The 72,089-nt window shown below is 37.5% G+C and overlaps 1 protein-coding gene and 1 pseudogene across 4 annotated transcripts; one reads left to right on the top strand and one right to left on the bottom strand.

Annotated features, from left to right (window-relative positions):
- Positions 1-12,170: 12,170 nt before the first annotated feature.
- On the bottom strand, positions 12,171-64,632 carry Lsm14a (LSM14A mRNA processing body assembly factor). Of its 4 annotated transcripts, XM_047528101.1 has the most exons (11): positions 64,336-64,630; positions 40,937-41,100; positions 37,856-37,985; positions 31,210-31,332; positions 27,264-27,440; positions 26,910-26,975; positions 23,586-23,768; positions 23,291-23,462; positions 21,101-21,332; positions 15,902-15,958; positions 12,171-14,096 (listed from the first exon to the last, which is right to left on the bottom strand). In XM_047528101.1, exons 1-10 carry the CDS (start codon positions 64,454-64,456, stop codon positions 15,935-15,937), a joined length of 1,392 nt encoding a protein of 463 aa, XP_047384057.1. In that variant the 5' UTR covers positions 64,457-64,630; the 3' UTR covers positions 12,171-14,096; positions 15,902-15,934. The 4 variants fall into 4 exon arrangements, with proteins under 4 accessions (XP_047384057.1, XP_047384059.1, XP_047384056.1 ...); XM_047528103.1 differs by lacking the exon at positions 27,264-27,440 and having other exon boundaries at positions 64,336-64,632; XM_047528100.1 differs by lacking the exon at positions 15,902-15,958.
- On the top strand, positions 41,744-46,253 carry LOC124966974 (inhibitor of growth protein 2-like; annotated as a pseudogene).
- Positions 64,633-72,089: the final 7,457 nt, after the last annotated feature.

Raw genomic sequence — 72,089 nt, 5'->3', positions numbered from 1 at the left:
AGGGAATTCTAATGAAAGGATGGGGAGGGTAGTATAAAACAAATTAAACAGAAAGTGAAAATAATAATAAAAATACAAAGAATAAGAGCTAAAGAGGAAAGACACAAATGTTTAAAGGTCTTTAAACAAAAGGAAGTTCAGGGAGTATAACTAGTGGTAGAGTTGTGTCTTAGCATGAGCAAGGCCCTGGGTTCAATCTCTAGCACCAAAACCCCAAAACTAACAAAATAACTAAATAAATAAATCAAAAGGCTATCCAGCACAATATTGGGTCAAACAGAAAGGCCATATTCAGAGAAGTCCTTATAAAATGTCTAAACACAAAGAATAATGCTGTATCCACAAAGGAAAAAAATGAATTATCTATCATAAAACAATCAAACTTGCATCAGTCTGGCACCATGCATGCTCGATGAAGGGTCAGCAAATGAAGTAAGGACTGTTTTAATATTCTGTTGTTGAAATCTAAAAAGTTGTAGTAAGGGCTGGGGGTGTAGCTCAGAGATACAGTGTTTGCCTAGCATGTGTGAGGTCCTGGGCTCAGTACCCAGTACTGCCCGGGGTGAGCGTGGGAGGGGAGGTACTAGAAGATATCTGGTCCTTTATGTAGACTGTTTTAGAAAGATCCCTAGGGAAAATTCCAGAAAACAGAGGAAGGGAAAAGATGGTGTCCAAGAAACAGTGAGTAACCCAGGAGAACAATGAAGAGATATCTCAGCATCATAAATTTGTTGAAGCCCTTGAGAGCAACATGTTTGGATTCCAGAAAGATGGTGGAAAGTTAGTAAACCACAACCTTGGCTGGGTACAGTGGCACATACCTGTAATTCCAGTGGCTCTGAGGCAGGAGGATCGTGAGTTCAAAGCTAGCCTCAGCAACTTAGTGAGGACCTAAGCAACTTAGCAAAATTCTGTCTGTAAATAAAACACACTTAAAAAGGGACTCGGGATGTGGCTCAGTGGTTAAGCACCCTGGGTTCAATGTCTGGTACAAATAAAATAAACAAAATAAAATAATCTCTAAGAAAGAAGACTTCATAGACTAAATGAATTCACAGTATGGAAGAACCTTAGAATAAGGGCAACAAATACAAGCAAAAGAGAAAAGAACTGAGAAACTCCAAGAAAAACAAAAGGCTATCCAGTAAATAATGACCCAAAGAAGAAATGGTTTAGGTTAAATTAGAAAGTTAGCTCAATGAGTATAAGAAGAATGGAATAGATTCCAATTAATAAAGAATATGGAAGGAGAAAGAGAAGGAGGTTAGAGTAGGGAGGAGGGAAGGGAAGGAGGGAATTGATCAAGAGTTAATCAGAAACTCTAGGAAGAAAAAAAAAAAATCAAAGCCAGGGGCTGGGGATATAGTTCAGTTGGTAGAATGCTTGCCTTGCATGCACAAGACCCTGGGTTCAATCCTCAGCACCAGAAAAAAAAAAAAAAAAAAAAAAAATCAAAACCAAAATAATACAAAATTCAGAACAGTGGTTCCCTTTGGGTAAAACAGAAATGGAATATTACTTGGCTCATTAATAAACAATATTCACTTAGTCATAAGTATTATGTACTAGTTGTAATCAGTATCATGATAAGCATGTCAAGAGGATTTAGAACAAGGATGTGTGTTATTTTTGCTGCATATCAGGTCAGTAGTGGATAAACAGATAAAAATAACCAGTAAAGACCTGGCCTGGTGGCGTTCTCCTGTAATCCCACCAGCTCTTGAGGTTGAGACAGGAGGATCTTGAGTTCAAAACCAGTTTCAGCACCTTAGCCAGGCCCCAAACAACTTAGTAAGACCCTGTCTCAAAGACTAAAAAGGGATGATGTGGCTCAGTGGTTGAGACCCTGGGTTAAATCCCCAGTACAAGGAAATACTAAGAACTTATACATATGGAAAAATGCTCAGCTTCACTCAGAAATGCACGAAATACTGAGATGTCCCCCAGCTTATTTTGGCATTGCTGGGGGACGGAACCCAGAGCATTGTGCTTCTGGGCACGTGCTCTGCCATGGAGCTGCACCCTCAGCCTCTGATACCACTTTTCATTTATCATATTGGCAAAATTTTCAAGTTTGTTGACAATGTACCCTAAGAAACTATTGGTTGAAATGTGTATTGCTACAACTTCTACCAAGGATGACATAGCCCATATTTATTAGAACTACAAAGCTATTTATCTCCCATTTTTCAAAAATTCCAGTTCTTAGGCGCCTGTAATCCCAGAGGCTCGGGAATCTGAGGCAGGAGGATCACGATTTCAAAGCCAGCCTCAGCAAAAACAGGTGGTAAGCAACTATAAGTGAAACCCTGTTTTTCTTTCTTTCTTTCTTTCTTTTTTTTTTTTGTGGTGCTGGGGATCGAACCCAAGGCCTTGTGGCTTGCGAGGCAGGCACTCTACCAACTGAGCTATATCCCCAGCCCCCTGTTTTTTTCTAAATAAGATTCAAAATAGGACTGGGGATGCGGTCAAGTGCCCCTGAGTTCAATCCCTGGTACCCCTCCCCACCCAGCCAAAAAATAAATTCCAGTTCTTGGGACTCATCTTACATATAAACTTTTTTTTTGGGGCGGGTACTGGGGATTGAACTCAAAGTCATTTTATCTGAGCCACATACACAGCCCCATTTTTTAAAATTTTGAGACAGGATCTCACTAAGTTGCTGAGGCTGGCCTTGAACTTGGAATCTTCCTACCTCAGTCTCCCAATTACTGGAATAATAATGTGCACCATTGTGCCTGGATTAAACTCATCCCCTCTTCAGTAGGAGATTGAACCCAGGGCCTCTTGCATGCTAGGCAAGTGCTCTGTCACTAGCTATACCCCAGCCTCTTATTTTGAGACAGGATCTTGAAAAATTGCCAGGGCTGTTTGTGATCCTCCTACCTTAACCTCCTGAGTTGCTGGGATTACAGGTATGTGCTATGGTGCTCAGTTAAACTCATCTATTTGTGAACTGATTCACAAAGATTCTTCATTGCAGCATTGAGTACTAGTAAAAATTGGAAAACAACCTAGTTTCAATTAACTGAGAGTCTGAGGGACTGTGAAGAGTTTCGACTTTAAATCCTATTAATTATTCGAAACTGTGTGAATGCATACATTAAAGCCAGAACAATCTGCTGAGGACACAAACCCCAGCCCCACACCATAGGATTTGGCCACAAGGGACTTTGCAGCACAGATGATTTCTGGCAGTCTATACCACACATTCCAGCTGCCAGGAGCAAAGGGAACTACCACCCTGGATTACTGCACACATCTCCTTGCTTCTTGCCTTAGTATTCTTTTGTGTGTGTGCATGCCGGGGATTGAACACAGGGCACTCGACCACTGAGCCATATCCCTGTTTTATATTTCATGTAGAGACAGGGTCTCAATGAGTTGCTTAGTGCCTCACCATTGACCATGCTGGCCTTGAACTCCTGAGTTCAAGTGATCCTTCCCACCCAGTCTCCCCTGTGCTGAGATTATAGGCATGAGTCACTCTACCTAGTTTTTTTTTTTTTTTTTCCTTTTTTTGGTACTGGTTATTGAATTGAGGGAGTGTTTTAGCACTGAGCTACATCCCAGCCCTTCTTATTTTTGATTTTGAATTAAGGTTCTGCTAAGTTGTCCAGGCTGGCCTAGAATTAATTTGCCTAGGCTAATCTTGAATTTGCAATCCTCCTGTCTTTTTGTCTCAGCCTTCCAAATTGCTAGGATAATAGGCATGGACCACCATCCCTGACTCTAGCTTCATATATTTTTTTAAAAAATTTTTTTTATTGTAAACAAATGGGATACATGTTGTTTCTCTGTTTGTACATGGCATAAAGGCATACCATTTGTGTAATCATAAATTTACATACGGTAATGTTGTTTGATTCATTCTGTTATTTTTTCCCTTCCCCCCCACCCCTCTTTTCCCTCTATACAGTCCTTCTTTCCTCCATTCTTGCCCCCCTCCCTAACCCTAACTCTAACCCTAACACTAACCCCTCCCACCCCCCATTATGTGTCATCATCCACTTATTAGCGATATCATTCGTCCTTTGGTTTTTTGAGATTGGCTTATCTCACTTAGCATGATATTTTCCAATTTCATCCATTTGCCTGCAAATGCCATAATTTTATCATTCTTTATGACTGAGTAATATTCCATTGTGTGTGTGTGTGTGTATATATATATATATATATACACACCACAGTTTCTTTATCCATTCATCAATTGAAGGACATCTAGGTTGGTTCCACAATCTGGCTATTGTGAATTGAGCAGCTATGAACATTGATGTGGCTATATCTCTGTAGTATGCTGATTTTAAGTCCTTTGGGTATAGGCCAAGAAGTGGGATAGCTGGCTCAAATGGTGGGTCCATTCCAAGTTTTCTAAGGAATCTCCACACTGCTTTCCAGAGTGGCTGCACTAATTTGCAGCCCCACCAGCAATGTATGAGTGTACCTTTCTCCCCACATCCTCGCCAACACCTGTTGTTGCTTGTATTCTTGATAATCGCCATTCTAATTGGGGTGAGATGGAATCTTAGGGTGGTTTAGATTTGCATTTCTCTTATTACTAGAGATGTTGAACATTTTTCCATATGTTTGTTGATTGCTTGTAGATCTTCTTCTGTGAAGTGTCTATTCATTTCCTTAGCCCATTTGTCGATTGGATTATTTGCATTCTTGGTGTAGAGTTTTTTGAGTTCTTTATAGATTCTGGAGATTAGTGCTCTATCTGAAGTATGATTGGCAAAGATTTTCTCCCACTCTGTAGGCTCTTTCTTCGCATTGCTGATAGTTTCCTTTGCTGAAAGCTTTTTAGTTTGAATCTATCCCAGTTATTGATTCTTGCTTTTATTTCTTGTGCTATGGGAGTCCTGTTGAGGAAGTCTGGTCCTAAGCCGACATGTTGAAGCTCTGGATCTACTTTTCCTTCCATAAGATGCAAGGTCTCTAGTCTGATTCCGAGGTCCTTAATCCATTTTGAGTTTAGTTTCGTGCATGGTGAGAGATATGGGTTTAGTTTCATTCTGTTGCATATGGATTTCCAATTCTCCCAGCACCATTTGTTGAAGAGGCTATCTTTTCTCCATTGCATATTTTTGGCCCCTTTGTCTAGTATGAGAAAATTGTATTTATTTGGGTTTGTGTCCGTGTCCTCTATTCTGTACCATTGATACACCTTTCTATTTTGGTACCAATACCATGCCGTTTTTGTTACTATTGCTTTGTAGTAGAGTTGAAGATCTGGTATTGCGATACCCCCTGCTTCACTCTTTCTGCCAAGGATTGCTTTAGCTATTCTGGGTTTTTTATTCTTCCAGATGAATTTCATAATTGCTTGCTCTCTTTCTGTAAGGTACATCATTGGGATTTTAATTGGAATTGCATTAAATCTGTATAGCACTTTAGGTAGTATGGCCATTTTGACAATATTAATTCTTCCTATCCAAGAACATGGGAGATCTTTCCATCTTCTAAGGTTTTGTTTAATTTCTTTCTTTAGTGTTCTGTTAGCTTCATATTCTTTTAAAAAATGCATCACACTGGCTGGGCTAGGTGGCGCACACCTGTAATCCCAGTAGCTCCGGAGGCTGAGATAGGAGGATCTTGAGTTCAAAGTCAGCCTCAGCAAAATCAGGCACTAAACAACTGAGACCCTGTCTCTAAATAAAATGCATAACAGGGTTGGGGATGTGGCTCAGTGGTTGAATGCCCCTGAGTTCAATCACCGGTGCACTCCACCCCCAATGCATGATTGTCAGTTTTGCTCAAAACCCTTCAACTGCTTCCTCTCAGAATAAATGCCAATCATTACAGTGGACCCACTGCTTCCTCCCTGCCCAGACCCCATTTACTCTGCCTGGACTCTACTACCCTCTCCTTCCTCACTCCACCAATCCATACCAGGGTCACTCCTGCCTTAAGGGGCTTTGCAGCTGCAGTTTCTTCTGCTTAAATGTCCACTCACCTTCTCAAGGTCACTTCTTAAATTTCAGCTTCCCTAACCTACTTAAAATTGGAAGTGGCTTCACCTTGCCCCACACGCCCCAACATCCTCTCTTGCCCTCTTCCTGTTTTTTCTCTGTAGCACTTGAATATCTTAGTGTCGCCTCCTAGTGGACTGAAAGACCAACAAGTTCTGTTTCTTTTTTTGTTTGTTGATGTTCACTTGTCAGCTTCCTTTCCAATTACAGCTATACCTCTGCTCCACAGCAGGAGTTCAATAACTATTTGTTGAATAAGCAGTCCCTCCACTTTCCATAACCAGTAAACAGAAGAAAGCAGTAAAACTAAAAGCAGAAGGCTAGGGGTAGAGATGACATTAGCATGATTGCTACTTTTGTCACAAGCTTTTTGGTGGGATTTAAAATGCATGCGTGTGCACACACGCGCGCGCGCGCGCCTCCCATCAAGTAACTTTTTTTTTTTGGCACCAGGGACTGAACCCAGGGGCACTTAGCCACTGCAAGCAGTCTGAGGAGCAATAGAGGTTAGGAGGAAAACCAGGTGCATGTGGTAGCCAGAAAGGCAGGAGTATTTCAAGGAAGTGATCAACTGTACAGAATGCTTCTGTAAAATAAGAAAATTGCAAAAGGCTAAACTCACTGGGACATCATTGGTGACTTAACCAAGAACTGTTTTAGAGGAACAGGTCAAGTGGGATGAGAAGTGAAAGGGAAATTAGGAATCCTAATAGTAAGAGTAAAACAGGAGGATGCAGGCCTGCTATAATAGGATTCAGGGATAGTATTCTTCAAGAAAAAAAAAAAAAAAAAAAAAAAACCAACCAAAAGAAAAAAACAAACCAAAAATCCTGAGTTCCATCCCCAGCCAGCTAGCACTGGGGGAAAAAAGTTTGTAGTAAATATGCCAAATAACTACATATAATTGTTATAAACATAATTATATATGCACAAAACATACAATAGCATAATAATTGAATGCTGATGGAAAAGACTCCTTAGATACAGGCAAAGAGGTAAATCAATAATATAAGTCTGGATGAGGTACAAATATACAAACCTGTAATCCCGTTACTAGGGAGGCTGAGATAGGAGGATCACAAGTTCAAGCGCAACACAGGAAACTTAGTGAAACCCTGTTTCTTTTTTGTGATACTGTGGTACTGGTGATTTAAACCACTGAGCCCTTTTTTATTTTCAGGGTCTCACAAGGTGTCCAGGCTGGTCTTAAACTTGCAACCCTCCTGCCTCAGCCTCCCTAGTTGCTGGGATTACAGGCAGTGCCATTGCACCCAGTGAAACCATTTCAAAATAAGACAAAAAGGGAATGATGTAACTCAGTGGTAGAGCACTTCCCTAGCATATCCAAGGCCCTGGATTCAATCCCCAGTAGTGCAAAATAAATAAAGCAAGCCAGCTCGCGAGTCGTGAGTTAGGGTTCCTTTTGCCTTTTTAAGAAGGGCACCAGGGAAGGTTGCCTGCAGATAAGGTTGGCTGAATACTTGGGGCAGTTCCCATCCCACGACTTGTAGTTCTCTTTGAAATAGATGGCCAGACCACTTGTGGACTGCAAGGTGATTACAGAAATATATTTGTTTTGTTGAAAATGTTGAGGGCTCAGCACAGGGTAGTAACCAGATGGATAGTGGTATTAATTTGCTGTCCTGTGATCCTCTTCCTCAGAACTCAACCTTCTGGGTGAAGACACTGACCACAGATAGAGATGAATGGATGCTTTCAGGGCTGAAGTTTCTCTAGGTGGCAACAAAGAAAGTTAAGAAGTTTAGGATATTTGCAAGATAAACCATGAGTCACGGGAGTCCAGGCTGGTTAGAGATGGTGCTGGGAAAGCAGAATGGATGAGCTCATGATTTCAGAAAAAGTAGAAATTCCAGACCTTTAGTTTTGTACCAGGTTAAAAGTTACTGAAATAAGGCAGTACTCCCCTGCCCCACCCATTATTTCTTGAGCAAGCCAGCTGCCAGACCAAAGCATGGTATATCTAAATCTGCAGTTCAGAGGTACTGTACTTTTTTTGAGGTTGATGGACAACGTTCAGGTGTGTTCACAGCTTTGGGTAGGAGGGGTTGAGAAAAATGTCACACACGACAAGAACGGGAGCCAGACTGTGGATTGGTGTGCAGGTAACAGCAGGTCTGACTGCTCCCAGTTATAAAGTCTGTTACAAGTTTGGCTCTTGACTGAAATCTGGAACATGGTTTTCAGGACAGTTGCCACCATTCCAGGAACTTGTCTGAGTTCACTGTATTAAACTGTACAATGTGCTTTACCTCCTTAGTGTGGAGTTCTGCCATATGCCAGGCAAAGGTTGTCTACCAACCAACCCCCAGCAAAAACCCTGGATGCGGATTCTTAAGCTTCCTTGGTTGGCAACATTCCACACATGGTGGGTCATAACTCATCGCTGGGGGGAATCAGGCACATCCTGAGGCTTCCCTTGATCCTAAGTACCCTTTGAGAGCTGGAGCTTGGTTTCCCTTAGGCTTTGCCCAGTTGTCTTTCCCATTTGCTTTTCACTGGGTATGGTTATCTTGGGGACAAATGGGCATGTCACAAAGTTGAAGACATTATGAAGGACAAAAGGGGAAAGGGTTTAGATTTTCAAGATGGGGGTCGTAATCAGGTTATTAAGATGATCGTAACAAGACACACACACACACACACACACACAAAGCAAGGATACCACACTCACATCCTGAACTGCCACTGTGAAGCATAAGAGGTGGCACAGTGTTCTTCAGGGACATAAGAGACAAGAGAATTAATCCAAGATCTGCACACCTATATATGCCTCTATATTACATCAGGGTTTTCTGGTACTTTAGGGTTGCTTTAGGTATTTGCAGTAGTACACTAGTGTGGAGCACTGTAGCTGGGAGGTACTAAACTGTTCAACCTCAAGAAGTCTAAGTCGGCATTTCTCTTACTCTAGTTCGGGTGTCTCCTGTGGAAGAAACAGTGCTAGCGCTATTTTAATAACCAAAAAACTAGAAGTTCCCCAAGGTATCATCAACTGTGGTCTATTAATACATGGAATATTATACTGCAATGACAATGAACCAACAGTCAGCTACAATAATATAGATGAATCCCACAAACATAACGCTGAGCAAATAAGCCAAGCCTAATTTTATACATATATGTATACATATACATATGTATACATATATGTATACATGAAATATATATCATAATTTCATTTATTTTTTGGGTACTGGGGATTGAATCAGGGGCGCTCAACCACAGCCACACCCCGAGCCCTATTTTGTATTTTATTTAGAGACAGGGTCTCACTGAGTTGCTTAGTGCCTCTCTGATGCTGAGGCTGGCTTTGAATTCAAGATCCTCCTGCCTCAGCCTCTGAAGCCACTGGGACCACAGGTGTGCACCACTGCACAGGCTTTAACTTTATTTATATAAAGAAAAAAAAAAAAGCAAAAGTGATCCATGCTGTTAGAATTCAGGAGTCTTTCCCATTTTTTCAGTGGTCAGTCTTGAGGCTGTGGAAATTACTGGTAATAATGGAAAAGAAAAGTGTGGGAGGATGTTTGGGTACTGTTAGTATTCTGATTCCTGGGTTACAAAGATAATTATGATGCACATTTTCCTGTATGCACATACTTTAACATTGTGAGCTTTTAGGTCATAGGTATGCAGATGCATCTTTTTTCTTCTCTTCCTTTTCTTTTCTGAGGCTGAAAGTGAGAGGATTGCAAATTTGAGGCCAGTTTCAGAGACTTAGGGAGGCCCTAAGCAACTTGGTGAGTCACTCTCGAAATAAAAAAAAGTGTTGGGGATGTAGCTCAGTGGTAAAAGCACCCGAGTTCAATCCTCAGCATTAAAACAAAACAAAACCCCCTATATTGCACCCCCCTTTTTTACATGAACTGCTTTTATAATAGGAAAGAAAACCTGTATATAACCGCAGCTTGCAGTTTATAAACCACATCCTTGGGGGGAAAGAAATGCTACCAATACTGGGGAATAGAGCAAGGGAGAGGCTTCACCCAATTAACCCAGAAAGAGAAAACTTACAAAATGCTTTCAGCAAAAGCAAAATCCTGAATTGCAATGTTGAGATGTGCACTCTCATCAACAATCCTGTGTGAGGCTGACACCCGAGGATTATCTGATTTGGTGAGTACTAGGATTACAGAGGGACACTCCAGACAATTAGCAAAAACACTCCTGTCCTCTGTACTGGAATGACTAAAACCATTCACGGGAATTCATTACAATCTCAGCTGGGCCTAGGCTCCTGAGAGTCCCCTCAATATTGGCATTTTTCATTCCCAGACTGCTGAAGTCTGTAGAAGGCAAGACTTTCTGGGCCATGAGCTCCCTTGCTGGCTGCTCTCAGTGGTTTTTGTGCCACTAAACTGAGTGACTATGAGTCACTCTAAGAAAGACTTATTATTGAACTGAAATATGTTTTGGCCTCAAAGAGCTGCTTTGTTTCCCTATAAACCACAACATGGTTTATATATTTTAAAGCATTTCCTTAAAAATCAACAGTATGACCTGGAATTAGATTCTGGTTTATTTTGATATGTTTATGACTTAGACCTGAAAATATTTTTATATCAGTCAGCCAAGTTCATTACATAGGAACTGGGTTGGAATTTAAAGGACACCCATGCCACTGGCTGATAACTCTGTACCATTACTGAGAACAAAAATCTCTTTAGATTCATAGTCCCATCTTGTGCTCTTGGAGCCAAATTTTCAAAACCACAAGTCTCTTTTTTTTTGCCCACAAGTTTCTTTTAAACACTGACTCTGAAAACAGGATAAGAACCTTTGTGTTGTTCCTCAGAAGGCTGGGCCTGCTCCCAGAGGACCAATGTTTGGACTTTGTACCTCTAGCTTCCCGGTGCATACATCAGCAAAGGGCTGACTGCCGATGGCCCCCAAGCCTCTGCTTGTCAAAGCTCTCTCTGTCTTTCCTTCGTTGACTAACTCCGAATCAGATAACACCTCTTCAAGAAGCTGTCCCTATCGAAAACTTGGGAGAGGCCAAGGCAGTCTGCTTAGTAGGTCCTTATTTAGCATCCTCAAATCCAGAGATTAACCTTATGCCCCAAGTTTGATTCCACTTGGACTAATATTTGTCATCCTTTAGTTGTGTGTGTGGTGCTGGGAACTGAACTCATGGTCTTGCAAGTGCAAGGCAAGTACTCGACCACTGAGCTGTATGTACCCCCAGGCCTCTCCTCCTTTTAATAACAGGTAAACCAAGCAAAGTGGTGGTATCTGAGCTCCTATAGGAAGAGTTCACGCACTTTGATTATCTTGTACCATGACACTCCCCATCACAATTTAAACCAGTTTCATCTCTCAACTAATAGGGCAGGGGAATCCCACAACACACCAAGTCCAGACATGATTAGATATGAAAAGTGAATCAGAAAATTTAATACTTCTCAGGAAAAGAAGTTGCTTCTCAGCTGATGCTGTGAATGCAGGGGTCCCACAGGAGCAGCTTTTGATATATAATTCAGAGACACAGGGACTTAAACCATGTTAAATTAAGAGAGAAAACACACTCATTTGTTTATGCTAAGAGTAAAAAACAAAGCCTAAGTCTTCAAAGCAGCCAAACCCTGAAGGAAACTTCAGTCTCACCCTCCTCATTTCCAGCGATATTCCATTCTACAGAAATATTCCCAATCCCCTCTTCTAATTAGGTCCTTCCTGTCTTCATGCCAGACACAACCTGGATACTAGAGTTTTGGAAGCATGGGGAAAATGGTATGAAATTCTTGTGCAAATTCTACCATGGCTCTCTAAGGAGGGGGCTAGATCAGATAGAGTCAATTATAATATTGTATAATTTCCTTCCCAAACCTGGCTGATCAGAAATACCTGTGAGACTACAGTACCTTGTTGGCTTAGTTTCCTAATGTCACAAACTTTAATTCAGGAGTGTCTTATACTCAGAAAAGAAAGAATATAACTTTTAACTTCCCTTATACATCTACAATAAATAAATCTCAGAAATAAAGTTAGAAATTGATCTAGTTACTACAGATTATAAACATTATCATAACTACACACACACACACACACACACACACACACACACACATTTTGTGGTGCTAGAGATGGAATCCAGGCCTTATTCTTCCAACCTTATTGATGCTTTTCATTATACTTCATTTATATTGGAAGAGAATGTTACCACTTAAGAGAAAGAACTTTGACAAACATTTTTTATTGAACAGTTTTATTCTGTTTTAGAATAAAAACCTTGCTTTAATATTGTAAGGTGCACTGCAGGTATGCCATGCTGCCAGTTAATTTTGGGACAACAAATGTCCCAGTCAATGACCCAGAGAGCTGGGAAAACACGTGAACTCATACTTTCAGAGTGTGTAGAACTGGTATTTACAAGTTTTTCTTCTTGAAATTGGCCTGGGACTTCTCAGTCTACACAGGTATTGCCACAGCACTTGCTTTGATGCTCGAATGCCTCAGAAATGTGTTCATAATCATGATTTGTGGGTCCTCCAAAAGGTTTAGTTGTTAACATGCAAGCAAATAGTACTAAACAATATTATCTAAACTATGGCTGCCAAGTACTGGATCTTAATAATGAAATCAAATTACAAAACATTTCCTTGTAGAGCTATACAAAAGATATAAAATTAAAATAAAAATATCAACCATCTTTAAATATTCCAATTCTCCTACAGTGCAGTTTTCCACATCTTTATCACTACTGAATGTTTTAAGGAGAAAGTTAACAAAAATCAAAATAGATAAAAATATTTAAATCTTTGGATCCCTTTATTCCATGGCCTTCGTAAAAACACAAAAGTGGCCAGATTTTTTTCCACTATAGCTTAAAATATCAAAAAGATTTATTAGTAATTTATAATTAGCAATGAACTCTATACTGAGTCATTTGTGGGTCACAGGCCCAATATTAATAATGTGTTACAAGTTTTCAAAATAATTTCAAACATTCTGAATCCTTTTGAAATAATGGAATGAGTCAATGTTATCACAACAAAATTCCAGGCATATCAGGAAAAACAGGTTAACTGATGCCTAGTTTTAAAAGTCTTAAAAAAGGGAGATGATTACTTATTTGAAAATACAGCTAAGTACATTCTTATCTATGATTATTTATTTACATTCATATACTGAAAATATTATTTGGAGAAATCCTGTGATATGCCATTTGCTACAAAATGAAGTTCTTACACTGAGCATGAAGAATTTATCCTTTTTAGATAATGGAAGAATGTATCAAATCTTCATTTATGTTCCAAACCTTAAAAAATAAATCAAAATCTTAAGCCTGGAAAGACAAGGGGAAAAAAGACCCACCCATAACTCTGTTCCTCAGCACATCAACTTCTGCAAGGACACAGTATGTTTGCTGACTTTAAAATGTTTATTCTTTAAAAAATTAGTTGCTTTTTATACAGCTATACAAAGTTCTTAATGTTTCTTTGGCAATGGAATATAATGGAATTTTACAACTATATAAAAAAGTTACCTTTGCCTAAGAAACAGTATTTACTGTGTGTACATAGTTGACTGACAAAATTCTCTACCATCCAGCACCCTAATTAATTGACGAAATAAGCTACCTCATATTATAGGATTTCCAAAAAGAAAGAGGAAGATAAAGACACACACACACACACACACACACACACACACACACACGCGCGCGTGCACACACACAACCATCTGTGGCTCAAAACACAGTATCACGGCCCTATCTGCAGGCAACTTGCAATAATTGCCAAATACAATTTAGTGATAAGAAAAATCCTTTCAGTGATGAAAAAATACTTATAAGTCCATTGAAGTACTGCTTTAGTTTAACTATACATAAGAAATTACTTAACCTTCTGCTATTCCAAATATATTTAGTGCTCATTTTTTTAACATGAGCCTTCCTCCCCCCAAAAGTAACTGCATTGTATCTTTGAAATTAAGCAGAAAAATAAACAAACAACAAAACCCAGTGCTGGTGACAAATATACAGCAAATTCACTTCTTCATTCTTCACAAAGACTGAAACCAATTTTCAGGACCATGAAGAGCTAGAAATTCACCTATTTTCAAAGACTTGTTTGTAGACTATGCAGCAACTTTGTTGTCTTTCTAAAAAGGAAAAAAACAAAACAAAACAAAAACAACAACAAAAAACAAAACAACACACACACACACACAAAAACCCAATTAGTTCATGCTCCAAAATTATTAGTTTATTAATGAGTCTTATCTTTCTTTTTCATTTGCTTAAGTTTAAGTTACCTTTAAATATACCCTTCCTTTTACTTTCATGGAAAATGTTTCACTGATTTTTCAGGAAACATCTATAAGCTTCCACACTAAGTAGAAGCTCATTATTTGTTTACTGCATTTTCTAGTCAGCGCAGGTTGAAGCAGTGTTATTATGCGCTGGGTGTGGCAAGAAGGCCACTCTAAGATACAGGTGTACCTCACTATCTTTGGTTGCCCTAATGATTTTGAAAAACAGTGATATAAAATTTAAACTCTCAAGTTAGTAATCATGAAATACAATTGATAACTCTTTTAAAACAAGCTTCATAAAACTGTGGAGTCTTTGAGAAAAGTTTTTACTAAGCAATAAAATACTGAGACAGTAAAATAACATTTCTTGCCAGGTGTAGACATGCATGCCTATAATCCCAGAGGCTTGGGAGGCTGAGGCAGGAGGATTATGAGTTCCAAGTCAGCCTTAACAATTTAGTAAGGTGCTAAGCAACTCAGTGAGATCCTGTCTCTAAATAAAGAACAAAAAAGGGCTGGGGATGGAGCTCAATGGTTAAATGTCCCTGAGTTAAGTCTCCAGTATAAAAAAACAGAAAACCAAGCAAACAAACAAACAAACAAACAAACAAAAAACCTCTTCAAAACTCCATGCCAAGAGAAAGCAATGATTTAGAAATCTATTTGGTGTGTGTGTGTGCGCGTGTGTGTATGCTAAGGACTGAACCCAGGGCTGCTTTACTGCTCTCCAGTCCTTTTTTGTTTTTATTTTGAGAGAGGGTCTTCTAAATTGCTGAGGTCAGCCTTAAACTTTTGATCCTCCTGCCTCGGCCTCCTGAGTTGCTGGGATTACAGGCATGCACCACTGTGTCTGGCTAGAAATAATTTTTAAGAAAGAACTCATAAATTGGAGCCTTCATAGTGAGACTAATTCTAAAGTAAAGACCTATAAATAGCAGCAGAGTAGGGGGCTTCTATTTGCCTCCAAACTAGCTGCTACCATGTACATACAGTTGGGCCCTCTATATTCCTGGGTCTGTATCTTCAGATTCAACCAACTGAGGATAGAAACTATGGAGGAGAGGGGATCGCATAAGTATTGAATATGCAGATTGCTTTTTTTCTTCTTGTTTTCATTCCCTAAACTATGTGATATTAACAATTATTTACACAGTATTTACACTAAATTAAGTATTGTAAGCAATCTAGAAATTATTTAAAATATGAGGGCTAGAAGTATAGCTCAGTGGTATGTGCAAGGCCCTGGGTTCAATCTGTAGCAACCCCAAATAAGTAACAGATAAATAAAATATGAGAGGATATGCACAGGTTATAAGCAAATAACTATGTTATTTTATATAAGGGACTTAAGCATCCACAGATTTCAGTATTCATGAGGTTCATGAAATCAATCACCTGTGGACACCAAGGGATGACTATACCTTATTTTTACTGCTAATTCCTATCCCAACTTATAAACAGACATTTTGTAGGTGAAATACTTTGCTTCATCTGTATATACAATAACATTTGTACAATATAAAATGTTATTAAATTGAAATACATATGGCATGGTATAAGGTAGTACAGAAATAAATGAGCTAAAGATGAACACTTTGTACCCCACCAAAGCCAACCTTCACATCTCCCAATTTATTTAATTGCTTTTTTACCTTTCAGAAAGCAGTACGACCAATCCAGACCTTTTAGGGTCCAAAAGCTGTGGATTTCTGAAAGGTAAAAAAAAAAAAAAAAAAAAAAAAGGAAAAGAAAAGAAAAAGATACAAGGAGAAAGAGAGAAAAGGGAAATGGGGAATAGTGGGGACAAGAGGGGGAGAGGAGAAAATAAAAGGGGGAAAGGGAGAGAGTATCATGCTATCATTTCAGACACCTTACTGTCTCTGGATCCTCTGAAGAAACAGAGACTCAAGTGCTTAGTCTCACCCACCCACCGTGGAGGTTCAACTAGTAGCATATAAAATAGGGGCTGGCTACATTCTTATTATTACCCAAATCCTAATCAGGTCCTGCCACCACCCCTCCCCTTTGCCCCCCCCAAAATAAAGGGGGGACACCCCCCAAAACACCAAGCATCACAGGACCAAATGTTTTAAAACATTTCAGTTAAGAAAAAATGGGCCGGAAATCAAAGTAACAAGTTTTGGCTTTATAAGTTTGCAGTAGATCAATTAACGTCTTAGGGTCCTTAGTTCTGTAATCATCTAATAGTATAGCTGATTCTTTAAAGGCTTTTAAGAAACCTATGATCCAACCCTTAGGTTTTCATTAACCAACCAAATTTGTCTGCTCACCCCAAAACTGATTCATGCCAACATAGCAGAAGGAACAAAGCCAATTCATTTCATGAAGGCTGTAGAGAAGGTATCACTGGGAAGAAATACTAGATAATGTTTCAGAAATGATTTTATCCTTAAAGGTAAATTTCCTTTGTGTAATCACTCGCTATTTCCAACCTTTAAAGATGACAAGATGATAAGGATCTAGAAGGTGCAGGTTACTGATATTAAGGATATAGTGGTGGACGGACAGGTCATTCAACTCCGGAATGGACAATCAAGGGTTACCCATAATGATGGAAATTTGGCTTTGCTACTGATAAGCACATACTTCAAGCAGACCAAGGCTGTGTGCTGAGATAGGTGTTTTGATGGGGAAAAAAGTAGAAAACAATCCCTAATGCCAGAGGCTTCCATCTAGCAGGCAATGGAGTACAAAACAAAATAAAATACATGAAGTAGGGGACAATGAATGTATTTAAAATGTGTACCAACAAAGCAGATATAAGTTCAAAGAAAGAAATCAGTGTATAAAAGAAGGGAACCTACATCACAGAGTTGATGTGAGGTTTAAACAATATATGAAAAACAGAACAGTGCCTGGGACTTGCTAAGGACTACGTAGATGCTAACTGCTATTAAATATAAAGGCTTGCTTTCCATTCTGGGAGTATGTGCTTCCTAGATTCTTGGTGCTAAAAATGTGATATGAGATAAAAATCATTTTCTTGTATAATGTCTCTATGATCCTTCCTATGCTTTCAAGATAAAGTACACCTTAGGAAAGATAGTGAAAGTTAAGTTCCTGACTTTTAGCTATGTCTGTCTCCTCACTGGACTGTAAACACCAAGAAAGCTGGGACAGATCATATCTATTTGTTATCACCAATGTCCAGCACAGTACCTGGCATATATGAAAAATTCTGTAAAATTGGTAAATGAATGGGGTTAGAGTTGGAATCAAGCTGTATATAATAGATGACCACAAACCAGCCTGCCTGAGTCAGATGTTAAAGGGTAAGGAGAAATAGAGCTGGATATATGAATTGGAGACAATAAGAAAAGCAGGCAGTGCATAAGGGCCTTCAAGTCGTCAGGGCAATGCCTCAGGGTTACTTTCAATCCTTGAAATGCCAAAGCAGAGGCTGGAATATCTGAGAGGGGTAAAGACTCATAGATAACCTCTACAATTCATCTGAATGCTGCAGTACTGTGATAAGATTTTTTTTTTTAAACAAAAGACTCAAAATGAGTATACAATATGATATGACTTTAAAAATAATACTTGAACATGCCTATAATCCTAGTGACTTAGGAGACTGAGGCAGGAGGACAGCAGGTTCAAGGCCAGTGTCAGCAACTTAGAGAGGCCCTCAGCAACTTAGTGAGACCCTGTCTTCAAAGTAAAAAACAAAAAAGGGCTGGGGACATGGCTCAGTAGTTAAACATCCCTAGGTTTAATCTCTGGTACCAAAATAAATAACTAATAAAAAAAAGTTTATATTAATAAATGCATGTAGCATGTACATGGCATTAAGTCAACGAAGGTTGAAGAATGTTCAGAGAAAGGGGCATAATAGTCTGGTCTTACACAGAAAACATGATAGTTGTTTTTTCAAAAACTATCATTAAGTACAGTACCTATTCTGTACAAGGACAGTTTCACCAAAAAGTTGAAGATAAAGGCAAAGAGATTTCCACTCAAACTGTGTATGTCTCTGAGCACCTAACAACTGAGTACTCCTGGGGTGAGGTGGACACTCCATAAGAGTCACTACAGAAGACACTTAAGTTTTGGCTAGGTGGTCAGATCTCTCAGAGGTTTTCCAACTCCAAGAGTTAATGGGTCATGATCATGGATACCTCCACTGCGTGGAGTAGGCCAAAATGGAAAACTGGGAGAAGGCAGAGCTATGACTGGAGAATGGGAAGATGATAAGGTCAGTCTGAGGAAGGGTGACAGTAGGATACAAAGCAAGTGACAGAAATGCAGGGCAGAAACATACAAGGTCCAAGCTGAAGAAGTGATTAGAAACTATGAGAGGATGAGTTCACAAAAGGGGGAGGGAAGTGGAGAGTGAGTGAGTGGTCAAGCAGAGGTCAAGGTGTGTGAACATGAGCATGAAGGCTCACAAGAAAGGCAAACTGAACACTCCAGGCAGAAGACTGGGTAAAAAGGTCCCAAGACAGGAGTCAGTTGGAAGATAACAAGAGCAAGAAAGCCCACCTATCTGCTGCAGATAGGTGGAATGAAGGAGAGATCTGTCCCACTGGCCACAAGGATAACAGCCAGCACTAGACATCTGATCCAGAGAAACAGGCAGACCATGAAGTATTTAATAGGCTGTTAAGGAGCACTTGTTTTTGTTTGGGTTTTTAAAAATCTTTCCCCCTTTGTTTTGTTTGTGTTTTAAACAAAAAAATAAGTATGTTAAAGGAAATACGAAGATTCTAAGTTGAGGGGGTGATCATCAGTGTCAAATATTGTAGAGAGGTTAAAGACAAATATTTATGAAAAAGCTACTAAATTCTAGAAGCAAGGGATCACTGACAATGTCAAGAACAATAAAAGAAGGAAGAGTCATTCTGTCGTTTCTAAGACAGATTCTCTTAGCTGGGATGAAGATTTTGCAATTGCATCAGGCCACTAGAGCTATATTGTGTGAGATAATGACTTGAGGTTAGTTAATAGGCATCAAAATTAACAGACCAGATCTCAAAGCTATTGTTCTTTTTAGAGAGATGGACAGTGGCCAATTTTAAATACTGGACAATAAAATTCCTGCCAGCAAGTCTTTCTATTTCCAGGTTTCCTCTGCTATGTAGACCTTTAAGGTATAAATAGACTTTATAGTTTGAACTGTTACATTTTTTCCCCTCCACTACTCCTAAAATCAATGAACTAGGATAGTTTATTATCTTATCAATACACAAGTCATATACATAAACATTTTATACAGAGCTACAGAATTCTCTCATACCACAGTTTTAAGACTATAGTGAAAAGAGAAAATGTAGTGCTTTCCACAAAACTAAATGAAGAGCACTGACTCAGGAACCTACTTGCTAGGTTCAACACTCAGCATCATCATTTATAAGCTGTGTGACCATGAATAAGTTATTACTTCTATACCTATTTCCTCAGTTGTAAAATGAGGATGATAATAGAACCTACATCACAGAGTTAATATGAGGTTTAAATAATATGTGAAAAACACTTAGAACAATGACCACTACTTGGAAAGGACTATGTAAATGCTATTATTAAATGTAAAGGCTTGCTTTCCATTATGGGAGTATGGATTTCCTAGCCCCCATGGTGTAAAAAATTCGTAATATGAAATAAACATCCTTTCCTTGTAGAGTATTTCTACAATCCTTCCAATGCTTGCTTTCTTTCTTTCTTTCTTTTTTTTTTTTTTGGTACTGAGAATGAAATGCCACTGCACCTAGTCTTCCTATGCTTTCTTAAAACAAAACAAAACAAAACAAAAAAACAGGTGCAGTGGTGCACACCTCTTGATCCCAGTGGTTTGGGAGGCTGAGGCAGGAGGATCATGAGTTCAAAGCCAGCCTGAGCAGCAAGGTCTTAAGCAACTCAGCAAGACCTGTCCCTAAATAAAAAATAAGGTTAAGGGCTGGGGTTGTGGCTCAGTGGTGGAGCACTTGCCTACCATGTGAGAGGCACTGACTGGGTTTAGTCCTGAGCACCACATGAAAATAAATAAATAAAAAATAAAAATATTGTGTCCATCTACAACTTAAAAAAAAATAAATAAATAAAGAAAGAAAGAAAGAAAGAAGAAGAGAAGGACTAATTCTAACTCAGCCTATAGGTGTGGGTGGGGATTTTAAAAATTTTACTGGTCAAAAAAAAAAATCTAAAACCATGCTTTTAAAATAAAAAGACAGGGGGCCGAAGAAGAAATAGCTTGTTTTGGAGAGTGCTTGCCTAGCATGCACAAGGGCCACAGTTGGAATCCCCCATGCCTCGGCGGGGGGTGGGAGGAGAAAGGCAAAAAAGATTACCACATTTCCACCTTTTCCTTCAGTTGAAAAGAGCACAGACAAATAAATGAATAAAATAAAGGTCCAGAGCTGGGGTTATGGCTCACTGGTAGAAATGCTTGCCTGGCATGCATGAGGCACTGGGTTCAATCCCCAGCACCACTGCGTGGAATAAATAAAATAAATGAATAAATAAAATAAATAAATAAAAATGAATAAAATAAATAAAAATAAATAAAAATGAATAAATAAAATAAAGGTATTATGTTAAAAAAAGGTCCATCAACAGCTTAAAAAAATACACATATGTGTGTATATGTGTGTGTGTGTGTGTGTGTGTGTGTGTGTATATATATATATATATTTATATATGTAAAAATAAAAAGAAGTTACTGCCCTTAATATTATATAAACATCCTAATCAGGTATATTCTCCATTGAATAGTCAAACTAGGTTATTCTTAATGCTCTCAAGAAAATTTACCCAAAATAGATAAAAGTAAAAACATTCTGAGATGTATAAAACTGAATGCCAATCCTGCACTATATAAACATAATCATACCTACCCTATATTCAAAATCTGCAAACTCCCTGCCCCCACGACCTCCTCTGAATCCACCACGAAATCCTCGAGGGGCAGCAAATGTACCACCTCTGCCACCACCACGCCCTCTGCCACCACGGAAGCCAAGACCTCCTCTGCCTCTGTACCCTCCACGGCCACGGTTTGGACGAAGTGGAATTCCAAATGTTTCAGCATTTAATCTTCTTTCTTCAGCCCAGGTTGGTCTTCGTTCTCTATTATAAAAGCAAGCAATCTTTAGCATATCAGGTATAAAAAAGTGTTTCTCATAAAAAATATGTAGCATTAACTCCCCAATTAAGGCTAAATAATTCCTAAAGATCAATTATAACTAAGCATTTAATATAAGTCTTCAAAGTTGTCCATGGCTTACAAGTTTAATATCTTCCTATAATATTCAGTTACATTTCATGGGAAAATATTCTTGCAAATATAGCTGATAAAACAAAGAAAAATGACAAAGGCATAAATATAATGGTACAGATATAATGAGATTTACAATTGATTCCACTAAGTACTAATGGAGAAGAAGGCAAAGCCAGGCAGGAAAACCTTGTTTTGAGGAAGTTAGGAGATGGAAGTAGTTACAAGTCTCCAGTATGTTCCTAGACCAATTTCTGGCTTTGACACCAATTAACCCAGTTAAATGTCTAACCTGTAGCTGTCATTCAGTCTAGCTAGATAACTGCAGTTCTCAGAACTATCATCCTCCCCAACCATATTTAAACTAAAGTAAATAACTGCCAGCAGATGGCAGCAAAGTGCAGAGAGGACAAAGACAATGTGAACTAAGCAGCAGAACTCCAGAAACTTTTAGTTCTTGATCCCAAATCCTTTTACCTCAGGATAATCAGACAATTTTTCAGAACCACATTTACTACAATATGACAGAGTTTAACTGTACTGGCAAACTTCAAGAAGTACTAATTCTTTTGGTACTGGCTTCATGTGTACTACAGTATAGCGGGATAAAGGAAAAGGTTTTATGTGTGCATGCATTTTTGTAGTACTGGGGATTGAATCCAGGTGAGCTCTACTACTGAGCTATATCCTCAGTCCTTTTTATCTTGAGACACAATCTCACTAAGTTTCCCAAGTTGGTCTTGATCTGAGTAGCAACCCTCAGCCTCCTGAGAAGCTGGGTTTATAGGTATGCATCACTTTGTCCAGCTGAAAAAGTCTATTTAGAAGTTACAGGGCTGGGGAGATAGCTCAGTTGGTAGAGTGCTTGCCTTGTAAGCACAAGGCCCTGGGTTCGATCCCCAGCACCAAAAAAAAAAAAAAAAAAAAAAAAAAAAAAAAAGTTACAAGAATGCTTCTGTTTTAATTAGTAATATTCGAATATGACTGCATCCCTAAATTATACAGTCAATTACTTCTTTTCAAGAAATACAATTTAAAACTTCAGTATATCAATTTTTTTCTCCCTTGGTACCAGGAAATGAACCGAGAGGCACTTAACCACTAGGCCACATACCTAGCCCATTTTATTTTTTATTTTGAGACAGGGTCTAAGTTGTTTAGGGCTTCAGTAAGTTGCTGAGGCTGACTTTGAACTTGGAATCCTCCTGCCTCAGCCTCCCGTGCAATACAGGCATGCACCACTGTGCCTAGTAGCATTTTTTAAAAATAAAATTAAACATTAAAAAAAATCAATTATGAGCCAGGTGCAGTGGTGCATGCCTATAATTCCAGTGACTTGGAAGGCTGAGGCAGGAAGATTACAAGTTCACAGCCAACCTCAGCAACTTAGTGAGGCCCTAAGAAACTTATCAAGACCCTGTCACAAAATAAAATTAAAGGTCTGGGGATGTGGCTCAGTGGTTAAGTGTTCTTGGGTTCAATTCTCAGGAAAAAAACAAAACAAAATAATTAACACCACAAACCCCCCATAAATTGTGATCATTAGACATTTTTAGGTATGCATTAAACCTTATGTTATTTTTTTATTTAAAAAAAGTTTTTTTGTAGTTGTAAATGGACAACATGCCTTTATTTATTTATTTATTTTTATGCAGTGCTGAGGATCGACCCCAGTGCCTCACACGTGCTAGGCAAGCACTCTACCAGTGAGCTATAGTTCCAGCCCTAAACCTTGTAAATTTATAAGAAAATATTTAATACTTAAACATCATAAATGTACACAAGTATAAGAATATTTAAAGGACTGTACCTATTATCATCACATGAAATATTATCAAAGAAGGACTTAGTTTTATCATAATAGCAATTAGGTCCAAGTGGATCTTCTTCATCAGCATTTCCTTCACTGTTTTGGGTATCAACTCCTGAGTCCCCTTTATCTTCACCATTTACAGGCTTCTCTTGTTTCTCAAGTTTATCTTCTAATGAAAAACAAATACATACCATATAAATAAGACTTGTACTAAATAAAATTAAACACTGAATCTGGAAAACATCCTCAATTCATATTAAATAATTTTCTGAACAGAAAAACTATACCTTACCTTTTAATTTAAGTTTATTATGAAACTCTCTGTCAATCTCCTCCTTGTTAAATTGTGCATTTGCACTTTCAAAGTCAAAGTCTTTCTCAAATTTCATTGGACCATCCCGCCGAATACCAAATCTTCCCCTGCCACCTCGATGACCCCCTCTCCCTCTCCTTGGAGCTGAGGAAGCACCTGGAACTGTTAATAAAAAATATATACAAGGGACAACAAGTATGTAATAGTTAATTTAAGACAAGTTGTTACTGTGGTCTTTCTGTTCTAACAGGTCAATAACAGAAATGCTTAAAGTCTCTACATACATTACTGTATTTGTATGTTTCATATTAAAACTGGTAACTAAAGTAATGTATATAGGAAGAACAGCACACATAAGAATTATAAAAATTTATATTTATGTATTACTTTTTTTTGGTACTGGGGATTGAACTCAGGAGTGCTTAACCACTGAGCCACAATCCCGGCCCTTTTTTATATTTTATTTAGAGACAGGGTCTCACTGAGTTGCTTAGGGCCTTGCTAATTTGCTGAGGCTGGCTTTGAACTCAAGATCCTCCTGCCTCAGCCTCCTGAGCCACTGTGATTATAGGCATGTGCCACTGTGCCCGGTTATATTTATGTATTACTTAAAGAGTATACAACCAAACAAGTTTAGAGCCTTCTACACAAAACTAATGTAATGTCCTTGAGGGTAGGGGCTTTGTTCTCCTTATTGGCATATCCACCAAACCTACAAAGCACTGGAAACACAGGGTTTTCAAAACTTAAAACCTTTTATGAAAGGTACAACAGAAAAGATACATAGTAGGAAAAATAAATGGGCACTAATAAGCACAAACTGCAAAGTAGGAGATGTTAATTCTATAACACAGATAAAGAAGCACTAGTTCTCATTTGTTCCTAACATTTGCCACTTCTTTTTGCTACCACCCTCTAACAGGCTCCATGTTATTCAGGCATTACTGTATCTATGTATATTCTCTCTATATAACACAATAAGATTTTAGTCAATCACATGAGATATGATCAAATAATACAAAGTAGTATAATCTATAGTGAATATTTGAGAACAAATACAAGGAATAAGAAAAAAATGATAGAGAAATATGGAATAGCATTTGACATGAGTTAACTGAAAAATACAAAGAACAGGGGCTGGGGTTGTGGCTCAGTGGGAGGGTACTTGCCTGGCATGTGTGAGGCACTGGGTTCAATTCTCAGCACCACATATAATTAAAAAAAAAAAAAAAAAAAAAGTCCATTGACAACTAAAAAAAAATTTTAATGCAGAGAACAAAGCAGTATGAATTTAGTAACTATAATTATGAGAAAAGTTTACTACATAGTAGAAAAGGTCAGAAGTGACTGAAGGTGCTGGGTGTGGTGGCACATGCCTGTAATCCCAGCAGCTTGGGAGGCTGAAGCAGGAAGAACATGAGTTCAAAGACAGTTTTAGCAAAGTGCCTGGGTTTGGGGGAAAAAAAAAAAAAAAAAAAACCACAAAACCCCACAGAGGCATTTTTTAATCTAGATAAGCAGGATTTTAAAAACATTCAACTTTACTATTACAAATGACTTGGTCACATGCCAGGAAGTATGACAGATCCATTTAAAAAAAAAGTTTCAGTCATAATGTCTATATCTATAAAACCTAAAAATAAATACATAGATAAAAATAAAAAAAATCAGAAAGAATATTCACTGTTCTGTTAATGAACTCTGGCGAAAGGGAAGAGTGATGAGTTTTAAAGGCAATGAAAAATACCTTTACTTATTAATTTATATAATTTTTACATGATAAAAGCATGGCAATTATTTTGAGAGAAGAGTTTGCCCCCCCCTCAAAAATGGTAAAATATAGTAAAATATAGTAAATCAAACCAAAACCTCTGTGTACACAGCACATACAAGAACATAAAATGTATGGAGCTGGGTATAGTCCCAGCTTTTTAGGAGGCTGAGGCAGGAGGATCCACTGAGTCCAGGCATTCAAGGCCAGGTCTGGGCAACACTGCAAGCACCCATTTCAAAAAAGTACAGGAGAAATGAGAGAGTGTACACACACACACAAACACAAACACACAGTACATCTTATATTTCTAAAACTTAGAAAATTACGTCCCATTTATTATATAAATAAAATGATTATACTTTTTTAATTTGGAAGAGTTTTAAAATATAATTTGATCTCCACTAGTGAATCTGAAATTAATAATACAATGGATGCTTTTGGGATGTTATGGATTATAAAACAAGTAAAGAAAATGTAAAACCTTATTAAATAAATAATCATGAAAGGAAAAGTTCTCAAATATTAAAATAAATAAAAAGGGAACTTAAATAAATAATTTTAATGGAGAAACTTTTCAAACTTTTACATATAATTCCAATTCTAAAATCATAGAGAATCAAAACCATTGATTTTATAATGCTAACAAGAAACTGATAAATATAAAATGAGGACACCAGGCAACCTGGGAGGCTGAGTATTCCAAGTTCAAGGTCAGTTCCAGCAGCTCAGCAAGACCTTGTCTCAAAATAAACAAACAAATAAAAAAACCCAAAAAGCAAGGCTGGGGATATAGCTCAGTTGGTACAGTGCTTGTCTTGCAAGCACAAGGCTCTGGGTTCAATCCCTAGTACTATAAAAAAGAAACAAATAAACAAACAACAAAACAAAACAAAACAAAACAAACAAAACACCAAAAGCAACCACCATAAAAAGAACCGGGCATGTAGTTCAGTGGTAAAGAGCATTTGGGTTAAATTCCCACTAGATTTATGCAAGCCATAGAACCATGCATGAATCCTACTAGCAGGAAATATTCAGGAATATATTAAAAAGACTATCATTGAGTAGTTCTTCCCCCCACACCCAAAGAGTACATTTTAAAAATCATTCTTCATTTTAATATAATTATAGACATATGGAAGGGGAAAAAATGTAGTACAGACTGGTCCCTTATGCCCATTACCTAGCTTCTCAATGGTAACACTTGCAGGAAACTGCCACTGGCACAATATAATTAATTTAAGTACAGACCTTATTCAAACATCACCAGTTTTTGAAGTTCTTATTTTCTGGTATGTCTTTATATATGTATAGATCCATGACATTTTACGACATAGACAGATATGCATAACCATCATCACAACCAAGATAAAGAACTGTTCTGTCATCACAAAGACACTCCCTTGACGTGCTTCTTAATAGTTAACAATCCCCAACTTTCATTTTTTATAATAATTATGCACCACACATTTAATATGTTTTCCCAGTTGAGAACCATAGGATATGGCTTTCAGGTCCAAGTAACTTACCTACTTGTCTCTTGCTATCATTTCTGAATTGTTCATTTTCTGGTCTTGAAACTTTGTGTACTTCAGCTATAGAAGGGGACATGCAAAGTGAGATATCAACTCAGGACATATAACTGAAACTTTCTGTAAAATTAGAAATGAGGGGAAACCCATAAAACAAAACCTATGCAGTGCCCCCAAAGTATAGCCACCCCACCACCACTTCTGAGTCAAATTTGAAACACTGACCATTCTATTAAGTTCAGTTTAAACCTTCTAGGATCATTCATATAAAGTAAATCCTCTTAATGAAAATAAGGTGAGGTGAAAATGTTGATCAGTCAATTATAGAACAGTAAATAGCTAAAGTTCTACCTCGCCTGTGCTCTTGGTTCTCTATTGCTTTTTGGCTGGTAGATGGCAAAGGCCTGGTTGATACAGGGCTCCTTCTCCCAACAGGTGCTGGAGCAGGTAAGTGGGCCGAGGCGGTCTGTACTGCTTGTTCCATGGTTGGACTTTTTCTCAAAGGATCTAACTGAGGGCTTGAACGACCTAAAATGTAACCAGAAGATAAGAATCTACCCTAACCTAGGATTTCAAATTAAACTAGACCTTTAAAAAAAAAAAAAAGAGTCTATTAGAGTTTTCTTTTTGTTTTGCGGAGCTGGGGATTGAACCCAGAGCCCTGTACATGCAAGGCAAACACTATCACTGAGTTACAGCTCCAGGCCCTATAATTTTATTTCTATCAATATAAATCCTCAGTACAAATTTGAACTAATCTACTTATTAAAACTGGTTATCTTTAGTGGTCTGCTCAGTATTTTTGAAATTTTTTTCCTCTTTTTTTTGGTACTGGGGAATGAATGCAGGGGGTGCTTTACCACTGAATTATAACCCCAGTCCATCTTATTTTTTTCTGGCAGGGTCTTATTAAGTTGCTGAGACTGGCATTATAGGCATGTGCCATTAAACTCAGCAGTTTGGTCATTAAAACAAAACAAAACAAAACAAAGACTCTTCCCCTCCACAACTTTATCTGTGTTTCTACCTAGTGGAATGAAGTGTCTCAAAAATTGTTGCCTGGTACAAGACTCCCTAAGAATAATATCAAAAATCATGTTGAAGGTAGGTCAAATGAAGGCTATGAATAACAACCAAATACTGACACATTTAAATGTTTTTAGTATTTTCTGTAGATGACTAATACGATATCTCTCCATGAAGTACTATTACAAGAAGGTGAGGTAAGTGGTTCTTATATATCTTAGATGCTTGGGTCATTAAACATCAAAATTAAAAGACCAGAAACAAATAAGCCCTTCAGATAATTACACAGTAGCCATAATAATTCTTTGCCACTTTAAGGATCAAGAGATTTTTTAAAAGCAAGGTTTTACTTAACATGGGGTTTGTACTTACAATGCTTTCCCTTTTATGAGGTCAGAACCTAGTCACAGGTTTAACTGAAGAATACAACATTAGGCATTACTATCATGCTTTTTTTGCCCCTATGTGTTTACTATAAATTTCTGCTCAGGTAATTCTCAAAGTTCATGATACTGTACAATATGATGTTTTGTTTAAAAATTATGTTCACTTTATGCAAAAACATTTCCAAGTATGCCACTACCTATTCATGCACATCCACACAGGTTCCAAACAACTGGTAAACTGCTAAGCACTGGCAATCACTGGTTTTGTGTATCCAGATAGTTTAGGGCCAATTAATTAGTTTATGGTTATACAAAGTATTACGAATGTGTATCACCATTTTCAGTCATTGACGACAAATTAACTTTGGCCAAAAAATTTAGATCACCATGAAAACATTTAAAAATAAAGTTATCATTAATAGAAACACTAGTTTTTTCATTGATCATAATGAGAAATCATGGTGGTTTATGTAACTTTTAGCCTGTGAGCAACATTTCATATTTTACTCATAAATAAATAAATAAAAAGGTTTTTTTTTTTTTTTTTGAGATAGGGTCTCATTATGTTGCCCAGGACGGCCTTGAACTCTTGGGCTCAAGTGATTCTCTTTCTTCAGCTTTCCAATTTGCCAGGAGTACAGGTGCTCACCAACACACCTAGCCTGTAGTATTTTTTGAAAGTACTTTGTTTTGTGTTTAAAACATTCTTTTTTACAAATAGAGTTTACTAATCAGGATAACAATTTTGCTATAAATAAGGAAATACAGGCGATATTGGCATAATATAGGAATAAATCCAGAGTTATTTGAGTAGAAATACATCCTGTAACAATTTTATATAGATATACCTCTAACTTTAATAAAATTATACTTAAAATTTAACATTTAAATTTATTTTAAAGTTTTTTGGGCTGGGGATATGGCTTAGTGGTAGAGTGCTTGTCTGGCATGTGTGATGCCCAGGGTTCAAGCTCTAGTACCTGAAACAATCTTCCACCAAAACCCTCTAAATGATCAGAAGTTTTTTTCTGCCCCAACATCATTCACTGGAACAACAAAGCTTTCTCCACAAATTTAAAAATAAAACTTTTATCATCTATTACATTATTTTTCTTTTTGCTTCTATGTCTGCTATTATGTCCATGTTTATTTAAAGATAATCTTTCCGCTGGGTAAAGTGGTACAAGCCTGTAAACTCAGCAGCTCAAGAGGATAAGGCAGGAGGATCAAAAGTTTGAGGTCAGCCTTGGCAACTTAGCAAGACTCCAGCTCAAAATACAAGTTTAAAAACGGGGACTGGGGCTGTAGTTCAGTGGTAGAGCGTCTCTAGGTTCACTCAATCCCCAGTACCACACACACACACACAAAACAAAAACAAAAACAAAAAATCCCCAACCCCACAAAAACAAAAACTTTAAGTTCTTCTACTATCCCACTAGAATGGATTGAAAGTACAATAAATTTAATTAATATAAGAAGTAAAGACTTCTCAATACTAAATTCTTTATCTAGGAACAAGATGTTTTCCTCATTATATGTGACTCCTTTTATGTTACTGTTACATTTTGCATTTTTCTTCATAGAAGTGGATCTATTTCTTATTATGCATATTATACATAATTTCCTGTTTCTAATTATTGTGAGCCTTTTCTCGAATCCCCATTACATGTATGAATTAAGCGATTTTGGGGCATTTTACCTCTAATTTAAGTCCCTCCCTAGTTCTAAGTTTTTCAGTGAATTTTCAATTGCAAGTAGAAAATTAGCACTGGTAAATAGTGCTAATTCCAATATTTATGTCACTTCCTTATTGCCTCATATATTCTGATTTAGTTAAAACTTTCTAAGACTCAGGAGTAGTGATAGCAGGCATCTGTGTTTATGATATTAGTAAGAATATTTCTGGAATTTCAATATCAGGTTTGATGTTGACTACTGGTTAAGATAGCTCATATTTACTGTGCTTATACTGTCTGAGGCACTATGTTAAGAGCACTGCAAACATTTTGAAAATTTAAAATTTAATTCTTAAAAATAAGTCTGATAGTTCAGCAGAAGAGCCCCATTTTATAATTTAGAAAATAAATGCTAAGATTAAGTAACAGTTTAGTGAAGAATTTAAAAAATATATAGAATACATAAAATGTAAATATTTGTTATTTCTGGGTACTAAGTCTATGGTTATTTTTATATTCTTCCTTATGCTCATTATATTTATTTCATTTACAACAAAGTATTAATTCTGTGATTATAGCATCTTTCTAAAATAACTTTACATTGCTTTATTGAAAAGTAAACATTCATGTAAAGCAATGAATCGATAATACCCACTTTAGCAGTGGATAAAAGAAGACTGAAATCTTGTGACTACTTAAGGTTCTGAGACTGGTTAATGGAAAAACAGAATTTAAAAATAAAACAGGATCCTTTAAGAAGCTTATTAAAATGCAGATCCCTGCTCCGGGGATTTTGATGTAGTAGGTCTCAGGACCTACATTTTCCAGAAGTGCTCCAGATGACACTGTAGTGGATGGTTCACACTGAGAATTACTGCTCTATATCCTGTCAGAATGTTAGATAAGATGCAACAGTACAATGAATAGTTCTTTTTTTTTTTCAGATGGTATTTCTAATTTATATAGGTTAGCTCATCCTCAGTGGCGAATCTGGTACTGATTTATGTATTTAAGTGCCATTCACAAATTATATAATTGCTTTTCAAAAACGTCAAACACAGAGAATGTCCACTATTTCAATTTCATGATCTATGAAGTTTGAAGTATAAATAGTATAAGTCATTCAATGATACATTTATTATAATACGGTAACTGGGAGAAAAAAATAAAAATTCAGAATGAAAATATCTGAAGGAAAAAAAGGCTTACCTTGAGATAACTGTGTTTTTATAGATCTTGTATCCTGCGTAAAGGCAGAACCAACTGCACTACTCTGAGATAAGGTACCACTGTTTGATGTTTCTGTTCCAAAGGATGTCAAGGAGCTTCCAGCTTGAAGAGGATTTTTTTAAACAAACATACAAAAACAAAAAACAAACTTCAATTATATAAAATATCATCTTAATGTTGTCTGCCTACTCTTCTATAACTCTTATACAACTTAATAATTCTAAAAATTAAGTGCATAAAGTAAGTTTGGAACCGGGCACAGTGGCCCATGCCTGTAATCCCAGTGATTTGAGAGGCTGAGGCAGGAGGATCACAAGTTCAAGGCCAGCTTCAGCAACTCAGCAAAGCCCTAGGTAACTTAGCGAGACCCTGATTTGAAATACAAAATATAAGGGGCTGGGAAATGCTTCAGTGGTTAAGTGCCCCCAAGTTTAATCCCTGGCACCAAAAACAAACAAACAAACAAACAAACAAACAAACAAACAAAGTTTGGGAAAACCATGGCAATGTAAGGTGAAAAAGTCAATATAAAGCCCAGGATACTTGGACAATTTTTATAAAATTATAACATGTGTAGAAGGGTCCCAGGTAGTTATGCAGATGCAACAGTAAGGGCACATATCAGATAATGAAGTAGCAGAAATGGTAAATTCTACACCAACATTAAGTTCAATTATTCTGATACCAAGTATCCATACAAGGAGCCAAATTAGCAGACTAGAAGCTTCTTCAGCATTTTCAAGACGACAGACAGAGGATCCCAGTTTCAATGTTTTGCCTTAAAAGAGAATTGTGGAGCTGCATTTGCTTAAAACAGTCACATGAAGTTTGGGTAATATGGGTAACAAAATTCCTAGAATGGATCCAGTTATCTGCCATGCGTGGTTATGTTGATCATCTGTAAATTTCTGCAGAACTTCTGGATTATTCAACTTTTTTTTTTGATTATTCACTTTTTATATACTGTTTTTTTCTCACTTAATATTATTTCAATGGTCCTCATTCCCCAACCTCTAAACTTACTCAAAGATGGTAGTCAGAATAATCTTTTATAAAATAAAAATTAAAAAATACAAATATAATCACATTATTACTGTCTTCAAGATAAAAGTTTAAATGTTTTACCTCAGTTTACAAGGCCCTGTCTACCTCTTCCCTCATCACTTTCCTTCTTTTAACGAGTCTAGCCCAGAGCAGCAGTTTCATGTCCTTTACAATCTGCTCACTGCCAGAGTAGGCAAACTCCATTCCTTTAACCATTACTAACTTTACATGGTCTTTAAGATACTCCTCCTCATTCATTCCAACTTAATGAATTCCACTTGTTCATCTCTCTCTTAAAACAGGGCATCAGGACATAGTATCTCAGTTAGTGGGGTCCACTGAGACTCCTTTAGAGGTACACTCCAATTAGGCAGTGCCATTCCAGCCCGGTCAGGAAGAGACAAAAAACAAACTCCCAAAATATCCCTGGAAATGTTGTGATTAGCACTTCAAGAATTCTGTGGGGGAGCTGGGTAGTGGTGCATGCCTGTAATTCCAGCAACTTGGGAGGCCGAGGCAAGTGGATTCCAAGTTGAAAGTCAACCTTCGAAATTTAGTGAGATCCTTTCTCAAAAAAAAGACTTCTGTGGGGGAGCTGAATCCATCCCATTAGCTCTAGTTTTGGGCAATGATCAAAACATAAGCTATTTAAAAAAACATTTTTTTTTTAGTTGTAGATGGACACAATATCTTTATTTATTTATTTTTTGTGGTGCTGAGGATGGAACCCAGTGCCTCACATATGCTAGGCAAGCACGCTACCACTGAACTACAACGGGAACCTACTTTGATGATGTGTATTATTAGCAGCTCTATGCTGCTCTGTGCTTCCTCACCCCACTCAACCTTCCTCTGCTGCCCCCTGGAGTATGTGCTCAATAATTAGCAAATTCTTCTATATCCTCCATTTCTTCTCCGGGAGTTCCTGGTCACACCACACCTCTTAGTCCTGCCCCAGTTCTGCTACTGATTTATGACTATACTCTCCCTCAAAATATCTTTTATGAACTGTTTAAGGCAAGGTCAAGGTTTGTATTTTCCACAGATATCCAGCAGTTATACCACCATATGTAAAAGTGGCGTTACTTTGGAGAAAGTCAGTATCTGAGTGGATTATTTCTTCTACATCCTCTATTCTTTACTCCTCATGTATTTGTCTATCCTCATGTCAACAACTCACCAATTCACAGTTCTGATTACTAGCTTTATACTATGTGTTGAAATTGGGTTGTACAAACCTTAAACTTTCTCAAGATTGTCCTGGACACTCTTAATTTCCACATAAATTTTAGAATCTGCATGACGATTTGTTTAAAAAATGCCTGATGGATTCTGACTGGGATTACACTGAATCAATTTAGTGGATGGTATCATTTGAAAAAAAAAAGTCCCTAGCCAGACCAATCAAGGAAAGAGAGAGAAAGAATATCCATCAGTATCAAGAATAAGAGTAGCCAGGCACAGTGGCACACACACCTGCAATCCCAACAATTTAAGAGGCTGAGGCAGAAGGATCTCAGGTTCCAGGCCAACCTCAGCAATTTTAGTGAGACCCTGTTACAAAAGGATGGGACACGCATGGTGGTGCTCACCTATAATCCAGTGGCTGGGGAGGTTGGGCTAGGAGGGTCGCAATTCTTTTTTTTTTCTCCTTTTTTTTGGTATTGGGGATTTAACCCAGAGGTGCTTTACCACTGAGCTATATCCCCAGCCCCCTTTTTATTTTTGAGACAGGATCTCACTAAGTTGCTTAGGACATCAATAAGTTGTTGAGGCTAGCTTTGAACTTGTGGTATGTACATTTTTTTTAATATAAGCAAGATCAAAGCATTTTTTTTTCACATGTTTAAGGTCCATTTGTATTTCTTTTTCTGTGAACAGTAAGTTCCAAACCCTTGCCCAAGTTCCTGCTGGGCTGCTTTTTCCTTTAAGAAGCTTTCTCTCCAAAATATATTAAAATAAAATAGTGACAAATTACAAATAAAACTATTATAGTAAGAGGGATGGTTCCCAACTTATGTTTTTTGCTAGCCTCAGCAACTTAGTGAGGCTTAAGCAACTTAGTGAGACCCTGTCTCAAAAAATATTACAAGGAATAGATATTATACTATCACAAAACACCCCAATTGTAGGCAGTCTTGAAAATGACCGAAGCAGTAGTTGGTACATTGATACTATGTGCTAGATCCTGTTAAAATCTTCATATATATTAAGCCAAGCAAATACAGGAAATAAGTATAATGATGATTCTGATGTTAGCCAACTATTCAATGTAGTGAAAGGAGTCTCATAAAAGGATAATACGGGGCTGGGACATAGCTCTGTGATGGGACGCTTATCTAGCATGCATCCCTGGGGTTTGATCCCTAGCATAGCCAAAAACAAAGACACACACACACAGCCAAAAAATAAAACTGCGTGTATAAATAACACTGATCTTACAACCTGAACAGGATTAGGATATTTATGGACCAAAGTTACTACTGCAGATTTTACCTACCCAAGAATAGGTATAAAAGGAACTAAATATTTAAAATTTTAATTCTGAAAAATGTTAAACCTATGTTAAAATCAAATACCAATACATTCCTCTAGATTCACCATCTGCTAACATCCTGCCTTACCTACTCTATTTTTCCATTTCTTTTTTTTGGTACTGGAGACTGAATTCGGGGGCACTCAACCACTGAGCCATATCCCCAACCCTATTTGTATTTTATTCAGAGACAGGGTCTCACTGAGTTGCTTAGCACCTTGCTTTTGCTGAGGTTGACTTTGAAATAGCAATCTTCCTATCTCAGGTTGCCAAACCGCTGGGATTATAGGCATGTGCACACCCATTTTCCCATTTTTTTATATCTGTATAAATATACTACTCTTTTCCTCAGATAAGTTACAAATTAATTTGACCTCTGACCCTTAAACATTTCAAAGCCATTTCCTCAAAACAAAGACATTCTCCTATACAGTTAACTATACACCATTACCACATTTAAGAAAATCAACAGTAACAATACCAATCAACATTAAGCACACACTCAAAAGTTCCTCAGTGGTCCTTAAAATATTCTTTATACTGTTTCTCAGACTCAAGATTCAACAACATTTTGCATTTGGATGTTACTTCTCATCAGTCTCCCAGTCTGAAACAGTTTTGCTGTCTTTTTTTGGGTTCTTCCTGACATTGAATCCTTTGACAAATCTGGGTAACTTGCAGAACATCCCTCACCTGAATATATATGTTCATTTCTTCAAAATTAGACTCTGTATTTTCAGCAAGAACACCACCAAGGTGATGTACTCCTCCCTCCGCCATCAATTATCACATTGGGAGACCCAAAATTACTTAATTAAGGCAATGCTAAACTTGACCACTTGGTTAAGATGGTAACCACCAAAATCTCTCCCTTACAAAGGCACCTTTTTTTCTCCCTTTGTAATTAGTAAGTAAGCCATGGGATTATACTTCAAGATCATCTTAATATCCTGTTCCAATACTTTTCACCCAATGATTTTAGCATCCACTGTTGATTTTTGCTAATTATTATACTGGAATTTACACAATGGTGATTATCTATACAAGTTGAGTATCCCTTATTCAAGATGCTTGGAATCTGAAGTGTTTTAGATTTCAGATTTTTTTTTTTTTTTTTTTTTTTTTTGGATTTTGAACATTTGCACATACATGATATCTTGGGGATGGGACCAAAGTCTGAACATGAAATTCAATTATGCAAACAGCCTGAGGGTGATTTTTAGATCTTGAAATATTTCAGACTAGGGATGCTTAACCTGTACTATCACTCTTATATGCTACCACATATGGCTCTTTCTATTTTCAAGGGGTCCTGGTTCCTTTTAATGGGAAATGGTATTTAAAAACTAGGAACCCATCTACAAGTTCTTTGCTACTGGTATCATTGCTTCTAGGCTCTTTCTATGAAAAAAGCCAGAAAATAACGGTTCTTTAAAAAAGAGTTGAGACTTATACCTTCAATTTACATTCACACCACACAGTTCTTTCTTACCTTTTTCCTTTCCATTATTTGTTATCTCCCTTCCCCATAGTAAAAAGTTTCCCAACATCAATATATTCCTCTATATCAATATCAATACATTGCCCATTCCTATAATATAAATAAAAGCTTAAGAATTAACAATAGCAATAACTCTATCAATTCTAGACCTAAGTCAAGTTCTGTTGTTCTATTTGTGCTTAAAATACATCCTAATGAGTGTTAAGTTATTCAAATAAATTTTCTTCTCTGTGTGGTTATATCATCAATTTGCTATATAGTTAGCATCTGTCATTTCTGTTTATATCCAATTTCAGAGTCTGTTTTTGTCCCTCAATCTTTTTTGTGAATAAGTAAAACATTTACATACTTAAAAAGTCATCAGTATTTAAAAAAGTATAATCATAGAATGGAATTAAGTTAATTTTAACAAAATTTGTTAGGGTACTAATGAGTTTTAAGATACATATGAAACTATTTATGATTATGTGTAACAGTAAACTGACAAAATAATCATTTCATGGAATTAAGTACAGTGGCTAGAACTTAAGATTTGAGGTTCTTTTTATGGTGCTAGAAACTTGGGGATCAAACCTAAGGCCTCGTACACGACAGGCAATTGTTCTACCACTGAGTTATATCCTCTAGTCATAAAGTTACTCTTTACTGTGGAAATTTCAATAAAGATACTAAAAAGTGAAAACGTATTTCTATAAAAAACAGAGAAACACTGAGCTAATCTGATTGCATTTAGTTTTTGTCCTAAGTGGTCTTTTTTTTTTTAAAGTACCAGGGATTAAACCCAGGGGCACTTTACTACTGAGCTACATTCCCAGCCCTTTTTATTTTTTATGTTGAGACAGGGTCATGCTGAGTTGCTGAGGCTAGTCTCAAACTGGCCTCCTGCCTCAGTCTCCTGAGTCACTGGGATTACAGGGGGTGCGCCAAAGTGCCCAGAGGCCTTTGTCTTTTAATAATCACCAGTAGGACTGTCATTAGCCCAGCCTTCCTGTATATTCTCATTGTAGACCACCCCCCACCCCGGCCAGCCCCGCAGAGCCTTGGCATGCTAGGCAAGCACTCTATCACTGAGCTGCACCCCTAGCCCCTCTCACTCGTTTTTAAAAACACTGTTACAACAAAGCACTAAGCCCTCAAATGTACTATGTGTTGAGCATCTCTCACAGGTAGCTGTTAAAAGATAGAATCATCCACACTCCACTCAATATTGCCTTTCGGAAAATTCATTTCATTTGAAAAAAAAAAAGTTCATTTTAAATGGACATATCTTATGTAAATTTAAAATAAACTTCAAAGAAATCTGCTAATTGGATACATCCAGGTTTATAATGGGATTACTCTGAAAGTTGGCCTCCATGAAACCACTAATCATTAAAAAGACTAAATAAAGACTTTAAAAAAATAATAATCACCAGGTGCTTAACATCATAGAACAAGGTTATGAAAGAAACATCAAATAACATTTCTACAAATTTGTGGTTAAATTTTCTGTACCTTTGTGGTAAAGAAAAGGAAATTACGGGGAAAAGAAAAGCATCACGTACCAACACCAACAGCACCAAACTGCTGCCCGACTAATGAACTTGGACTGAACTGACTGTATGTTGGCATCCTGCCAAAAGGTCCATAGGAGCCCACTGACTGGAATGAAGAAGTAGATGAACCTAGTGAAGACTGAAAGAAAAGCATGGGTTATTTTCCTAAGCTCTAAACAACATGGATATAATGGAGAGATATTCAGGTTTTTAAAACTTTCAAGTATTAAATTATAACTACTAGTATAAAAGCAATTACCAAGACTTACAATATTTATTTAATATTATAATAGATGAACAACCTCCCTCAATGTTTGTACCCATCATACGCAATGGGAATTACAATTTTTTCTATAATAAAATTCTCCTGTGATTTAAGAGTTTTTTTTTTTTTTTTTTTTTTTTTTTTTTTACCTTTTTTATCTGTAGATGGACACAGTACCTTTATTTTATTTATTTATGTGGTGCTGAGGATTGAACTCAGTACCTCACACATACCAGGCAAGTGCTCTACCACTAAGCCACAACCCCAGCCCTGATTTAAGAGTTTTACAGCAGATTTAGGAAAGAATAAATGAAAAGTTACTTGAGTAAGTAAAGTAACTGCATTCAGTAATACTGGGTTTCAGTCTGTCTGGTACTGAAATAAATAAGACATCTCACCGGTGATTTTCCTTTTATTTTTAATCATTTGAGGCCTACTATTAAATTTACAGGAAAGAGATGCAGAAACCAACATATTCCACAAAAAACCGTTTACATTTTTATAGGCAATTACATAAGTTGAGGAAAATTTTGTATATAAAACCTTAACTTACCGAACCTATAATATATTTAATACATATATTTTATTATTTATTATAAAATATTTCATAATGTAAATAAGAATGTCCTGATATAAGGTTCCTGGATATAAGGTCATTTATGGCAATATCTTTATCTTGTGTTCACTGTTAATATCAATCCTAGGTACTCAACAAGTACTGTTGAATGAATGAATAAAATGAACAAGTTGAAGATTCTGATGGTTGAACAAGTCATTCAATACCATTTTGATTTGTGCTCCCTTCATTTATCTCCCTCCCTAAAACTGATTATTCAAATAACTGGTTGCTACAGAATTATCAAGACATGTAAGGAACAATAAGTAAAATAACACCAATCTTTAATGAAGGCAACTATCTCTATTAGGAATGTGTCCTGGAGGTGGACTATCTTCCATCTTTCTGGTGACTTCTTGGAAATCACCATTTTATCCTTACCTCTTCGAAGGATTATGGTGAAGTAAAAAATAGTCTATTTTTAACAGCAACTTAGAAAACACTTAACTTAGAATTATAAAAAACTGTTTTCTAAGAAACCAGAACTATTTATTTGTATTTAAAGCACTGCTTATTATTTGTACCAATTCTTACCTTGTAGGTGAATAAATGTTAGACAGTGAAGGGGGGAAAAAAAAAAAAAAGAGTGTCTTGGTGGGACAGGTATCACATGCCTGGAATTTCAGTGACCCAGGAAGAGAAGGCAGGAGGATCGCCAAGTTCCAGGCCATCTTGGGGAACTTAGCAAGACCCTGTCTCAAAATAAAAAACAAAACAGAAAGGCTCGGGGTATAACTCAGTGGTAGAACGCCCCTGCATTTAATCTCCTACTGTAAAACACACACACGAAAGAATGTGTCTTTTCTTTCTCCATCTAAGAGATTCATACTTTCTTAGGATTACATCACATTTCTTTCTCCAAAAAGAAAACTTTAAAAGGGAGGGAGAGATAAGACTAGAGAATTTTTTCAGTTTATGCTGCAACAAAATATTTCTTATCATAAATATTTTATTCGGGGAAAAACAGCAAATAAATATTATGAGGTCCTTTTCTCTCTTAATTTTAAATTCCATTTTACATTTTCTTTAAGAGAGTTTATTAGGTATTTTCCTTTAATAGCTGAAAGTAAGAAGTTTTAAGATACAGATTTAAAAAATCTATTCTGTGGGAAAACAAGATTTTATCAGTCACAACATAAAAAAGGGGAAAGGTACTATATTACTAACAAAACTGAACAAATATATTTTAAGTGAAAAAGACTTATGACAAAAAAAGGTTAAGAAGAAAATGAATTCAGAAGGAAAATCATAGGCAAGCCACACTTTTAATCAGCTATGCTACGTGAAACTGCTTCTTTTGTTATGGCCAAAGTTCAGAAGCATTTATATCCTTCTAATGAACATGTAAACGTATACTGTAATGGATATCTTTAATTATTTACAAGTGTTTATGTATTGTGTTTCTATTTTTAGTAAAATATGCAAATTTCCAATTTCTCTTTCTGGGAATACTTGAGTTTTTTATTTAGGAAATTTAAGATCTAGTCTCTGTTAAAATCCTTTTATGTTAATACTGTCTTATTATATACTATTGTATACCATATAATATATAATGTGACTTGGCAGTTTCCTCCCATTAAACCTAATAATTTTTTACTTAAGAGTAGCTATTATCACCCTAGTTTGTAATATAAACCATTATCTGATTAGTGTAGTGTTATGGATCCTAGATTTTGGAGCCAAGTTGCCTCCGTCTATTTAAATGGTTCTGTCTCAACTTCCTTACTTGTAAAAGTAAGAAAAATTATGGATCAAACTCAGATGGTACACGAGGATTGATTTTATGTACAGTGCTTGTGCTTTGAACAGCATATCTTTTAGAGTTAGCTCTCAATAAATGTTAACCACTGTAACACTAGTATTGTTTAAATTAGAAAATATTTTATAATATGAATTCTTCAATTATTTCTTCTTTTATTTCATCTGATTTATGATCCAAATATTAAAACCTAGGTAAGAATATTATCTAGGTAATTTTAGGTAGTTAGGCAACTTTGTTTTTGTTTTGTTTTTGTGGTGTTGGGGATTGAACCTAGGGCCTTGTGCATGCAAAGCACGCACTCTACCAACTGAACTATATCCCCAGCCCAATTAAGGCAACTCTAAAATGGTAAACTACACAAACATTCAATTGGCAGAGGCAAATCAAGGCTTGTTTTGTATGTGTGTGAAGTTTACTTGTATTTCAAGACAATTTACTATCAATTACCTGAACGATAGCTGGGTCCTGAGGCAAAGAACATTGTGGTTTTGGTGGCTCACAAACAGTGAGATCTTTAATATCACTTCCACGGAATATAATATATTCAAAGACTTCATCTCGAGGAGGTATAGGACGATCTGTTGGTCTGTCTTCTGTACCAAAGGATCGAACTGGTGAGAAAATAGAAGATATGAGATGTGCCTACTAGTCATTACATTTACATATTCAGGTAGGGCCTCTCCGTATTTCGTTCCAAGTATTAAGCAGCAGTTTTGAAATATCATGTCAGAGGGTATTCATTAATTTGTAGGTCTTTTTAAAGAAGGAAACAATGGTTTTTGCTTAAGCTAAATATATTTGATTTAAAAGACTATCAGAGGTGGGGATTTCTTGGTTAGGGAGGAGTGGTAACACAGATTTTTTTCCAGCCCACAAAATCCAGTTTGAGCCCCTTTTTTTTTTTTTTTAAAGGTAACAATTACCCTGGTGAGCAAAAAGTTCTCTAGACGCTACAGTGAGCAACTGTCAGCTATTCAGCCTCCTGGGATAGTCTGAAAAATATCTACTGCATAATTAAGTCTTATTATTTTAACACTGAAGAGCACTACTCAAAGTTAAACTGTAGACCACCTGCAACAAGGTAAACTGGATAGAAATGAAGATTTCGACAAAATTAGACATTCTGGGGACAGGGTCCAGAAATATGCATTTTAAACCAACTCCCGGAGTCTCTAATGATTGTTTAATTTTTCAGGTTCACTGCCTTAAAGACTTCTGAAAAATGTCTGTATCCAAGTCAGGAGCAATGGCAACATGCCTGTAATCCCAGCAACTCTGGAGGCTGAGGCAGAAGCATTACAAGTTCCAGGTCAGCCTTGGCAACTAAGCAAGACGTTGTCATAAAATAAAGAAAAATAAGAAGCTGCTACATAGGAGGCCTGGGTTTTAATTGCCACCGCCCCCAAATCATTCAAATACAGACTGAACTAGTCCAATTTGGAAGACCAAGCCCAGAATCCACATGTAGCATTCCCCTGCCCATTGTAACTCCAGAGAAATTTTCACTGATACTCCCTAACTTGGCATGTAGGTGTGATAAGGGAAAAGGTGTGGAATGCTTCAGTAGAGTTCCCCTTCCCCTACTGGCCAAACATCTTTAAGCAGTCAGGAGGAAGTGACAAGGCTTTATTTACATTTTGACCTTTATCTAAGAGGAAGGCTGAAGAAGAGAAAAAACCAGGCTAAGACAATTACGAATATATTTAATTCAACCTCAATGAAAAAAATTCCATAACTCCTAAGCAGTATATCAGTTCATTCTGAAGCAGAGGGAGAAAAACCAATGGCCCTTGTACAAAGTTGCAGAGAAGTTCTATTAGGACTTCCAAGGCCTGACCAAACCATTCAAACTACACCCAAGTGAATTCAGAGTGAATTAGAGAAGAATCTGTATTCCATATTCAGGCAAGTAGCTTATATTGGAAAGTGTAAGAAAAAAAAGTAAGGGGCATGGAATCATGTAAAATTTTTACAGAAAAGATGAAAAGGGGAGAAAAGTAAAAGGAATGATGAATAAAGGAAGGAAAAAAAGAAGGATGAGAATAGTGACAAAACATGGTCTTCAAGAGAAATATGAAAAATATTCAGGATTAATATTTATCATAGCAAAGTAACAGAACAATAAATGCATCAAGAACATGTTGAGCATAGTGGTGCACACCTGAATCCCAGCTGCTTGGGTAGCTGAGGAAGGAGGACCACAAGTTCAAGGTCAGTGTGGGCAACTAAGTGAGATCCTGTCTCAAAATAAAAAGGACTTGGGATATAGCTGAGGGGTACAGTACCGCTGTGCTTAATCCCCAGTACCGGGAAAAATAAAATAAAATAAACCAAGCAAGTCAATGCAGTAACATCAAATTACTAAAGGAATAATTTGGAGACAAACAAAATGTAAAGAAAAAGTAGCACAGCAATAAAAACGATAGTTATGAAGATCCAACAGTTAACCAATGCCCCTGAGAGATAACAAGTAAATAAAAAAGAACATAACTAAAAACATAATATATATAATAATATATATAGCAATAATAGCAATCTCCTGATATTAAGATCTGAATTTGGTCAAAAGTTTTCACTGTATTTCCAGAAAAACACTTGAGTGCAGAAAAAGCCAGAGTCTTACGCTTTGCTATATCAAAACTAAGAACTCACAGGAACAGTCATGTCAAAAGGTAAGATACAGGGCTTGGGGTGAGGCAGAGCATATATAGTATGCCTAAGGTCTTGGGTTCAATCCCCAGCACCCCGCACCATTCTCCCAAAACATAAGAAATGGACAATAAATTCATTCAAGCATGTAAGTGTACATGATGATTTATTATGGTTCTAGAACACAGTGTAAATTTGATAGATACAAAGAGGGCTACAAAATTACAAAGTGTGATTAAGAACAGTGCTATCACACAGTGTTTTAACAAAAACTGGGAAATTAAAACAAAACAGAAAAACCATAATAACAAGTCTATAAACTTAAAACTATCCTGTTAGATAGGGAGCCACTTGATAAAAAAAAAAAAAAAAATTTTTTTTTGGTCAGGGACTGGGGATATAGCTCATTGGTACAGCACATGCTCAGCATGCTGAAGGTCCTGGGTTTGATCTCCAGCACCACACCTCCCTGACAAAGTTGATAAATAAGTGGTTTTAAAATTAAGGGTATACTTCCCAAAACATGGTGTTAAGAAAACCTTCCCAAGGCAGGTCCAGAAACTAGAATTTCTCTCCCCTCAAACAGGTCAGAGAAACTCCCTAATCTTCCCCTGCCTTTAAATTCCTTGTCTGATAATAGGTCCCAAGACCCACCTCATTTCACAGGGGTCCTGCCCCGTGCTGCTGCACTGAGAGGCTAAGCAGACTGCTAACCCACAGATCTTGCTTGTTTTTCCCATCCAAGCTACTGGCATCAGACCACAGCTTTTTTGTCCAATTACATTTTGATATAGCCGTCTAGGATTCAATCATGCCTATGCAGTGAAGTCTCCATAAAACCCCCAAAAGGATAAGCCTGCAGAGCTCCTGGGAGGTGAACACATGGGGGTTTTCCTAGAGGATGACATACCCAGAGGGCATGAAAAGCTCCATGCCCCTTTTCCCATACTTTACCTATATACCTCTTTCATCTGTCTTCTTTGTAACATTCTTTATAATAAACCAATAAATGAGTTCTGTGAGTCACTCAAGCAAATTAAACCCAGGAAAGGGGTTGTGGAAATCTCAATTTATAGGTGGACAGTCAGAAGCACAGGTAAAACCTGGGGCTTAGAACTAAGCCCTCAACCTGTGGGCACTATTTCCACAGAATTAAATAGTAGTGTCAGAATTAAATTAAATTAGAGGACACTCAGCTTGTATCTGCTTTAAAAAAATTTTTTTTGTAGTTGTAGATGGACAGCATACCTTTATTTGTATCATTTTAATGTGGTGCTAAGGATCGAACCCAGTGCTTCACACATGCTACACAAGTGCTCTGCCACTGGGCTACAGTCCCAGCCCCTTGGGTCTGTTTTTACAGAGCTGCTTGCTTATTATAGGAAGAAATCTTTAAGTTGTTAGGATCATAGCAGTCTTCTATTGATTGTGGTGTGAAAACAGGAAAAATAGAGCATGCATTATTCCAAGAGAACAGGTAAAATCCACAAGCTACAGTAGGCTGGTAAAATTCCTTCTTGCTCATAGGAGGGTCAGTCTTTGCAAATCCTATTAAAGTCCCCCCACCCTCACACCTTTTATGGTACCAGGGATTGAACCCAGGGGCACTTCACTGAGTCACATCTCCAGACCTTTTTAATATTTTATTTAGAGACAGTCTTGCTAAGTTGCTTCAGGCCTTGCTTAGATGCAAGGCTGGATCCTCGTGCCTCAGACTCCTAAGTCACTAGAATTATATGTATGGGACACAGGGCCCAGCTTGTTCTATTAAAGCCTTTAACAGTTTAGGTGAGGCCTACCAACATTTTATTTTGTGTAATCTATGTACTCAAAACCTATCCAATTAAACATTAATCTTTAAAAAAAAATCTTCAGAAACATGGAGAATGCTTGACCCAATATCAAGGCACTGTGGCCCACTGACATAAAATTAACTATCACACAATTCCAAGTATCAAGTTATCTGTTCCTCCTCTGAAAATCACACAGCACTCTAACATTCTAGCTATACTTCCTCCTTCTAAAATTTAAAGATGTTCAGGAGAAAGAAATGTATTTAAATTATCTTTGCAACTCCCACAGAATCTAACACAGTGCCCTACATATAGCAGACATTTGAATATTTCTTGAATAAATCCCACAGTGGAAAGATATTAAGTAAGTTATTTCCAAAAGTACTGAACACTGTTTAATATTGAGGGCATTAGATTAGATTATACAATAAACCTACCTAGAATAAAATGAAAGAATATGTGTTTTGAGCAAACTTAAGAAATAATAACTGCTTATATAGATGGTGCTGGCTGCTTAGGAGGGAGCCAGGCTGTGCAGGGTGTTAGTAGGGTGTTAGTGGGGTTGGAAACATGTTTGTTTTATGTTTCAAATCTCTTTGCCACCCAATCAAGAAGGGGATGCTGCAGCTGGGACTGTCACTGACCCTGGCTCTTCAAATATAAAAGGAAATTGTTGATATCTATGAAAAATAGAAGACAAGTCAAACTAGAAAAAAATACCTATAACAGCATCTCCAGAGAACATTAATCAATAGACAAGAATTAGGAAACCAAAAAAAAAATTCAGATTGTCACACAAATGTATGAACTGGTGGAAAATTGAGCAAGCAAATGGAGTTATATTCACAGTATCTCCAAGATTCTGCTGAAAGCAAACAACCTTAGGTGAAGCAAAAATGGATTCTAGCCAGCCAGAAAGATCTTTAAGAAGATCCCACAGGTAGAGAACCAGTGAAAACAGTGACTTATGCCACAGACAAATGGGATCAAAGACTGTGATGATCAGTCACCTAAAAAGGAAAAAAATCCAAGTCAGCCAAGAAAAAGAAATGCTCTAAGGCCTAGCAGGAAAGAGAAGCCTCACCTGCTGAGTTTGCAATAGATCCCAACGAACCTACACATTGTTTATGTAAGCAAGTATCTTATGGGGAAATGACAGGATATGGCAACGAACAGTGTCCAAGTAAATGGTCTTACTTTTTGTGTTTCACTTACCTATAAATCACAGGGGAAATGGCACTGCCCAAAGTACAGGGGGAGATAATGAGAAAACAAGGGACAAAAGTACTGAAAAGACAAAAAAGGAGAGAAGATCGAGGTAGTCATAAAGGGCATCCACATATCCAAGGGTTATCTCTCTTTTACATAATTAATTTACTTTTAGAAAATGTTTCAGTAAATTCAGAAGACTAAGCAATAATGTTTAATGATTAGTTTTAATGGTATATTAAAAGTCACACTTAGAAAAAAAAAAAAGGATGCCAACAGTATGGGGAAAAAAATCACCATTTTTAAAAAATCAACTACAAAAGCATCAAGCCAGGAAAAAGGTTACAGTTGGTATTTTCTTCTCTTCTGACATTTACATGTAAGTCCAGCTCTTACTCAACATCCAGTACTATACACTAATTCTTGCTGAAACCATCTGAGATTGCAGATTTGGAATAAAGTTATTAAATGTAACTTTAATGTAAGTTTTATATTACTTAAAAGAGCAACCATCTCTTCCATAGTGCTGACCCTTTGCACAGGCCCTGAAAGTAGGATGGCTGTGAGCAAATCATGTAGATATATAATATGTATAAAACATATATGTAATATCATATAATATATTATCACAAACATAATATACATTACATAAATATAAAAAATGTATTTTATGGAAATATATGTAATATATGTATTTATTATATATATTTATTTACTTGATTGAACAAACCCAGGGGCTCATATATACTAGGCAAGTGCTCTACTGATGAGCTACAACTCTAGTCGATGAATTTTCTATTCAGGAGCAGCGCTACACAAAGTAAGATTCTACAGGCCTGCTCTTTGAATTGCACCACAGTTTGCTTCCATAAAACCACTTTCTCCCACAATCATAGGTTTAAGACCTTGCTCAGCTAATGAGATTCTCTCACTTGCTTCCTCTTTCAGGTTGAGGAAATATTCTTTATCCAAAATGCTTGGGACCAGATGTGTTTTAGATTTTGAAAAGTGGTATCTTGGTGATGCAACCTGAGTATAAATAAAAAATTCATAAATGTTTCAAATATACCTTACACACACGGCCTAAAAGTGATTTTTTATACAACACTATCAGTATTGCATAAAATTGTCTATATTTGACTCCAACCTGTTACTGGAGTTCAGGTGTAGAAATTTCTCCTTTTGAAGTCATGTTGGTGCTTAAAAAGTTTTAGATTTTTGATTTTCAGATTAGGAATGTTCAAACTGTATACACAGATTTACTCAGATAAATTATTCTTCTTTTGGTACCAGGGATTGAACTCAGGGGCCCTCCTGCCTCAGCCTCCTGAGTTGCTGGGTTAAAGGCGTGCACCACTGCACCTGGCATAGTCTTTTTTTCTATCTTGTTTTGAGACAGGGGCTTACTAAGCTGCTGAGACTTGACGTGAATTTATAATCCTCTTGCCTCAGCCTTTCAAGTCACTGGGATTACAGGCAAGTGCCACTGTGCTCAGCAGTATATTCTTAACCATAATAATTTCAGACAGTTTTAAGGGGACACTGAGTAGTGCAAATAAGAATTTAGGGGGAATGACACAAAGAAAGAAATGTAAAACTAAAAGAGCAATTTTGAAATTTTAGATGGTGAGATAATAACGAAACAATAATGGTCCTGAACACATTTATTAGAAAGCAAATATTTTTTATAAGAATTTCTTTGAAACTGCAGGTAATAGAGATCCTGAATTATTTCTATAAAGCACAAGAAGACCAAAGAAAAGTGATTTAGGAACCCATTATTTCTCATCTAAGAAAATAAAATAGCCTTCATATTGTCATCAGGTATTATTTTATACTGTCTTCTCCCATTAAATACTTACAAAGTTGTTCAACTATACATTTCTGACCAAGTAAAATTTTCAGAAAAAAGTATTCTTCAGGAATAGCTCCACTTTCAAATTCTCTCTCTCTCTCCTCCTCATTCTCACTCCCTTTCTCTCTCTCACCCAGACACTCTGCCTGTCTGCTTAATAAAATCTCTTGTGTGTATGGGGGGCAGGGGGAAGTACTCTTCATATGATTGACAAATAGTTAATTTGCTAAATAACAAGAGATACAACAGGGAAAAGATGTTGATGTCGGGTAGAGAAACATGCTAAAATAAAACTTGATAAGCACAAAACTAGTTTAAGTCTACATTTCCTCTTTCTCAACTCTAAAATAACTGACCTCACCACTGCCAACTTTCCCCTTCACCTTCAATCAAGTTTTATACAATGCTGTCAGCATGAACTTCTTAAAGCAGGACTCTGAGATGTCACATTACTAGTTTAAAAACTCTCAATGGCTCCCTACAATTCACGAAGAAAATTTGTTGGCCAGGCATGGTGGCACAGGCCTGTAATCCTAATGACTTGGGAGGCCAAAGCAGGAGGATCACTAATTTGAGGCCAACCTCAGCAACTTAAGGAGGCTCTAAGCAACTGAGACCCCGTCTCAAAGGGCAGAGGATGTGGTTCAGTGGTTAAATGCTCCTGGGTTCAATCCCTGGTACCAAAAAACCCCCCTAACAAACAAACAAACAAAAAAACCCCACACAAACAACTTGTTAACCTACCATTTAAATGAAAGACTAAATGATATATATGAGTAAATGAAAGGGGGCAGGGCTAAACTGGTTATCTGGCACCTTCTCATTGGTTTATGAAACTTCCACAGTTTTAGTTCTCTTCTTTGTAAATTCTTAATCTGCTGCATTTCTTCAATAACAGCCATGTAAAGAGCATTGCAATTCAAGGCATCCTTGTGGAAAGGCCTCACATCTGAAGGAACTTGATTAAATAAATGAGAGCGAATGGGTTCCACCTCAAATAAGTTGGTACAAGTATTATGGGCCAGGCCAAGGGTTTTTGTTTTGCCTGTTTCCCTGATGGACTGCAGACTCCCTGGGGCCAACGACCAGACATTTTTTTACACCTGTCTTTATGCCTCTTTTATGTGGCTAATTTTGATTTGCCAGTCAGGCTGTAGCTTAAATGCTATGTCTTTGAGAAACTCTGTACTGCTTTCCTTTCCAGCATCTAGCATAAGGTCTAGGACAATCAGATGTACTTACTTAGTAAGTGCTAAGTATGTCTCTTGAAAGACAGATTATTAAATTGTATATACAGATATAAGGCGTCATAGGAGAGTTTGTATTTGCCTGGTGCTTAGGGCATTAGAAAGAGTTTGATAGGTGAGGGGGGCACTCTAGGCACAGGTGCAACATGTGGTCCCCAAAAGAATCAGGACAAGTAGAGGGATAAAGAGGCAAATCCCTTTTAAATTTAGGTTTTATTCAGAAAGAAATGTGAAGTCATTTAAAAATTTTTAATGGGAACATCAGTCAGATCTGCATTTTAGGGGAAAAAAAAATACTACCAGCAGAGGCAATGTAAATATTGGAAAAAAAGTAGTTCTTCTTGGAAAAGTTATAGAGGAAGCTGAATCTAAAGCAAGAAACAAAGATTTCCTAAATCATGAACAGTGATAGTAAAGATCGAGATATGGGACAGGTATGAGGACAAATCAGAATTAGCAGAGCATGGGAATATACCCGAAGGAAAAATAGGAAGGACAGCATTTGGTAAGCATTCACTACAGTAGGTTTGATTCCTTCCTTCCTTGATTTAGACATAAGCTAAGTACTGTAGCATATGTTAGTTTAGTTAATCCTCACAAGGATTCTGTACAGTGTAAGTGGTCATTACTCTCATAAAGAATGAAAATAATTACAAGAAAGAGGATTAAAGAAAATTGCATGAAAATCTTCAGAAAGGTTTGAGTGATCTGTAATGAAATCCAATGAGACAACTTGGAAGTTCATAAACATACTAGTGAGCAGATAGTTTGCTTATTTATAGTATGTTTCCTTTTTTTTTGGTGCAGTGCTGGGGATTGAACCCAGGGCCTGTATTGCAAGGTAAGCACTCTACCAACTGAGCTATCTCCCCAGCCCTATAGCATGTTTCTTTTGGAAAAACTTGTGGATACATTTGGATCACATTTAGACAGTTATAAAAATAAAGACTGTATTTTGATCATTTGTTTAAAAAAAAAAAAAAAGTTTCTTTGATCATGTAATACCAGAACTAAGATTTGAAAATGAAGAGGGACAGGCAGGGTGTAGTCCCTGAGGCAGAAAGATGTTTAAGGAATGAAAATGGCAAATTATAAAGAGAAGGAATGGGCAGAAGGGAATGGTGGCACGATATAAAGCTGACGAAGGCACCAAGGAGCAAGATAAGAATTTCAGTTTTCCTGAAAACCACTAAAAGTTTTCAAGAAAGTGACATGACTGTGCTATGAGGATTACTTGTGCTACAGTGTGATTCACACTGGACCAGATAAAAGGTGAGGGTCTAGGTCAGGGTGGTTATGGTGGAGATGCAGGGGAAAAGCAGAGGGAGACAAAAAGTATTTAGGAGGTAAAATCAAAAGGCATAGAAAGGGGCCTGGGGTTGTAGCTCATAAGTAGAGTACCTGCCTAGCACGTGTGAGGCACTGGGTTTGATCCTCACTCAGTACCACATAAAAATAAATAAATAAAATAAGGGTATCGTGTTTACCTACAACTAAAAAAAAAAAAAGAAAAGATTGGATGGGGTGGGAGACGGTGAGAGAAGGACAGATAGTGGACCGAGGCAGACATTACTATCCTATGTACATGTATGATTACACAAGTGGTGTTAATCTACATTGTGTACAACCATAGAAATGAGAAGTTGTACCCCATTTGTGTACAATGAATCAAAATACAGTCTGTAAAAACAAAAAAATAAATTAATTAAAAAAAAGAGAAAGGATCGATTGGATATGAGGTTTCAGGAAAAGGGGCAGATTTTAGGTGCTTATTTTGAGCATACATTGTTCATTCAAAGGTAGGAGGTTAAATCTTTTTCCTCAGAAATCCCACCAAGTTCACAGCTTCTAAGCACTGTCTCTTAACTCCAAGTAACTACTTGTTGATATATTCTCCTGGGGTGAGGAAAACAAAGGATGGCTATTAAGAATCTAGACTTCTAGAATATTTTCTATGGAACAACATATTAAGGGTACCATAACATACATGTTAATAAATAATGGCAATTAGGAAATTTAACTGTGCTCTATTTTGATGATTTGATTAGTCCAAGGAATTAACCCCTTAAAACAGGGTAAAGGGTCTCTCCATGTGCACTCAACAAGTAATTGTTCAAAGAGGCCTTTTCATATATCAGTCAGTTACACTGGGGAATGATATATGCATTAAGAAATTGGACAGAGACTTAAATCACTGTTAAAAGAGCACATATCAGATGTCAACAACATTTGTTCTAAACTTGCATTTTTGCAAATCTCAGATTAAAAAAAAAAGTGAAGTGTGCTAAATTCATAACAGAATCTTCACTAATACCGGTAAAGCTTGCCTCTATGACCAGAGTTGATAGTATTCCCTGCCACATACACTCAGCTCTAAAAGAAAAATGTCTACATGCACAGCTAGGTCAGGTATTAAAAAAAATCTATCTGTTTGGCTAAGGGTATAGTTCAGTGGTGGAGTGTGTGCTCAGTATATGTAATTAATGTCCTGGGTTCAATTCCTAGGACAAAAATTAAAAAAGAAAAAGGAACAGAAGAGAGAGAGAGAAAGAGAGAGAGAAGGAAAGGAACTCAGTGACAGGAAATATTAAAATATAGCTTGCATTCTATGATAAGTAAATAAGAACAAGATGTGAATAAAAAGAGAAGCATTACAAACAACAAAAAAACCCAGGTATTTTTACATATATGCTTACAGTATGCACTAAATAGCTCTGAAAATCAAGCACAAGAAACTGGAGCCTGAATGACAGGATGTAGAGGAAGATGTGTTTTTCACTAGGTTAGTGAAAAATTTTATCATAAACAACAATTTCCTACTTAAAAAGAAATGGAAAACACACACACACATACACACACACACACACCCTCCCCCAAATTCAACATAAGTATCAAACAGAAGGACACTGACATATGTCAACTGGTGAACCAAAAGACCAATTTCAGAAACAGTCTCACAATACAGGGCAGAAAGTTTAAAAGTTGGAAGAGAAAAGACACAAAAATAATGGAGGATAAATGTTGAAAATATCTGTCAACAGAACTCCACAATGAGAAGCAATGACCAAAAGAAAAAAAAGTTTTCCTGAGCTAAAGAAAGGCTTGATTCTTTAGATCAACAGGATCATCCAGTACAAGACAGAATGTTTGAAGAAAAAGCCCAGAAGAGTTTAAATGGAAGTTGTTAAAAATCTACCAATATGTTCATTATCTATATCAATATTGCTAATTATTGCTAATAAAACTATCCTTAAGGGACTCTAAAAACACAAGCAATGTAATAATAATCTGTAATTACAACCTCAAATTACAAAAACCTGGAAAATAGGGCAAAGAGAGAAAAAAAAAAAAAGACATGGAAGTTTTTGTCTTAGGCATACAGAAGAATATTGAGGGTAGTTTTATTCATCTATCTTGGAAAACTAAACCAGTCTCAGCATCTTAACAACTTAGCAAGACCATCTCAAAAATAAAAGGACTGGAAATGTAGCTTGTGGTAAAGCACCTCTGCATTCAATCCCTAGTATCAAACCAACAAAAACAAAACAAACAAACAAAACCTGTTATAGTCAAGTTGATATATTCCAAAATCCCCAGAGATACCTATATACACTGTAGGGAATATACATACATACATACACACACACATACTAATGATAAAGCTTAACTTATAAATTAGAAACAAAAAGTACAATAACAAAACAATTCAAACAATACACTATAATAAAAGTCATGAGACTCTAGTCTCCCTCTTAAAAAGTTGTTTTTTTTTTGTTTTTTTTGTTTTTTTTTTTTTTTGTTACCAAGGATTGAACCCAAGGGTGCTTAACCACTGGGCCACATCCCCAGTACTTATTTATTTTCTTTATTTTGAGACAGGGTCTCACTAGGTTGCTTACAGCCTAGCTACTGGCTTCAACCTGTAGTCCTCCTGCCTCAATGTTTTGAGCTGCTGGGATTACAGGCATGTGCTACCATGCCCAGCTCAATTTTTTATTGTATTCTATTCACCCTTTGGCATGATATAAAGATGATACAATGTCTACATGATAAAATGAAGTAAGTGAGGAGGCATTTTTGTGACACAGCTTTATGTCACTATATAAGGATTATTTGAAATACAAGCACTGCTAAAACTGTGGTACTGTGACAGTAGATCTGAGATGGCACCTCTGACTAAAGGTAGGGTAGTGTATATAGGGATGATTCACATACTGGATAGACAGAGCAGGACTATGTAAGACTTCATCAAACTACTCAGAATGGCATACAATTTAAAACTTATGAACTGATTCTAAAACTTTGCATTTAATATTTTTGAACCATGGCTGACGGAAATTGAAAGATAAGTGAAACTGCAGAAGTGTGGACAACTATGCAACTGTTTGAAATTTAAGGTTTCTAAGAATGCAAGAATTTTAAACACTAGACAGTCAATCAGCACTACATATGAAAAGCAAAGCAGAGTCTAGAAAAGGACTCTAGGACTAGGGATAGGAGCAGGTGCTGAGTAAACAGGCACAAAAGCTTTCTGAAATAATGGAATTGTTCTAAAACTGAACTATGGTGATGGCTGCACAACCCTCCCTGTATTGTACACTTACAATGAGTTAATTCTATAGCATGTGAACGACACACAGGAAGACTGTTAAGAAGAAAATTATATAAATCATATATGGTTGCTAAAATGACACAACCCATTATGCCCTATCCTCTCATATTCGGGACACTAATAAAAAACATAAATTGAGTAACAAATATACCATTTATGGTCACTTTGAAATAAATGTTTTTAGAGTTCTATTCTTTTAAGAAAATAGATGGAAGATTAGAAAATTTTCATATGCATGCAAAAAAATATTAAGCTCTAGATTATGGTTTCCAATCTATTTTAATGCACTTGTGTCAATTTTGTTGAAAAAGAACAGAAAACTTGGCACTTAATGGGTTTTAAGAAAATTTAACATTAATTCCTGCTGGAAAAAACTCCACTTATCAGAAGGAAAACACATTAATACTTTCTCAACATGGAATGTCTCAGCATCTAGCATGCATATGTTCATTTAATGACATCGAAGAGTGGTACCTCTGCTCAACTGTGCCTAGTTTATCCAGAACTTCTATTTAACCCTTTCCAGAGAATACATGAGGATAACCAACTATGTGAAATACAGAGGGATTTGAAAATCTGACCACTGTTTAAGCAAATTTTTAGCTCCATCTTTATCCCCAATTACTTAACACTCCTCTAGTTTCCTTTTTACTGTTGATACCAATTCCTGAGCCTTTTAGGAGTCTGGGGATACAAATAAGGTTACTTCTTGGCTTTATCTACTACCTACTTAGGTTGCAAGTACTCAATTTCTGCTAAGAAGTCAGTTCAGCCTCCACAATTCTGTTGATGCTATTTACATTTTAAATCTACTTTGTCCTTTATGGGTTTATGTTTTTTTAAAAAGTCCCTCTCATGTAAGAGTAAAAACATATCCAATTTGCTATCTTTACCCAATAGTCTAAATTTAATCTTCACTTTTTAAACTGCTTTCAGTTGGATATTCTTTGTTGCAGTTGGTCTCATATCTCAATCTCCCAAATGATAAAAATCAAGAAACAGAGATATGAGAATGTAAGAGAAAGAGGGGAAAAGAGGATAAATATATCCAGTAGGAGTTTAAAAAAAAAAAAAAAAAAAAAAAAGGTGCTAGTGCAATCCCAGCAGCAGCTCAGGAGGCTTATGCAGGAGGACTGCAAGTTCAAAGCCAGCCTCAGGGAGATCTTGCCTCAAAACAACAAAAAGGGCTGGGAATATGGCTTGTCCTGGGTTCAATCCCCAGTACCAAAAAAAAAAAAAAAAAAAAAAAAAAAAAGGCTAGAGACAGGAAGAGGGAGGAACAGAACAAGATAGAAATTAATCTAAGACACAAAATTTCTTTTTAGATTCTCCAGAGAGAGTTGAGTCTGAAGACTGATCTGAAGATCCACAAGGTCCACAGAGAAATACTCAGGGGGAAAAGAAATCCCAATGTAATCACATTTGCCAATTCTAGGAGTAAACAATTCTAAGCTTCCAGAGAGAAAAGTGATTAAGGATCAGATTAGCAATAGCAATACCAGAATGTCAGAAGACAGCAAAGCAGTAACTTCAAAGTTCTACACAGAAAATATTCTAATTTTTAGCCAGTCAACCAATCAAACAATCAAGAAAACAGGTTGGGCTGGTGATACGGCTCAATGATAATTACTTGCCCAGCACAAGCAAAGCCCTGGGTTTGAACTCCAGCACTGCAAAACAAAAACAGGTTCAGTAAGAAAATCTGTCATCCAAATACTCCATCTCATTTTTTTTTCATTACTTTTTCATTACAAAGAAGCAGTCAAGTAAAATTGGAAAATAGGGGTATCAATTGAGAGGCCAAAATTGGACCTAAAAAACAAGAACTTTAGAGTGTCTCTGAGTAGACTATTGAGAGATAATCAGAGAAAAGAAGAGGTGTAAGAGGTCAAATTCTGGATCTATTTTGAAAGTAGAGCTGATAGGTTCAGATCACACTGAAGTGTGAAAATGAAAGAATCAAGCATGACTCCACAGTTTTTGACCTTACCAACTAGAAGTATGGAGCTATCATTCAATTAGATGAGGAAGGCTCAGGAAGAACAGATTTAGAACACACTGAACTGAGATGTTGTATAGTTATCCATCCTCTTAGGTGGAGATGTTAAAGAGGTGACTGGATATGCAGAGCAAGAGTTCAGAGGAGAGGCTGGGCTTGTGGCTCAGTGGTAGAGCACCTGCCTTGCACAAGTGAGGCACTGGGTTTGATTCTCAGCACACCATATAAAAATAAAATATAAGGGCTGGGGAGACAGCTCAGTCGGTAGAGTGCTTGCCTTGCAAGCACAAAGACCTGGGTTCGATCCCCAGCACCGCAAATTAAAAAAAAAAAAAAAAAAAATATATATATATATATATGTGTGTATATATATATATATATATGAGTTCAGGGGAGAGGTACAGGCAGAGAAAGGAATCAGTAATGTATAGAAAGTACTTCAAGCTATGAACTGGATGAGATCATCAAAACATTGCAGATGATTAAGCCAGATCTGGTGACACATCTGTAGTCCCACCTACTGGGGAGGCTGAGGAAAAAAGACTGTTTGAGACTAGGAGTTCAAGACCAGCCTAGACAACATAATAAGACCCCAATTTGAAAAATAAAAATACAAAAATAAGAAGACAGAATGATTAAAAGAGAGAAGAGCACCCTGGAGCTCTTCAATATTTGGAAGTTTAGGAGTTGAGAAATCAACAAAGGAAACAGAAAGGAAGTGAGTAACAAATGAGAAAAAAACAGGATAAGGTCAAGTGATAAAAACACTTCACAGAATAGACCAACTGTGCCATACAATGCTGACTGGGTAAGTGGAATGAGAATAAAAACTGACCACTGGATTTAACAACATGGTAGTCTTATGGTAACCTTGATCAGAACAGCTTCTCATCTGTGGGAATAAAAACCTAAATGAAGTATGTTTAAAAAAAAAATGGCACAGGTGGTGTAGACACCTTCAAGGAATTCTGCTATAAAAGGAGGCAGAAATGGGGTAACAGAAAAGAGGAAATGTTTTTCTTTTTTAAGATGACAGAAATAACAGCATATCTGTAAGCAAATGGAAAAATCATTTAGAGAAGAAAAAATCTAAGGCAAATAGGAAACTGCAGGGTCATGAAGAGGGATGAAAAATGTGTAAGCAGAAGGGTAGTTTTAGGCCAGAGTAAGAACTGTTTATTTTGACCAGCAAAAAGGTAGAGGTTTGGGGCTACATGTGAGAAAAGTTCATAAAAATTCTTTTTTGTCTGCTTTTGTTTTTTTAAAAAAATTTAATTGATACATAAAGACTATAGATTAACAGGGATATCACGTAATATTTTGATGCATAATCTACTACATGATGTTTAAATCAGGCAGGGCACAGTAACCACACCTTTAATTCCAACTACTCTGGAAGCTAAAACAGGATGATCCCAAGTTCAAGGTCAGCCTGGGCAACTCAATGAGACCCTGTCTCAAAATAAAAAGGGCTGAGAATTTAGTTCAGTGGTACATACTAGGCTCAATCCCCAGAATCACAATCAATCAGTACATACATTTAAAAAAGCCAACCAAGTTAAACACAGTTAACTCCTCCAACATTTATCATTTCTTTATTGATAAACTTCCAAATCCTTACTTTTAGCTTTTTGAAAAGTACAGTACTGTTATCTATAGTCACCCTACCATGCAATAGCACTTTTCTGCTATTATTTTCTCAGTCAGAAAGGAAGAATAGGCTGAAGTAAAAATGAGGGAGGCACTGGAGGTCTCAGGAAAAGGAATGGAATAGCCAAGTAGAAGAGTGTAATGAAAGGTCTATGAAAAAACAGCATGTTTCTGGGAAGTGACTATAACTTTGAGGTTAGTGAACATAAATTTAGAGTGAAACTGGTCAGCATGGCTGTGTTTATATAACCAGGGTTACAATTTCTGCAAGCCTGAATGTACAAACAGTAAGAGAGGGAAATGGGTATGGGGTGAGGGTATTTGCTCCAACTGTAATGACTACCCATGGAATTTAAGCAGGGGAGAGGTGAAGTTGTGAGGAGGAATGAGAGACAGTGAAAGGTAGTAAGATCAAGACACCATATATTATAACAGGTCTGAATGTCTGATAAAGTTGGGGATTACTACTCCTTAATTTTTTATTATTATTATTTGTGGTGCTGGGGATCGAACTCAGGGACTTGGGCTTGCAAAGCAAGCACTCTACCAACTAAGCTATCTCCCCAGCCCCTGCTACTCCTGTGCTCTGTCTCTTATTAAGCACTTACAATAAATTAGTTATTTCAGTATCACTTAATTTATCAGAATGACTGAAAAATGGGCATGATTATCATTCCTATTGAAAAGATGAAGAAGCTGGGTGTGGTGGCACACACCTATAATCCCAGTGACTCTGGAAGCTGAGGCAGGAGGATCTGAGGTCAGCCTAAGCAACTTGGCAAAACCCTGTCTCAAAATAAAAAACGTCTAGGGATGTAGCTCAGTAGTAAAGCACCCTGGGTTCAATACCCAGTACCAAAAACAGAAAGAGAAAAGATCAAGAGCCAGGAATGGTGACACAAACCTATAATCCTAGCTCCGAATGACTCAGAAAGCTAAGGCAGAAAGATCACAAATTCAAGGCCAGACTCAGCAATTTAACAAGATTGTATTAAAAAAAAAAAAAAGGTGGGCGTGTATGGAGCTCAGTTGTGAATCAACCTGGGTTCACTCCACAGTGGTGGGAATGAAAAAAGTTAAATAACATGGCCCAAGGTCAAAGCTTTTGGGTCACATTTTTTCCCACAGTCTAAACAAAACAAAACCCCCACAAAATTATAAGACTCTTGTGAATAAATTATTTTACAGCAATGATATCACATTTAAAAATAGCTGAAGTATTACTTAACAGCATGAGAGAAAATAAGGGTAAACTTTTCTTACAGAAGGCATCTTCTAGCACGGAGAATTAAAGTTAAACTACCTGCAGTTGTTACTGGGGCACTGAGTTAAATACAAAACTACTGCTATGTTATCACATACAGATAAGATTCCTTTCTGTCTTCTTCTTCTTCTTTTTTTTTTTTTTTGCAGTACTGGGAAATCAAACCCAGAGCCTCATGTATTCCAGGTAAGTGCTCTACTGTTCTATCAAATCCCGTCTAAATAAGACTTCTTTATTCTTTACTCTTATTTCTTTCCTTCTACTATTGTATTCTTCAGGCTTATTGTTCTTTCTATTCTCATACACAAAGTCACAGCTCATCTTATTAGAAAATGTGTTTTTTGGCACCTAACTTCAGACTCAGAATTACCAAGTATTTCTGTAGACTACAGAGCAACAATAAGTTTCCAAGGCTCCAAGTTCTGGCACCTCACTAAATAGGGCCACCAAAAGAAACCAGGGCTTCAAGTTTCACTAGATCTTGTAGTTCTAGGTAGTAATTCTGTGACTTGCTAGATTAAGATCTCTAAGTCATAAGAGACAAATAAAATACCTTATAGGTAGGTATTTTATCCATCATACAAAGCTCTGCTAATCTCTCCACTGGGATCACTGTTTACAATTATGTGGTTAATTAACAATCAAGAAGTGGACAAACAACATCAGTGAAAACTTACCAGATAATTAAAGAAATAATCTGTTAACAATTTACCACTTTTATATCCTTCCATTAATCCCTTGATTTTAAGGACAAATCATTTAAAAGCAATTGACTTTTACAATCATTCTTCATGAAGTTTCTTGTCCCAATGCAGTGGCAACCTATTTCCCATTTGAATTATTATCCAGGCACAACTAAGTAAGAGATACAAGAATTCTTCATTTTAGATAAGAATTTTGCTCATTTTAGCCCATTTCATGCGGGCACTACATGTTCATTTACAGACCCAGGTGCAATATATAACTGGAATTTTCATAAACTCTTCATGTCTGTTGCCACTTTATAATAATTTCCTCCAAAATCTGGAACTGATTTGTCGTCACAAAGTAAAAGTTTTATCTCCCCAACAATGTCAATTTTGTCATAAAAATGCATCCTTTTGTATCCCTACTCACTGAAATTCTCCAATACTCATGTTTGGGAAAGTTGTATATTTTAATTTTAAATGGAAATACAATTGTGAATGTTATTGTTCACAACATTGGTATCCCCCAAGAGACTTTCACAAGATTAATAAACTAAAATGCTAAATAATTTTCATATACTCACTCACTAAATAAACATTTATTCATCCCAGTAGCTCAAACTCTGAAGGGGGGGGTGGGAAGGTGAAGACAAACACATATGCAAATAGCAAAGAAGATTAAGTATAGGTCATGATCAGTACTAAAAAGAAAATAAACTCAGAGCTGAGACAAAGACTGCAACAAACTGTAATCCAGATTAGCCACAAACACACTTAATAGATTGGCATCAATGCCTTTCCAGAGTGCCTTTAAGACCTCTTGACATTTACCTAGGTTCCTAGGATCAAAGCTCATCAAGTTTATTTCAGTTTCACTTGACAGGACTAAAGCTAGTCTATGAAATCGCTAACGGAATAAAAAGGGCATCATTCATTGAGTAGTACCTTTCCGATTTGGCTTCTGATTTTATACTTGTAATTGCACAATTTATTATCCAAACTGGACATTTTCAAAAAAGAAAAGGAATGTTTCTAATAATTGTGCTTGAACATGCATTAATGATGACTTCCCACCAGGGCAAACAGGACAAATGGTCACACTAATTCTATACCATATCCAAAGTTAACCAGTCAAAAATTTCCAGAGCACTTTATAGTTTGAGGTATATTTAAATTATAAGTACTCTTCAAAATGAAAGACCTAAATTATAATATGGAACATTATATTATTTACTAAACTTAAAGATCTAAATGCCACGCAACATACACGAAATTGGTTTCAGGTGCATTATAGACCTAAATGTAAAAAAAGCAAAATCAAAGTTCTTTCCCTGACATTAGGGTAGGGAAAAATACTATACCATACCAAAAAGGAAGAGAGAGCAAAGAAAAGGGGGAAAAAGGGAAAGGAACGAAGCAAACAAGGAAGGAGAAACACCAGCCCACTAGCCATAAAAGAAAAGCCTGATAAACATGTCATTAAAATGAAGAATTGTTCCTCGTAAGAAACCACTAAAAGGGAAAAGATATTTGCAATATAAACATCCAAGTAAGGATTTATATTCAAAATCCAGAACTCTATAAAAAGACATGCATTTAAATAGAAAAATGGGCAATAAATTTCAAAGGAACTTCATGAAAAATGAAATTGAAATGGCCAAGATATGAAAAGACATTCAACATTATTAGTAGTTAGGGAAATGGAGATTAAAATCACATTCAACTACCTACCCACTAGACTGGCTTCATATTCCTCGCCAATAATACTTGGCATTATATATTTTAATTCTACCCATAATATATGATGCCAAGTATTGTTGGCGAGGAATATGGAGCCATTAGAACTCTAACATACTAATAATTGAGGTAAAAGGTAAACTATTATTATGGAAAACTGTTTGGCATTACCTAATAAAGACACGTGTTCCCTATGTTTCTGCAATTTGAATTAAGAATATACCCTCAAGAAAAGTACCCACACAGCCCGGTGTGGTGGGCACCTGTAATCCAGAGGCTTGGGAGGATGAGGCAGGAGGATCACAAATTTGAGGCCAACTTCAGCAATTCAGTGAGGCCCTAAGAAACTTAGTGAGACCCTGTTTTAAAATAAAAAGGAACAGGATCTCCATATGTGAATATAAACTGCATTCTAAATTGAGTAAACTTTAAATTTTAATCTGTTAGACTACCACTCTTCAAATTCTGAAAAAGTAACTTTTCGGATATCAGATTACTTCACAAATCATGTAAATAGTAAAATTTTAAGACTGAACTCCTCACTTCACCCAGTATTGATTGGACAGTTACAGTTTTAGATAATACTTAAATAGATTATATAATCAAGATTTGGCAACTCCACTTTTTGTAAGCATGATTAAATTCTCCAAACCTGTTACATATTAACTCTTAAGAAAAAGCATATATTGATAAATGGATTAAACATCAATGTTATGGGCTGGGGTCATGGCTTAGTGGTACAGCACTTGCCTAGCATGGATAAGGCACTGGGTTCCATCCTCAGCACCACACAAAAAAATAAATTAAAAAAAAGTATTGGGTCCATCTACAACTAAAAATATTTAATATCAATGTCATAAATACAAATTAAATGGTTAAAATATTTTGCTGTATTCATATATTGTTAAATTCACATATTATGACAAAGGAACAAATTGCTTTGTCATAAGGATTTAATGTCACAAACTTAACTATTACAAATTTACTGTAATAAAAACTATTACAATATTTATTGATTTTAAAATCTGTTGAAGAGACAAAGTTAAATATGGAACATTAAAATATACACCTTTAGGTTAATGTATAAAAGCACATGTTCATAACTTTCAAAAAAGGATTGAAATTAATATCTTAGAAATTTTAAAAATGTATGAACTCTTCTTTGTGAGGAGCAAAGGGAATATAGCCAACTCACTGATAAGGCACTAAGTTGGCATGACATCTTTAAATTCAGATGCTTTAAAAAAACATTTTTAAAAGAAGTAATTAAATTGCTTTAACAATGAATACTGTTCTTGACCTGCATGTGGTTCTCACCAAGAATTTGAGAACTTTTTTCATGATTTCATAAAGTCATAAAAAACACTACAGTATACAGTTGAATATCCATCTATAAAAACTTAATATAAAATAATTTTAAAATAAAAACAACCAAAATAAGTTATTCAAGATGCATCACTGGTCAAGTCTTTAATGGCCACTAAACAGAATCATGCATCCTGAAGTACAGTGAATTTTTAAAAGATGACAAAGAATTAACCTACAGGCATTTAACAGGTAATGTGTCATAAGATGATTGCTGGCTAAAGTAAACCTCCTTCCTCAGCCTATCAAGTATCTGGGACTACATCAACAACAACGGTGGCCATCTACTGTTTTTCAAAAAACAAACAAACAAACAAAAAAAACCAAACTTGCTAAATTTTAAAAGTATGTGATTCAATATTTTTTAGTGAATTTACTGAAGTGTGCAATGATCACCACAATCCAACTGTATATTTTAAACTACCCTTTTATAGCATAAGTTTCCTAAACAAAACAAAACAAAAAAACAAACAAAAAACAAAAAAAACAAAACTTTTTTTTGTTTTTTTTGGTGGTGCTGTTGATGGAACCCAGAAAGCTCCAGGCAAGTTCTCTACCGCAGGATCACACCCTCAGCCCCAATAGTACACAGTTCTGTAACATAAAGAAATTCTTTACCCAGGTATAAGGTTTGTCTCAACACCAGCGTTATTAAAATGGACTTAAAAGATGCCATTAAAACTTGTTCGCTACTGTGAAACAGCTTTCCTACAATTAACGACTTAAAAATTTTAGATTTAGAAATTTTTCTACCCTGGACCTCTGTCCCTACCATGTTATGTAGTTTATAATAACTCTACCTGCTATGCTGGGGAAATTATCTAAGTTATCTTGGTTCCCCTCCTATGTGTTACAAACTGTTGTGAAATTTCCTTTAAGATCGGGGCTAAAGTTTATTTTCTTTCTGGTTTCCTGACGGCGCAAAGGCCCAACACATGTGAACGGAAACAAAACCCAGACAGTAGCGATGGTAAATACTATGGGTAGGGGCATCTTCCTCATCAAATCTCCCTTTTCCAGCGCCCATCTACCGGGGTTGGTCAGCGGCCACAGACCACTCAGATCTGAACCTGAACCGTGAACAAGGGTCCTGGGTCAAGCTTAAATTCTCCTGCCTTTCCATATTTCCAGAAACAGGCCCCTGGGGTCCACAGCAAACATTTTTAAAGAGACGGTTGCACAAGTGGCTACAAGGAGGATTCCGGTTTAACAGGTAACTATCACAGATGAGACCAGAGGGGTGTGATCTGCTCGATGGTCAATGGCATTTCGAGATCATAGGAGTCGCACACCGAACCTAAAGTTTTTGTACATTACTTTATAGTTCACTTGAGGAATATTGCAACGAGTTGAAATTAAGAACGTGGGGGAAAAAAAATGGGTTCAGTGGAATCAACGAATCAGCACTAAACTCAAGGTAGGCGGAAAAATTCTTTGAATACTCCGGCTTTGTTTGGTGATGAGACGACAGAACCACCGAATTTCGGAGTTGGAAGATACGTATCTCGGTGTTCTCCGGTCCGTTCTCGGACTTCAGCACCGCCCCGCCCGTCGCGCACTCGGTCCCGTAGTTCCCCGGATTTAAGGCGGGGACCTCCGGGGAGCTCGGGGAGGCCGCGGCCCGGCCCGCGACGCCGGGCCGGGAGGGAGGGAGCGGCCTCCCAGAGGACGACGGAGGGAGGAGGTGGGCGCGAGGAGGCCGCGGGCCGAGAGCGGGGTGCAGCCCCGAGCGAGTGGGCGCACGGCCCGGTCCCCCAGCCCGAGGCCAGCCCCCGCGTACCTTTGGCGAGGGCTACGGTGGAGTTCTCGGTGTCGATGGTGTAGAGGATGCCCTCGTAGCGGATCTCCGCCTTGGAAATGAGGCTGATCTTGCTGCCGATGTAAGGGGTGCCCCCGCTCATGGCGCCGCCGCCGCCCCTCCGGGCCGCTCGCAGAGAGGCAGATCCCACGCCGCTGTCGCCGCTCCGCACGCCCGCTCGCTCCGTCGGCGCCTACAGCAGCCGCCTCAGATCCAACATGGCGGCGGCGCCGGCTCCGCTACCCTCCCCCAGCCTCCCGCCCTCAAACCGCGGCGCGGCGGCGGCGGCGGCGGCAGCGGCGGCGGCGCGGGGCATGCTGGGCGGGCGAGGCCGAATTCTCGCGAGACTCGGCCGACCGAGGTGGCTCCCGACATCTCAGCGGCGTCTGTAATCCCAGCTTCGCCGCTTGGCCTGGTCTAACGCCTGAGGGGAATTCCGGATAGAGGTGCAAGGTTTCCTGACTCTGGGACACCGTGGCGGAACTGGAGAAGCGCCGGTCTCTCCTTTTGACCCTGGCCGCGGCCTCCGCCATTTCCAGACGTGTTATATCAAGAGCGCAGTGCTTTCGTATACACGGTTCTCTCTACCTGGAAAGTTACTACCCGCCTCCAAGCTCCCAGAGAACTGCTAGTCATTCTTTTAAGCCAGTCTTTCCCCTGCTGGGTCAACTGCGCCCCTCACGGAGCTCTCAGGGAGCTGTTACAACATCTGTCATGCTAAACGAGCCCCCCCTTACCTCGGCCTCCTGGGCTACGCATAGAGGAGCTGGGACTCCATTCCAGAGAATCGGTTTTTAGCCCTGCTCTGTCCAGGATCCAAGCTTGTAGCTTTTCATTTTATTGCACACCGACCAATCCCAAGTATTTGTAACTTTCATCAGTTCTGTGAACTATAGTTTCACATAAATGATAGCCTCCTCAGTCTCCCAGTTGGAATTCAAGAGTTCCCTCTACTTTTTTTTTTTTTTTCCTTGCTTCCAGATGGTTTCTTTGTTTTTGTGGTACTGAAGATTGAACCCAAGGGCACTCTACCACTGAACTACAATCCCCAACCTTTTTCATTGTCATTTTTATTTTTTAATTTTGAGACTGGATCTCATCAACTTTCCAGAGCTGGCCTCGGCCTGAGTGGCTGAAATTACAGGCGTGCACCACTGTGGCTTCAATAGTTTACACTTGATACAGCAGGGAGAGGGTTCTTGTTCACATCTAAGTCAGATCATGTCCCTCCTCTCCTCACTACTCTTCTCACTGACTCCATGTCACACAAAGTGAAAAACAAGACTCCTTATTTTGGCTTCTTGTTACCGCCTTTCCCCATTCTGTTGCAGTTTCCACCTCTTTACACAGAACTTTCACACTTCATTCCAAGCTCTGCACCAATGTCACCTCCAAAGATGACTTTCCCGACTGCCCTGCTTAAAGTATTGCTACTTGTCGAAGCAGTGGCAATGGGAGTCTGAGGCCAGAGGATCCCAGGTTCTAGGGTTGCCTGTGCAACTTAAGGAGACCCTGTCTCAAAATAAAAAATAAAAAATACTGAGGATGTAGTTCAATGGTAGAGCACCATTGGGTTCAATTCCCTGTATTGCAAATAAAAAATAAAAAAAAAAATAGTAGTACATCACTCTTTATCCCCTTACTCAGCTTGTTTTTTTGGCATAGCTTTTATCTCTCCCCAATATGTTCACTTAGTTATTTGTGTGTGCCCTTCTTCCCTAGAATGTAAATGTTTTGAGGCAGGGATGTTTGGGTCACTTATGTATTATCAGGGCCTAATACAGCACCTGGCTTGGGGCAGCTGCTCAGTAAATATTTGTGGCATGAATAAACAGCCAGATGAATGCGGAGCATAGGCAGGAAGTCTGGTGAGCTGAGTGAACAAATGGTGAGAAACCTGGTGTTAGAGTGGGGGAAGCAACAGAGAAATCTAAGAGGCTGTGATGGGGTTGTTGCACAGTGACTTCAAAGAAGGCTTTGAATCCTTGGTTCAATATAAGTCAAGACCAGGAAGTTGAATTCTTATACTTGTTCTTTCCTTCTCATTCTAGGTTTAGGATCCAGTTTGCCTTCTCATACTTCTTTAGTGAGCTCATCCTTTTCCATGGTCAAACTGACAGCTCCCTCCATTTATACCTCCATTCTACATCTCCCCGTTTCCAGGGTCACATTAACTACATAGTATGCATTGTGCGTGTGTGTGTGTGTCTGAGAATCAAACCCAGGGCATGCTAGGCAAGAACCCTACCACTGATCTACATCCCCAGCCCTAAATACACAATAAATGAAATCATTTGCAAGGCACTTTCAACTCAAAGTATCCAAAATTACTGCATCTACTTCCTTCTACCCCCAAATAAACTTTTATCCATGCCTCTGGACTCCATTAAGTCCTCACTGAAGTGTCTGCTATGGTTTGCATATGGCTTGAGTGTGTCCCCTGTTGGTTCATGAATCTTGGTCCCCAATGTGGCAATATTGAGAGGTGGTAGAATCTTTAAGAGGTGGGCATGCCCTTGAGAGTTATTAATGATGGTTGCAAGTTCTCTGAAGAGTAAGTTGTTATAAAAATATCAAGACTGAGGTGGGGTCATGGCTCAGTGGTAGAGTGCTTGCCTGGCATGCACGAGGCACTGGGTTCCATCCTCAACACCACATAAAAATAAATAAATAAAATGAAAGTATGGTGTCCATCTACATCTAAAGAAATTAAATTAATAAAGGTATTGTGTCCATTTACAAATAAATATTTTTAAAAAAGAGCAAGATGGCCACACGTGGTAGTGCATACCTGTAATCCCAGTGGCAGGAGGATCACAAGTTCAAAGCCAGCCCTAGCAACTTAGCAAGGCCCTAAGCAATCTAGTAGGCCCTGTCTCTAAATAATAATAATGATAATGATAATAATAATAATAATAATAAAAGTACTGGGGATATAGCTCAGTGGTTAAATGCTCCTGAGTTCAATTCCTGGTACCAAAAAACAAAAAAGAAAAAAAAAGCAAGACTGGCCTTTTCCTGTCTCACCATATGTTCTCTCCCCGTTGAACATGTTCCCTGCCATTGTGGTATCATATGTGACACAGCCAAGAGGGCCACCAGTGTGTAAATCGATAAGAGATTTGACCTTGAACTTTCAGTCTCCAAAACTGTGAGCTAATTAGACCTCTTTTCTTTTATGAAGGTCCCAGCTTCAGGTATCTTGTTATAGCAACAAAAAATGAGTAATACAGTGTCCAATCCTGAAACCAGGAGTTCTTATTGAGCTACCCCCAGTTGGTCATCAATCTTGTTGATTCTTTTTTTTTTTTGGTGCTGAGGATCGAACCCAGGGCCTTATGCTTACTTGTTGATTCTGTTTTATGTTCAGTAATTCATGGTTTCTTGCACCCTAGGGTATCAGGAACCATGCATAAATGCAGCTGATCAGTTTGGTAGCCCATAGTATATTGTACATATGAATCTGTAATTTATTGCTAGAAACAAGGTTGAGAGCGGTGACACATTTCACTACCATCGCAGGCTTTCAAAACTCCAACTCCCTTTGTTGCTTCCCTGCTTAAGAGCTCCTGGTAACCCTGGAGTTAAAAATACTTCCCTCTCTATTAAATATTTTCAGTAATAAGAAGCTCTAAAATTTGCACAGTGGAGGTGCTAAGAAGTGTCAATCTGGTTGGAAGGAGAGACTATGAGGATTTGAAGACTGTTCAAACTTCTATTTTTAGCTAGTATGCTGTTTTTCACTTACTTTGTTGTTGTTGTTGTTGTTGTTGTGAGGCAGAGTGAGTAGCTGATGGACAATATGGGAGAAACAAGTGCCCCTCACCACCCTTTAGTGTGGTCACTGCTATTCATCTAAGTAACATATGATGTTGTTGGCCTGCATTTAAGGATCATGTTATTTGGAAAAATACATCCTTTCAAGCAACAGAACCTCTGTTATTGGGTGAGTTGTTCATGATTCTGTGAGAGACACCCTGAAACTACTGAAACTGGGCCTAATGAATGGTTCGGTGGCAGATGCACTCCACTCCATATTTGCTCTTGAATAGAATTGTTACTGATTTCTCCCTCTCATTCTTTTCAGAGCATGATCATAGAATTTGCCCAGCTAAAGGCAGGGATGATACAATTTCATAGTTATCTGTTTTGAGTTAAAAGGAGCCCTCTGTGTATATATTTTTATTTCTAACTTTAAAATGAGAAAACTGGGGCTGGAGTTATGACTCAGTGATAGACTGCTTGCCTGGCATGTGTGAGGTCCTGGGTTCAATACTCAGCACCACATATAAATAAATAAAACAAAAAATCCATTGATATCTAAACAAAAAATACTTAGAAATTAAAAAAAAAAAAATAAGAAAACTGAGCTGGGCCTGGTGGTGTTTGACTGTATTCCTAGTTACTCCAGAGACTGAGACAGGAGGATTGTTTGAGCCCTTGAGTTTGAGACCAGACTGGGCAATATGAATGAATGAACGAATGAATAAATACATAAAATGAGAAAACTGATGCTCAGGGAAGTCAAGTAACTTAGGTCCAGGATTAAGGTGGAAATATGAATTTCAATCAAGTCTGTATGGTCTTACAATGTCTACACTCTACACCATTCAAGGATAGCAAACGGAATTATTTATGAAGTGTCAACTCACACTGCTAGCCTGGAGACCTGTGTTGAAAAGGATTCTGAGGTTGTGTCTGAGACAATAGGACTTTGTGCCATGATCATTTATCAGCATCTCCCATGGACATAGGGTGAAAAAGTGGTGAAATCAAGTCCAAATCTCTGTCTATACCATTCACCTTCTAAGTATATGCCACAAAAGTACGTATGATTAAATGCTTCGTACATTTAGTAGTACTCTACAATTAATTTTCTTATTCTTGCCATTATTCAAATATTTATCCAACTACCTTAACAACAAACAACAGAAATGGATAAGATGTGTATGTCATGGAAAGTAAACACAATAATAGAAACTAATCTAGAATGAATTTTTCTGAGAAAAAATATTTCTAAAATGCAAATCTGATGATTACCTGACCTTTCTGTCACGACCTTTCCCCCACATCTTAACCATTTGGGCTTCTATAACAAAATATCAGAGGCTAGTGACTTTTAAACACCAGAAATTTATTTCTCACAGTTTGCAAGTTGGGAAGTCCAAGATACAGGATCTGGCAGATTCATTGTCTGGCAAGGTCTCATTTCCTGTTTCCTAGATGATTGCTTTTTTCACTAAAATTTCACGTGGAGAAAGGTGCACAGGATCTCTCTGAGGTGGTGGGTTTTGTTTTGTTTTGGGTACTGGGGATTGAACCCAGGGCCTGGCACATGCTAGGCAAGTGCTTTGTCCCCTGAGCTATACCCTGGCACTTTAAGGGATACTAAAATCATCTATGAGGGCTCTACCCTCAAGACCTAATCACCTCCTAAAGATCCTACCTCCTAATGAGAGCCCCTTGGGAGTGAAGAACTCAACACATGATATGTATGCATGCCTTACTTTCCCCGCCCACCCAAAGCTTTCAATCATTTCAGTGGCTTCTTATGGTCCTATGTTCTTAGAATTACCTGGCTATGCTATTTTACAAAATCCTGTGTAAACTGGCTCCCACTTAACTCTCTGGTCTCACTCTTCTTTTTCCCCTTCATCCTGGTCCATTTCCTCTACCCACCTCCCTAGCCCTTGTCCTCCTTTCCAGAAGCCATATTAAATTTCTCTCAGATTCTCCCTCTCATGCTTTGCCATTTGCAACTCTTAGCCACGATATCATTTCAGCCCAGGAGCCTTCTCACTGTTGTCCTGAGGTATGCACTCTGAGATAATTACTATCCAATGTGTACCATCTCATTGCATGAATACATTCATGTACTGTCTTGGTCTGTTTTCTGTTGCTATAACAAAATATCAGAGGCAGATAATATGCAAAGAAAAAAGTTTATTTAGTGTATAGTTTTGGAGGTTAAAAGTTCAAGATTGGACAGGTCTATTAATTCAGCCTCCCTTCACCTAATTGCCTTGCACTGGGCCCTGCCACCTCAACATCATCACACTGAGGACCAAGTTTCTAGCACAGGAGTCTTTGGGGGACACACTCAAACGATATCCAAACCATAGCATGTACCAAGCCTATCACTGTACACTGTGGTGACAATGCAAATTGACTTGTCCATGTTTTACATTAGTGTTTTAGATGTACTGACAGCAGGGACTGGATGTGTGTTTTCACTATTTTTTTAGCACCAACCCAGGGCTTCACACAGAGTAGGGACACAATAAATCTTTATCAGATGAATTAATAGATTAAATGTTATTTTGTATTATGATCACAGAGATGAACTTTTTTTTTTAAATAGAATATATAGAAAGAACTACTTCTAGCTTTAAAGATTCTATTTTAATATAAGGGCTTAAAATGGGTTGTATAGGACGTTAATTATCTATGTTTTGCTCCAAACACAAGCATTTTTATTCATTTCTTGTTGTGTACTAAGTTAACATGCAAATTTCAATTGCCAGTTGAGTAGTTCTGTGTGATGTTTTCTTGTTACTATGTGGCAGACACCCATGGCTTTCTCATTCACCCCATCTGGGCCTCCAGTGTGGTCTAATTATCCTGAAAAGCCAAGATGTGTAAGAGCTGAGCTTGATTACTCTAATGGCACACAATGTTTTTACCAACCTCCCCATTCCTGAACAATTATCATTATCATATTTATGTGTTTAGCCAAAAGCTTAATTGGAAGATTCCAGAATAAAACAATGCTACACAAGGAAAAGAACCTTCCAGTCATTTTCTTGGAAAAAAAAATTTTTTTAAATCAAAATACCATGAGTACACACACAATGTTAAACCATCGACTCAAGAGGAAGGGCTCAGGATGCATGGCAGACATTCCCAGTCTGCCCATCCCCAGCGGTGGTCCTACAGAGGCAAGTATGTTTAACTCTTTCAGCTGTTCCTACTGGTGGTTATCATTATCTCTAAATAATATGTTTATATTGCCAGTTCTTGATGCATCTGTTTTAGACATTGTCTATTAATTTCTAACTCTGATAAATGAAGATTTATCTCATGGGACAAGTATGTAGAGATATTTGGGAGTTCTTTTCCATTCCACAGTTACCTTTATTTGCTCCTTGCAGAGGTCTGGGTGTAAGCCAAGCACAGTAAGGTGGGCCTTCTATATGTGGGTGGGGCCTGGCTTGATTACTCATGTGCCCAGTTACATAGCCTGACGATTCCCCCTGCCTCCTGGTCTTGTCTTTGTTTGTTGATCCTAGCAGGAGTCATTAATGGTGGAGACCTTTATCATCAAAGTCTGATGACCAATGGGAGCACATATGAGAAAAATATCATAAACAATTCGTTTATGGGCTCTGTAGACTGACTCACCAGAGGACTTCACTTAGGATGATTGAGTGGGAAGTCACTGTAGACCTTTAACCAGTGAGTCTCTAAATGACAGACTGTAGAGGTTTGAGGGCATTCAAAAAAGAAAAATTTTTTTAAGCTGAAATCACAAACTTTTATTTGCAGTTTTGATTTTTTTTTTTATGAGAAGAACCCCTACAGTTTTTAAGGGGTGTATGTCAGGCCATTCATGGCTGCTGTATGAGAGTGATATTGAGTAAAGTAGGAAGGTTCAGCTCCATATCTTATTCCCATCTTTTTTTTTTCCTTCTGGTACTAGGGATTGAACCCAGGGGTGCTTAACCACTGAACCACAT

This window comes from Sciurus carolinensis, chromosome 16, assembly GCF_902686445.1.
Source record: "Sciurus carolinensis chromosome 16, mSciCar1.2, whole genome shotgun sequence".
Taxonomy (NCBI): Eukaryota; Metazoa; Chordata; class Mammalia; order Rodentia; family Sciuridae; genus Sciurus; species Sciurus carolinensis.
The sequence above is the reverse complement of the archived record's forward strand: the minus strand, read 5'-3'. Positions and strand labels throughout refer to the sequence as shown.

Excerpts from the sequence above, each read along its gene's own strand:
- Lsm14a (XM_047528101.1), bottom strand. The coding sequence starts at position 64,456 with ATGAGCGGGGGCACCCCTTACATCGGCAGCAAGATCAGCCTCATTTCC. Across the intron at positions 41,101-64,335 it reads CACCGTAGCCCTCGCCAAAG|TTCGATCCTTTGGTACAGAA; the intron begins GTACGCGGGGGC and ends TTTTCTCACCAG. Across the intron at positions 31,333-37,855 it reads GTTTGGTGCTGTTGGTGTTG|CTGGAAGCTCCTTGACATCC; the intron begins GTACGTGATGCT and ends ATCCTCTTCAAG.